General features: G+C 45.3%; 1 long non-coding RNA gene across 1 annotated transcript; it reads left to right on the top strand.

The window, feature by feature from the left end:
• Positions 1–40396: 40396 nt before the first annotated feature.
• LOC114235122 (uncharacterized) lies at positions 40397–61030 on the top strand. Its single transcript, XR_008556291.1, has 3 exons — positions 40397–40447; positions 47532–47738; positions 60719–61030. It is a non-coding gene; the product is annotated as an uncharacterized LOC114235122 (long non-coding RNA).
• Positions 61031–72089: the final 11059 nt, after the last annotated feature.

Raw genomic sequence — 72089 nt, 5'->3', positions numbered from 1 at the left:
TCCACTAGGCCTGATTAGGTGTCTGTGAGGTAACAGCCATTGGCATTTATCCCCATATCCAGTGCCCCTTCCAAGTAGCCTTTCATAAATATATCTGGTTTAATAATAAACCATTCATTAAAATGCTTAGCCTTACTTCTCCACCTTGAATGAAGGGGTGGACTGAATATTAATAACAGCCAATACTCAGTGATGACCAGGCACTGTGCTTATGTGGACTTTTCTTATGAACTTATACAATTTATTACCCAGACCACTATTTTCTTCTTCCAGATGTCTTCATGGCTCCTTCAGGTCACTTGATTCCTGCCCTCAGGTGAGGGATAGAGAAAATAAACACTACATATAACACATAGGTAAATTATCTAACATGTTAGAAGATGATATATGATATGAACAAAATAAATAGATGTTAAGAAAACAAACAAATAAAGGGGATCAGAGATATGTTTGTGTGCACATGGGCACATGCTGAGGTTGCAATTCTAAGCAGGGTTAGAATAGGCCTCTTTGGAAAGATGGCACTTGAGCAATGACCCAAGGGAAGGGAGGAGAGGTAGGACAAAGGCCTTAGGACAGGATCATGCTTGGCATGTTTGCGAATCAGTGTGTTAAGGAAGAACAGATGGGTTGGAGTGAATAGGAGAGAAGGGGAAGAGGAGCAGCAGGAGATGAGATCAGAAAAGTAAGGGGGCTTGGTAGGTGAGGGAAAGACTCTGGCTTTTACTTTTTTAAAAATATATTTTATTGATTTTTTACAGAGAGGAAGGGAGAGTGGCAGAGAGTTAGAAACATCGATCAGCTGCCTCCTGCACACCTCCTACTGGGGATGTGCCTGCAACCAAGGTACATGCCCTTGACCGGAATCAAACCTGGGACCCTTCAGTCCGCAGGCTGACGCCCTATCCACTGAGCCAAACCAGTTAGGGCTCTGGCTTTTACTTTTGAGGGTTACGGAGAACATCTGAAGGTTTTGAGTAGAGGAGTAATGAGTGTGACTTGGGTTTATAAGAACTTCCTGATTTCTGTGCTCTGAACAGGTTGCTGCAGAGCAGAGGTGGAGAGAGAGAGACTTGTTAGGAGGCTGTTGCAATAATCTAGACAACAAATGATGACCCAGGTTGGAAGCAAAGGAGGTGGTGACAAGAGGCCCGATTCTGAACGTAATCTGAAGATTGAGCAAACAGGATTTCCAGGCAGTTGGGTGTGGAGTGGAGGTAAGATACAGCGAGTGAGGCATCAAGAATGATTCTAAGTTTTTTTGGGTTAGACAAATTGAAATTTGGAGTTTCCATCAATTGAAAAGGGGAAGTCTATAGGCAGAGCACGTTTTAAGGAGAAGACCAGGAGTTCAATTACAAAATATGAGACTTCTATGAGATCTCCAATAAGCAGTTGGAGTCCAGACTTTAGGAGACAGGCCTAGGCTGAGACTATGCATTTGAGAGCTATATTTAAATATGCTATTTAAAGTCACAATCCTGGGCCCTAACCAGTTTGGCTCAGTGGATAGAGTGTCGGCCTACAGACTGAAAGGTCCCGGGTTCGATTCCGGTCAAGGGCACGTAACTTGGTTGCAGGCACATCCCCAGTGGGAGGTGTGCAGGCGGCAGCTGATTGATATTTCTCTCTCATCGATGTTTCTAACTCTCTATCCCTCTCCCTTAAAAAAAAAAATCAATAAAAAATATATAAAAAAAAGATAAAGTCACAATCCTGGGTGAGATCAGCGAGGTCAAGGATGTAAATAGAGAAGAAGTCCAAAAGCAAATTCTCAGGCAGCCCAAAGGTTAAGAGGTCAGGGATTCAGAACAGGAAATATTCACAAACCAAATGGTCTGGATGCTGCAAAAAAGTCACTGTCACTTTAAAAAATGTGCGGGGCTGTTCCACAGCAAAAGAAACAAAAGAGATATTGTCATTAAATATATTTCACAAACTTGGATTGAATACTAGATGAAAAAAGGGATATAAGAGACATTTGTGGAACAATTGGGGAAATTTAAATTTGAGTAGGTATTAGAAGATACAATACAATTAATCTGAATTTTCTTAGCTGTAATCAGAGTAGAGTGGTTTTGTTGGAAGTGCTTGAGATGAAGAGTCATGAAGGATGAACTTTCAAATGGGTCAACGAAATACAGATGGAGAGAGAACAAATGTGGTAATAGCTGGTGAATGGCTTGTGGAATAATTTGAAGAAGGCACTCACTGTACTGTTCTTTCCATTTTTCTGTAAATTTGAAAAATTTTAAACTAAAACCTTAGAGGAAAAGAAGGGTGGAGGAAGAGAAGGAACCATAAAGGAGGCCTCAGAGAGGAAAAACAGGAAAACCTGGAAACCAAGTGAAGGAAGTGGGTAAAGCAGGCGGCAACAAAACGATGAAAAACGCTACTGGCAGGTCATTCCTGGGACCTAAAAACAGAATCGGTGGTGACTTTGGCAGGGCCATTGGGCAGAGGGGTGGGGTGACGGCCACCCCTGCTGGCTAAGACCTGAGCCTGCTGTCTCAGAGACTGTGGTCCCAGAGCTGGTGTGTGTGTGTGTGTGTGTGTGTGTGTGTGTGTGTGAGAGAGAGAGAGAGAGAGAGAGAGAGAGAGAGAGAGAGAGAGAGAGAGAGGCCAGTTGTGATGAATGAACTAAGGGGCTGCGCCAAGGGTAGGAGGGTGGCTGGAAAAGAGGGAGGGGTTTCTGCTCCCCAGCTCAGCAGCACTGATTGAGGGTTTTCTCTAAGAGAGAGCAGGGGGTGTCCAACAACCTTGGAGGGCAATACTGGGTTGGCTTTGATTTCCAAGGGATGGATTTATTCAGTTGGAGAAGAATGAGCAGGAAAAACAAAATAACTGGAACCAGGAGTCCATGTATTTTATTCCTGCATTTTGACTGCTCTGGGCAGCACCTCTGGAATGTGAGGTTGATGTGGGGACAATTAGGATTGAAAAAGAAATTCCTCTTTTCTCACAACAGGAAGCAGCAGTGTGTTGTTTGTTTGTTTGCTTTAATCTGCTGCTTGGATTACTCCAGTTGTTGCCTCCACTTAGCTTTCTACGATGCAGACTTGGCCTCCGAGTTGATCATATGGGAACTAGCTTTGATGACAGATCCATCCGTCCTCACCCCAAGTCACAGCAATTTTGGAAATGGCTTGGATCTCTCTCTCTCTCTCTCTCTCTCTCTCTCTCTCTCTCTCTCTCTCTCTCCTTCCTTTCTTCCAAATTAACCAGTTTCTTAAGGCAGCACACATTCATCGAAAACAAGGGAAAATAAAGAAAAACACAAGGAAAAAAAATCCCCTAACCTCATTATTCAGAGAATAGATTTTGATATCCATTTAATCTTTTTTTTGCATAAATGTATAATGAATTCTTTTTGAAGAAATAGAGGTTGTATATGCGGTTTCTAACCTTTTTTCTTAATGTTATATTATGAAAAATGTTGCATGTCCTCCATCATTTCTCTATAAGAATTCGAGTGACTGTATAATATTTTATCCTATGGGTATATAGGATTTTTAGTTAGATTTCTTTTGTGGGATATTTAATTTTCTCCCACTATTTCCCTTTAAGTAATACTCCTGTAATAGATTTTTTCAGGACTCTCAGATTGTTTCTTTGGTATAAAGTTGTTGTTGTTGTTTTTTTGGGGGGGGAGGGAAGAGGGAGTAGTAGGGCATTAGTTCTTCCAGAAAGGCAGTGTGTGGTGGCAGAACCTGCTGGAAAAATGAAAATCACCCGGAGATTCTCCGGTAAAAGCACCACCACACCCAGGCCCCTGTGGAGGGGGGCGTGTCCCAAGGATTTCAAATAGGCACAATCTATGAAGAAAGACCGGTAAATTGGCCTACATTTGCGTATCAAAAGCCAAATGTTAATATAGTGAAAAAGTGAGCAGGGGTGGGAGATGCCCTCAGCATATTAGGGCAAAGGGCTGGCATCCAGAATACTGAACAAATTCTTTCAAATTTATCACAAGAATAGGAAAAATGGCAAACGCCTCTCTTTTCACAAAGAGGAAATCTAAATGGCCAATAAGCATAGGAAAAGGTGATCCATTCTCAACAGACTAGACCGGCTGACCTGGAAAGGCCTGACTAGGTGTGGGCTAGGATGTGGAGCTAGGAGAACGTGTGTACATTGCTGGTGGAAGTGAAAATTGGGAATCTGTCTGGTAATATCTCATAAGCCAGAGGCCCAATTACCCTAGAGCCACAATTCCACTTTTATGAATAAAGCCTGCTGAAGTGTGTGCACACGCACTGGGAGACTGCATCCGTGTTCCCAGCCGCACTGTCCGTAACAGCTCCGAGGTGGAAACGTTCCAAAGTCCACCAACAGGAAGACAAATTGTGTTCCAGCCATAGTGTGGAAATTTTTAATACATCAAAGAATATGGATGGAACACTATAAGGAATAATGAGTAAATAGCATGTGTGAAATACTATACAATAGTGGAAATAAATGAAGCAGAGATGCACGACAGTGAAAAATTGTAAGGTCATTGTAATGCTTAGCCCAAGAAGCCAGATGCAACAGAACACATACTAAGTTATTTTCTTTGTATAAAGTTTTAAAAACAGGCAACCTTTACAGTGCACTGTTTAGGGATGCATCCTTAGGTAATACAAGTATTTTTAAAAAAGGCAAAGAAATGAACATCATGGAAGCCAGGGTAGTGGTTACCATGGAAGTCAGGGTGGCGGTTACCGCTAGGGGAGAGGGAAAGCAGAGGTTTATGATCCAGAGAGAGTCCTGACCTGGGTGGCTATTATGCCAGTGTTTGTTTTACAACAATTCATTAGGTTTTGCACTTACGTTTTATTTATTTTTATTTTTTAATATATTTTATTGATTTTTTACAGAGAGGAAGGGAGAGGGATAGAGAGTTAGAAACATCGATGGAAGAGAAACATCGATCAGCTGCCTCCTGCACACCTCCCACTGGGGATGTGCCTACAACCAAGGTACATGCCCTTGACCGGAATCAAACCTGGGACCCTTGAGTCCGCAGGCCGATGCTCTATCCACTGAGCCAAACCGGTTAGGGCTGCACTTACGTTTTACACACACTTTTTGTATTCTTGTCATATTTCACACCCCACTCCCCAATCTGAAAAATGATAGAAATGATCTGAGTCCGGATTGGCGGACCCTCACTAGCTGCTGGTGAAAGGAAGGGGGTTGCAGGATAAAGTTTTGTTGTTTTCTGCACCCACGCACATTAAAGTGAACAACCCTAACACACTGAGGCCTTCACCTTATTTCTTAGTAGAGATTCTCTAAGTCCCACTTTAATTGTGTAGTTGAGGAATAATTTCTATTTAACTCGGTTGTAATGAAATTAGCCTGAAACAGTACCTCAATTTTTTGAAAGCTGCCCACTGAGTGAATGTTAATCACCCCCTTTGCCCTGGTTGAATAAGTCCCCATCCCAAATTGGGTGCGTTTTTGAGTTAAGGAAGCCAACCGCCTGCCTGGGGCCCAGCCCCTGACTCAATGGAACCCCGAGGTGGAGACTCTCCAAGCCACTTCTCCCCCTTCTCCCGGGAAACCCAGCGGAGCTCAGGGAGGCGGGGGAGTGGAGAGCAGTATTGCTGGGAAGAATTCTGGGGGGCAGCCAGAGGAGCACAGGAGTCAGAAGATGTCGAAGGTGGGCTCGCTGACAAGACAGCCCTTGCCGGATGGTTTAGTTTTTAATATGAAAAGAGATAAAAATATTCGTGCCTATATTTTATGTTTTCACATGTTATATGTTTCTTTTATTATTTTAACAGAATAGCCACACCTTTGAGTATATAGTTAGAAATGTACACGGCAACCTACACAAATACTCTAGAAAGAGAACCTGCTCCCTGTCTAAGTCTTAGAGAAGCTTCCTCTTAACCCTGATGATGGGAGCGCTCAGCTGTGCCCGGGACTGCTCAGCGACTTCACCCTCGCCCGACCCCTTAGGTGTATGCTCCACCGTACAGCTGGGGAAACTGAGGCCGGGAGAGCCGAAGTTCCGGATGCTGCGTTCTTAACACCACACGACCACCTTGCAGCCACCCAAAGTGAAGAATCTCAGGCTTCAGGAACTAGCTCCTTCCCACCCGACCCGGGGAAAACGGGACCCGTAACGAGACAGAAGGCCAAGCAGCACCCGCACCCCAGCGCGCCCCAGGCCCGAGCGGCTCCCCCTGCCCCCTCCCCGTGCCTGGCTCCTGCTGCGATCCACCCGGCAGATTTCCAGAGACAGAACGAGACCCCGAGACCCCGAGAAAGCAGGCGGCCCAGGTCTCGGCCTTAGACCTGCAGACGTGCTGGTGGCGAAGCTCCTGCAACGCGGCGAACAAAGAGGACGCCGGGGACGCCCGGGAATGGCACGTGAAACAGCTCAGGACCGGCTGGGAGAGCGCGGCCACCTCGCTAGGCGTCTCTCCGAATGGAATGGCGACGGTGGCGCCTGCGTTCCCCGCGGCCCACTTCTTTTGGACACACTGTCCCCCCCCCCCCAAGGTTGGGGTTGGGGTCCTCGCACCGCGCCTCCTCCCGGGTCGCGCTCTGCTGCTGCGCTGCAGGGCGAGCGCGTGTGAGTACGTGAGTGTGTATGTGAGTGCGTGCGTGCGTGTGTGTGTGTGTGTGTGCGTGTGTGTGTGTGTGTGAGTGCGTGAGTGTGTGTGTGTATGTGTGTGAGTGCGTGTGTGTGTGTGAGTGTGTGTATGTGTGTGTGTGTGAGTGTGTGTGTGTGAGTGTGTGTATGTGTGTGTGTGTGAGTGTGTGTGAGTGAGTGTGTGTGTGAGTGTGTGTGTGAGTGTGTGTGTGTGTGTGAGTGTGTATGTGTGTGAGTGTGTGTGTGTGTGTGTGTGAGTGTGTGCGTGTGTGTGTGAGTGTGTATGTGTGTGAGTGTATGTGTGTGTGTGTGAGTGTGTATGTGTGTGAGTGTATGTGTGTGTGTGTATGTGTGTGTGTGAGTGTGTGTGAGTGTGTATGTGTGTGAGTGTATGTGTGTGTGTGTGTGTGAGTGTGTGCGTGTGTGTGTGTGTGTGTGTGTGTGTGTGGAGTTTCCTTGTCCCCGGGGCCGTCATTGTCATCCCAGCGCCTCCCCGTGTGGCCCAAACACCAGCGACACCCGACACCTCGCGCTGTTGACGGCGCGCGGCCGCCGGCGCCGGGGCGGGGGCTGGGACCCAGGCCGGCCTCGGGGTGTCGCCGCTCCGAGTGGGACTTAGAGACCCGAAGCCGCGCTGCCCTCTCCCACCTCCAGGCTCCGGGAGGGAGGAGCCGGCGTTTCCCGCTCGTCCTCGGGCCGGTTAGGGGTCGCGTTTGCCTGACTCCCTCCCCCGGACCCTGGTCCTCCTCGCGGCGGGATCCCGATTTCCCTTCGTATTGCCATTTACTTATCGTTTATGTTATTAGATCCACTTTGAGAAACGTTAACTATTTATTTAAACCCGATTCTAGATAACAGCACCCGTGAAAGCCCTGGTTTGAAGGGTTATATTGGCTAATACACATTGCATTATGGCCATCAATTTTTAAAAATGTTCATCTGTGTACGATTTCTCCTGGCCTCTCCCACCCTCTGTGCGGACCTCACGCTCGGGAAGGGATGGCTTTGTTCTATTTAAACTTCCTCTCCCCCCCCCCCCCCCCCCCCCCGCAGCTAACAGCCAGCCCCGCTGGGCAGATGCGGTGCGCGGCCCGCACCTTTCCGCGGGCTGGAAGGGCACCCCTGCCTCTCAGCGCCGGGCCTCTCCGCGGGCTCCCGGGCCCTGGGCTCTGGGACGCTGGGACGACGTGGACAGCGGGGCCCCAGTTCGGGCGCCGGGACTGAGCCTCCGCTGCCACCCGCCGCGGGAGCAGAGGAGGTGATGCGGGAGGCCATCTACCTGCCCGCGCTGCTCGCGCACAGGAAAACGCGTCCAGTGTTTTTGTAGACAAACGTGGGAAGCAGTTTCTTGCCGGCTTTCGCCTGCCTTTGGGGGGCCCCACCGCGCCCCAGGGCTACTATTCAAAAGCGTCTCCACACTCCTGTGTGTCCCCTAGAGCTGGCCTGTCGCAGCGGGTCTTTGCTCTTTTAATTCCTCCCCAGACGACCCTTTGCAAACCGGCGCAACGAGCTGATTTGACGGCGGTGGCTGTGGGGCTCAATGTGCCTCTCAATTTCCCAAGTTCAGTTAATGAGGGGCAGTTCTGACTGGACCATGTCTTACCCCGAAGGGTGGAGTGTCTGTCCCAGAGCCTCTCAGACGTTAATGTGACTATGGATTGCCTTGTCGGAATGCAGGTTCTGCTTCAACAGTGTGGGCCGGAGACCCTGCGTTTCCTACAAGCTTCCAGATACCGCTGGTCTTGTAAGGCTTTGAGTTGTAAGGCTTTAGACTTGCCCCAGGCTCCAGGGGCAGAAAATTTGGGGTTGTTGCTCTTCCCCACACCCCTCCCTTTGCCACACCTTTGCCTGAGGCAGGTCCATTGCTTATGAATTGATTAGAAAACCAGTGAAGAATAGACCAAGTCATAAGTTTGGCTTACACCATGGACTGCAGGAACTTGGCTAAGTCACATAACTTTATATTTCTGTTTCCTAGCTTGTAAATGGGCATAGTGGCCTGTATCCCTGGGTTTATTCGAAGTTCATGCTGGAAAAAAACCCATGAATGTGCTTTTTGAAAGATGCAAAGTAATGTAAAAGTATCAGTATTTTATTCTCTATGGATCTGCAGTAATTTCTCCAGAGGCAGATCGCATTGTGGTCAAACAAATAAAAGGAATACTAAACACACATGCCTCCACACAGAGCTCTGTTATTCTAGAGCAAAAGCTAACCTCTTCTCTTTGGAATGACTTAGGGATCATGGTTCATTTTTTTCGTATATTCATATATTCTTTTAAAAATATATTTTTATTGTTGACAGTATTACAGATGCCCCCCATTTTCATTTTTATGAGGTATCAGGATTCTCAGGCGAAGGCATAGAAAGTAAAATGACAGTTTGTGAGGACCTTGCTGGCTGCATCTCTCTCTCCAGCCTTCCCCTGGGGCGTGATTGTCAGGGGCCAGGTGCACCCTGGGGGTCTGGGCATGGGAAGGCATTCTTTTTTTTTTTTTTTAATATATTTTATTGATCTTTTACAGAGAGGAAGAGAGAGGGATAGAGAGTCAGAAACATCGATGAGAGAGAAACAACGATCAGCTGCCTCCTGCACACCCCCCCACCGGGGATGTGCCCGCAACCAAGGTACATGCCCTTGACCGGAATCGAACCCGGGACCCTTCAGTCCGCAGACCGACGCTCTATCCACTGAGCCAAACCGGTTTCGGCAGCATTCTTGATCCTGCTGACCACTGCGCTTGGTGCTTTGTTAGAACTTGTGCGAGCTCATTTTTGGAAGCGATGATCCTTCCTTTATTTTGTGGATTTTTCCCCCCCTGTGGTAACACACAGCTCAGAACAAAGACCAGTTTTGTTTGAGCCCGTCCTTAGCTTGGCAGAGGACCCTCATGTTGCAGCAAGGTGGGCTGGAAAGAACTTGGAATTGGAAGAGGAGGCCATCGTTGTAGTTTTGACTCAACCATTAACTGCTATAGTTGGTAATGACCATTTATTACATCTGTCTCTTTTTTTTTGAAAATGGGGCTTGCTTATATATTAGTGGTTGCTCTACTTCTTTGAAGCAAGGGTTGCTGAAGGGTGGGTCTTCAGAGATAGTATACTTGACTCCTACTATTTGTTTGATGGTTTTACCATATTAACAGTCTTTTTAAAAAGAAATGTTATATTTGCAGAAAAATTGAACAGAGTATAGAGAGTTCCTACATTAACCACCCCTAACAGTAAGTAGCCTCTGTTATTAACATCTGTGTTAGGGTGGTACATTTGTTATAATTTATGAACCAATATTGATACATTATTGTTAACTAAAGTCCACAGTTCACATTAGGGTTCACTCTTTATATTTATTGTACATTCTGTAGGTTTGGACAAATGTATAATGACAAGGATCCACCGTTACAGTATCACAAGGATCAGTTTTACTGCCCTAAACATCCCCTGTGCTCCACCTCATCTTCCCTCCTTTCCCCTGAAACCCTGGCAACCACTCATCTTTTTTACTGTCTTCATAGTTTTGCCTTTCCCAGAATGTCATAGTTGGAATCACACAGTAGGTAGCCTTTTCAGACTAGCTTCTTTCCCAGTGATATGAATTTAAGGTTCTTCCAGGTCTTCACAGCTCATTTTTTTTTATTGTCGCATATTATTCCATTGTCTAAATGTTCCACAGTTTGTTATCTGTTCAACTATGGAAGTTCATCTTGGTTGCTTCTAGTTTTTGACTTCTAGTTATGAGTAAAGTAGCTATAAATATCATGCAGGTTTTTGTGTGCACGTAGTTTTTAACTCATGTGGGTAAATGTCTAGGAGCACAATTGCTAGATCATCTGGTGAGAATATGTTTAGTTTTATAAGAAACCATCAAACTGTCTTCTAAAATTGCTGTACTATTTTGCATTCCCACCAGCAACGAGGAGTGAGAGTCCTCGTTGCTCCACATCCTCACCAGCATTTAATGTTGTCAGTATTTGGATTTTAGCCATTCTAATGGTATGTCATTCTAGCCAATTAGCCATTCTAGTGGTATATCATTGTTGGCTCAACTTGCAATTTGCAAATGGAACCTTGTCATATGTTTATTTGCCATCTGTATATCTTCTTTGGTAAGGGGTCTATTCAGATCTTTTGCCCATTTTTAAATGGGATTGTTTTCCTATTGTTGAGATTTAAGAATTCATTGTATATTTTGGATACAAGCCCTTTATCAGATATATTTTGCAAATATTTTCTCCCAGTCTATGGCTTTTCTTCTCATTCTCTTAATGTCTTTCACAGAGCAGTTTTAATTGTAATGAAGTCCAGCTTAGTTTTTCTTTCAAGGATTGTGCTTTTGGTGTTGTACCTAAAAAGTCATTGCTTGGACCGTACTGCATTGTAAAACTTTGAATTTAAGCCAATATTGAAAAACAAATCTGACATTGGACAAATACAAATTGAGGGATATTTGATAACATAACAGGCTTTGTTCTGGTTACTGTCGTTGTGTAACAATTAAACCCAATAATTATGGGTATAAAATAATTATTTAATACTGTAACAATTAAACCCAATAATTATGGGTATAAAACAATTACCCTTTTATTATTATAGATCCCCATGGCTTCTGTGGGCCAGGAATTCAGAAAAGGTGCAAAGGGGATGGTTCGTCTCCACTCCATGATGTCTGGGTCTCAGTTACAAGACTCCACGTCTGCAGGCTGGAATGTCTGCAGGCTCATTCACTTTTCTGCCTGGTGGTTGGTTGGTGCTTGCTGTTGGCTGGGGTCTTGGCTGGGGCTGTTGGCAGAAACACTATATTTTGTCTTTCCACGTGGCTTGCTTGGCTTACTCACAGCATGGTGGCTGGGTTCCCAGGGCAAGTGGAGAGATTCAAAAAGAGAAAAAGGGATAGAGGCAGAGATAGAAAACTAGGCAAAATCCACATGCTTTTTATGGCCTGGCCTCAGAAGTCACACAGCATCACTTCTGCCTCTGCCATACCTGTCAAAGCAGTAACAATTACACTCCCGTTCAGTGGGAGTGAAATAGACCCCGCCTCTTAATGGACAGTAGTAAGGTGTTTATAGAAGAGCATGTGGGACTAGAAATATTGTTTTGGCCATTTTTGGAAAATACAATCTACTGCAGGCCTGTAATCTTAAAAATTGTCACGAATCTGAAAGCCAAGGGGAGACAGGGTAACTGTTCTAGATTAAAGGAAGCTAAACAGACATGAAAACTAAATGCAAAACGTGATCCAGGATTTTCTTTTGTGATAAAGGGCATTACTGGGAGAACTGGCAAAATCTGAATATCAATGCTAACTTACTTCCTGGTTTTGATAATTTCACTGTAGTTGTGTAAGAGAATGTATGCATTTAGAAAATATGTGTACAATTATTTCAGTAGAAAGAGGCATCATGTCTTCAACTTCTCAGCTTAGAAAAAAAAATCTGTCTGTCTATCATCCATCTATCACACACACAGAGAAAACACGAAAGCAAATGTAATAAAATCTTAATGTTTGAGGAAACTTGCTGAAGGATTTTTATATGGGGACTTTTGTACTCTTACTGCAACTTTTCTGTGAGATTAAATTTTGTCACATTAAACATTTTCTTAAATGAGGAAAGGGGGGAAAAAAATCCCAAATCTCAGTTTTTGGCCTTTCTTGTAAATTTCAAGATCTAGCTGCATTGGGCATGCATTTCTACATGATAAAACGGAGTCAAAGAATGGCAATCTTTTAAACAATTGTTCTTACTTGTTTTTTAATATGAATTTTTATTAATATGAAAATTTGAGGGATACATTCATATGGCTCAAAAATTTTTAAAAACATATCAAACAGCATACATACAGTGAAAATTTTGCCTACCTCTAATCACTTTCCCTCGCATGTAGCCACTTTGATGCTTTCTTGGGGAAAGTCTTCTAAGTTCTTCCACGCAACCCCCTTCACACAAAAGGAAGCATTTTCTATGCATAGCCACCCTCTTCAGCAAGGCCTCTCTTCCCAAAGTTGCCCCAGCCTCCCCTGCCTTTGCTTTATGCCCTGCGTGTTCACTCCTTTGTATGACCGGCTGTAAAGATTACATAGGAAAATGTACGTGAAAGTAACTTTTTCTAACAATGTGAGCAATATGGATTACATCCACCCGTTCTTTGTATGGATCCATTGAGATAATGTATTTGAAAGGCAAAACCTGATACATACAAATGCCAGAGCACTGGCAACTTCTGAGTCACCGTTACTGGAGAAAAGAGGATCATTTTTTCAAGCATGACTATAATGATGTCACTGTCGCTTGGAAAGTCTCCATGGGTCCCTGTTGTCATCTAGAAAAAGTTAACTGCTGATCCAGTCCATCTTTTCCAGTCTGTTCCTCTCCTGCGCTCTTAGTCCCACTGGTCTTCCAGGTAGAAGGACAAGCTCAGACTTCTAGAGACCTCCACCCCCTCCTGCCTCAGAGCCAGGGGTGGGCCCTCCTCTTTGTTTGAGTCCAAGTTTAGGAAGAAGAGAGAGCCCTGACCCATATGGCTCAGTTGGTCAAGTGTTGTCCAGTACACCAAAAGGGGGCGGGTTCAATTCCCAGTCAGGGCACATACCCAGGTTGCGGTTGATCCCTGGTCAGGGCACAGAGGCAACCGATCAATGTTTCTCTCTCTCTCTCTCTCTCTTTTTAAAATTTAAAAAATCAAAAAGAAAGATTGAAAAAAAAAATACAAGTGGCATTTACCTCTTAGCTTAATAGCCCAGTTTCTAAAACAAAACAAACAAAAAAAAAATGAACATAATACCTACATTTATTTAGGAATTTACAAGATTGAATGGGTCCAGCGCTTCTCTAAGAACTATTTCCGGATTGTCCTGTGTGGGTGGACAGTTTACAGTGAGAAAAGAACACAGGCTTGTGTCAGTTCCTGAGCCCCGAGCTCAGCTGAATGGCCTAAGCTGACTTCTTGAGATACAGCTTCCTCTCCATCAGAGGAAGTCCAGCTGAGCCCTAAGGTCCTTCTGCCTCTGAATGTCTGAGACATGCCCACATCTCAAGGAAGAGATACAGTGACTGATGCTGGGTTTGAACTGAAATATACTTTTAAATGAGCCTAGCTCCATAGGTACACAAGTGAGGATTTTATCATGTGTTTTTGGAACCCCTCATAGAGAACTCATTTGATAATTCTGGATAAAATAATTTAAAACATATTTTTAAAGGCATTGTTCGTCTGTGAAGAAAGTGTAGAATCTTCAGAGGTAAACAAAATAAAACAAAATTTAAAAAAACCACACCACACCCAAATAAGTGAAAGCAGGAACCTGAAGAGGTAAGTAGAACACTGAAGGCAGCATTCACACCGAATTCATTGTGAACTCCTTGTGACTGTGAGTTTTTATGGCCCCAGGACATGAGATAAAGTTTAAGGCCCACCCAGGGAGCATCTAATAGAAGACTTCCCACATAAATCTGGGAGCCCTTGCAAGCTGTGCAAGTGGAAGTTAGGAAAAAGTTCATAGTCTGGAGGACACAACAAGTTAATCTGTTTATGAAGGCAGGTTGTAGACACAGTTTACCTGAAAAGTCAAGCATAAAACTGGCACTCACCTATGCAGTATTAATTCACATCATCAAGATGGCCTGAACATCAAGCTAGCAATTTAGTTAAAAAATGCTTATCAATTATAGTGCCTCGGGTTCCTGATGGAAGCAAACACAGATGTCCATTGGAGGAACCCACCTTCAAGACCCAGAATTCACACAGGTAATATTTCAAGGGACACAAAATCATGAGTAGAAGTCAAACACACATGTGCGCGCGCACACCCACACACACGGGGCAGATAAGGAATGCTGAAATAAATTTAAAATAGATGCAAAATGGGTCAATGATCAATTGCATTCAACTGTACCTAACTAACTTGCATTTCTACGGTCAAAGTATTTTGCAATAGTATCATTTCTTTAACTTACAGAATTATGTAATAAAGACAATGAAAACAGATATAACCTGGAAAGATGCCCAAGACAGGACACCTTTTTTTTTTTTTTTGAGTAAAAAAATTTTCAGAATTGTTCATGGCAGTAGTCTTCCTCGTGATCACAATATTATTTAACCTTAAAAAGGAAGGAAATTCTGACACATACTACAACATGGACAACCTTTGGAGACATGGTAATGCATGAAATAAGCCAAACATACACAAAAAGACAAATACTGCAAGATTCCACTTACTTGAAGTACCTAGAGGGGTTAAATTCATAGAAACAGAAAGCAGAATGGTGTTTGCCACGGGCAGGGGGGCATGGGGAATGAAGAGTTATTGTTTAATGCATACAGTTTCAGTTTTTCAAGATGAAAAAGGTCTGGAGATGGATGCTGGTGATGGTTGCACAAGTTGAATATACTGAATGCTATTGGACTGTACTCTTTTTTTTTTTACCCCTCCCCCTGTACTCTTAAGATAATCAGAATGATAAATTTTATGTTATGTTTATTTTATCATAATTGCAACAATTAAAAAATGAGAAAACTTAAGTAGTTTTATATTTTATTTTATTTTATTTTTTATTTTTTTTTAACATTGGAATATGTGGGTTTATTTTTTTTCTCCACTTATGGCATAACTATGTATGCCAGTTTTTTTTTTTTAATTTCTTTATTGATTAAGGTGTCACATATTTGTCCTCATCCCCCCATTCCCATCCCACCCCTCTCCCCACGCATGCCCCAATCCCCTGTTGAACTTAACCGTTGGATAGGCTTATATGCATGCATACAGGTCCTTTGGTTGAACTCTCCCCCTCCCCCCCACCCTCCCCCTACCCTCCCCTATCCTCCCTCTGAGGCCCGATAGTCCGATCGATGCCTCCTTGCTTCTGGTTCTGTTCTTGTTCCTCAGTCTATGTTGTTCATCATTTCCCCTAGATGAGCGAGATCATATGTCACTAGATATATACTAATAAGAACTGAATGTGAGACGAGCAATAATAGTTATGCTGACAGGCAAATGAATCAATCTGTAGCGAGCTTCCCCCTGGACCAACAGTTCTTTTGAGACCCAATTTTGATGTCCAGTAGTTCCTTATGTGTACATGTCAGCACTGACCCCTCAGCTCTGGATGGTGGACAAATGGTGGTAATGGAGGTCCGACTCCCTCTGGTTTGGTCTCGGCCGAACCCAGGGGCACGGCGTCACCCAGACTAAGGGGCACGTGGCCTCACCCATACCCAAGGGGCGCGTGGTCTCACCCGGGCCTGGGACCCAGCCTCACCCGGATGGATCCAGGGGCGCACGGCCTCACCCGGACCCAGGATCTGGCTTCACCCGTACCCAGGGACGCTTGGCCTCTCCCAGACCCAGGGGCACGTGGCCTCACCCGGGCTTAGTTGCACAAGGCCTCACCTGGATCCAGGGACACATGGTCTGTCCCGGACCCAGGGACGCTTGGCCTCTCCCAGACCCAGGGCCACTTGGGCTCACCCGGGCCTAGGTGCACGAGGCCTCACCCGGATCCAGGGACACATGGTCTCACCCAGACCCAGGAACGTTTGGCCACTCCCAGACCCAGGGCCACTTGGGCTCACCCGGGCCTAGGTGCACGAGGCCTCACCCGGATCCAGGGACACATGGTCTCACCCGGACCCAGGGACGCTTAGCCTCTCCCAGACCCAAGGGCACGTGGCCTCACCCGGGCCTAGGTGCACGAGGCCTCATCCGGATCCAGGGACACATGGTCGCACCCGGACCCAGGGACGCTTGGCCTCTCCCAGACCCAGGGCCACTTGGGCTCACCCGGGCCTAGGTGTACGAGGCCTCACCCGGATCCAGGGACACATGGTCTCACCCGGACCCAGGGATGCTTGGCCTCTCCCAGACCCAGGGCCACTTGGGCTCACCCGGGCCTAGGTGCACGAAGCCTCATCCGGATCCAGGGACGCATGGTCTCACCCGGACCCAGGGACGCTTGGCCTCTCCCAGACCCAGGGCCACTTGGGTTCACCCGGGCCTAGGTGCACGAGGCCTCATCCGGATCCAGGGACGCATGGTCTCACCCTTAAGTAGTTTTATAATAAAGAAATCAAGTCAAAGGTAATAATAGCAAATACATGGCACTTGCTATGGTCCAGGCACTATTCTAAGTATGTAGATATGTTAGATCATTAAGGTAGGGGGTGTTATGACTCATTCTTTATTTTTACTTATTTATTTTTTAAAATATATTTTTATTGATTTCAGAGAGGAAGGGAGAGGGAGAGAGAGAGGGAAATATCAATGATGAGAATCATTGATCAACTGCCTCCTGCATGCCCCCCACTGGGGATCAAGCACGCAACCTGGGCATGTGCCTTGACCAGGAATCGAACTGTGACCTCCTGGTTCATGGGTGGATGCTCAACCACGGAGCCATGCTGGCCAGGGCTGATTCATTCTTATTTATTGATGATTATACTAAATCACAGATCAAGTAACTTGCCTAAGGTTGTATGGCTAGTAGGAGACAAAGCTGGAGTTTCAGACAGTTTGACTTTTAGGCTTATTCTCAATTAGTAGGTAAAAGAATCGTCCTCCAGAGAAAACAGCAGTCCCAATGACTACAGCAGAGTTCTTCCAAATAGTCAAGTAATAAGTAACTCCCGTTCTACAAAAACTATTCTAGAACATCTGTGAGGGTCAACACTGGGTTCTGCATTCACCCAAAGAATGCAAGGTCAGTTTAACTTTGGAATGTTAATGAGTGGAATTTATCACTTAATGGGTCATTTTAGTACCTTCAGAAATACAGGGTGTCCCCAAAATGTATACACACTATTAACCCATGATTAATTCCAATGGGTTGAATCTGAAAAGAAACATCAATTAAGCTATCAGCTTTAAAGTGTGTATACATGTTTTGGCATAGCCTGTATATTTGATTACAATTCAATATTCATGATAACAACCTCTGCAAACTTGGAATAGAAGGAAACGTTCATAACCTGATAAAGTATATTCATAAAAAGCTTACAGTGTAAAGACACAACAGAGAAAGCTTTCCCTGTGATTCTGAGAACAATGCCCAGCCCTTCCTTTCAGCATGTGCTGGAGGCCCGAACCAGGGCGGGAGCGCCAAGAAAAGGCAGCCAACAGAAACTAAATACAAGATAATATTACAGGGAAACTATCATTGAAAAATAAAATCATACAAATAAAAACAAAAAAGAAGCAAAGGCAGACAAAATACGGGGACTGGAAAAGAAGAAACAAAACAGTCACTAGTCACAGCTGGTCTAATTGTCTACACAAAAATCCAAATGATTCTACAGATACTTTCTTAGCATAGATAAGAGTTTAGAAAGTTTTCAGGTATAAAGTCAGTGTAAAAAACCCCAAACACATGAATATCTACCAGCAACCAAAGAAATTAAATAAAAACTAACCATGTATAATAAAATCAAGAAATGAAGTACCGTGCCCTAACAGGTTTGGCTCAGTGGATAGTGTCAACCTGTGGACTGAAGGGTCCCAGGTTCGATTCTGGTCAAGGGCATGTACCTTGGTTGCGGGCATATCCCCAGTAGGGGGTGTGCAAGAGGCAGCTGATCGATGTCTTATGGATGTTTTTAACTCTCTATCCCTCTCCCTTCCTCTCTGTAAAAAATCAATAAAAAAAAAAAAAAAGGGAAATGAAGTACCGTGACTAAATCTTTCAAAAGATGTACAAAATCCACTGTACAAAGCACCGGGATTGACCCTAAGAGACCAGAAATTGTATCAGGATTATTGTTTAAAGAGGAATCGGTCTACTTGTTAAAAAAGTTAATCGAATTCACATAGCGAACCTATGGTGACAGGGTAATAGTCCCTGTATCTTGGTGACTGTACCCTCTGGGAAAGCTTTCCGTTCATGCCCCCCTCTTCTCTCCCTCTCCCCTTCCTCTCCCCAACAGCCCCACACATCTAACAGGTTTCATGCTGACGTTTCTTCCTTTGTCACTTTTCAGGCTTCACAGAGCCCCCAGTGGCTGGGTGACTCACCCTGGAGCCCTGGTCCAGGTATTGCAAAGTGTGTGGGTGCAAGACACCTTCAAGCATAGGATATACTAAGAATATGCTGAAACCGTGATTCTGCTACCTTGTAACTTAGAAACCTCTTATTTTAATGAGGAGAGCCACAGGGCTCTCAGCAGGTATGTAGATGATTTAGAAAATGAGGGGGAATGGGTCATTTTATCTTCAGATCTATTTATTTTGGGTAAAGAAAATCCAGGCATTATGCCTTCCTGCTCAGACAATACATTCTTCCTGCAGAGTACCATGTATCTTGACGCTTTGCCATCCAGACAGACCCCCTTTTGGGGCAGTGTTGAGGCGCACAAGAGACTTGGGGAAGTGTCAAAGGCGGCACCCCTAATTATTCCTTGACCTTTCCAAACAAGCCTGTGCATATGCAGACCCCTGAGTGCATAATCCTTATGCTTAACCCCTGGATGCCCTTCCTAGAGTACAATGTAAACACATGTGTCCTCCCAAGATTACTCACCCTACTGATTGTATCTAAAGATAAAAATTCCAATAAAAGCCTAATGAGTCAGGCAATAGAGGCTGCTCTGGCTACTAAAGCCAGGGGCCCCTTAGCCCTCCCTGGCACAGTCAAACTGTGTCTGAGTAATCTGTTCATCCATCGTTCAGGGGCTGCTGGTCAGCCCCGGCAGGGCAGGAGTTGGTCTACTTAAAAAAATTGTCAGCTGAGCCAGTAGGAACCCTGACTACCCCAGTAGGTCTTCTGTTGCCTTGGAGACATCTTGCTTCCCAAGATTCAGTCCATCAAGCAATACTGGACCTTCCTTCATCCTGGTTTGAGCTTAATTTAGGCAGATCAGTCAGCATAACTGTCTCTCAGACCCAGACCTGTACTCATTGGGGGCAGTCATGCTGTTGCCCCAAATCTTGCTGGTTACCTGCCTCAGAGCCAACCCATTGATTACCTCCTTCGAGTGCTTCTTCAGCTTTTGAGAATTGGTTTTAATCTCATATTACTCATTTGTTGCGGTTGTAGACATGCATTTCTAGTTGACCACAGAGTATTATCTTTTAAAGATTTATATGCAAGAGAAATAGTTAGAATTAACTTTACAGCAAAGTGGTGATAAAAGTGATTGAGCTAGAATCTAAATTTCCTCTTCTTGTGTGTTTCCCTTGCATATTTATTTTATTATTTTGTAATTAAATGACATGGTGGGGAGGAATTTGATCAAGCCATCTTCTGCTGCCTGCAGGACTTCCTGCTACCCACCACTCTATCTTTGATTTTTGTGTGTGTGCAAAATCCAGTGTTATCTCATATTTCCATATAACTTTTAATCTGCTTAGATGTAAAACAAATCTTTAAAAAAATGTATTCATGCTTTTCTCCCCTCTAGAAATTATGCACCCTACTTTTGTTTTTGTTTTAAAAAGTTTGCCTTCAGTGCTGGGGGTTCAGAAGGCACTGAGGGTTTTGAAGTCTCAATGTCACAAATCTCTCCTCACCACCTACTTGAACCCTTTCTTTGTCTCTCACCTGCTTGCCCTCGAGATACTGGCATCACGTTCAACAACATTTTTTTGGGGAAAGAAACCTCCCAAATGGCTCTATAAACAGAGGGTCTCTCCACTGATACTCATACCAAGATTTTTGTCTCAAATTGGAACCTCACTGGAGCCTAGAACCTGGATCTGATTTGGCAATAACTCAGCTTCCCTGTGTGGCACAAGAAGCAGGCACAGTTGAACTAAATGACCCCTTGCTACACAATCAGAACCGAAGGGTTTGGAGGAAGCTGCAAAGTCTGGACCCCAGCAACTAGGGTGAAATCTTTGTCTTGCAAATAAAAAAAAGTTAAGTCTGACATTTAAAATTTATTTTTGATTGATTTTTAGAGAGAGGGGAAGGGGAGAGGATAGAGAGAAACATCGATGTGAGAGTGCAACATCTATTGGCTGCCTCCTGCATGTCCCCCTCCCCGGGGGGTCCAGCAAGCAATCCAGGCATGCATCTGGAAGGGATGCAACCAAGGGCCTGTGTACTTGGTTTTCTGATTTTTATACAGGAAGTGTAACAGAGATGTAAATATTTATAATTTTTATGCTTCTGGCAAGACAGAACACAACAACACAAACACATTTTAATAGTGAAATATTATAAACAATACTAGCTTTCCCGTTGCAGGAAAATTCCTGCAATGGGATTTCCTGCTGCACTCTACTCCGCCTCCGTTCCTCCCTTGCCGCCCGCCTCGCCTTCTCCTCCAGCCCGCCCGAGTTTCCCTTCGTCCCCGGCCCCGCCTCCGCTCCGCCTTTATCACCCGCCTCACCTTCTCCTCCAGCCCGCCCGCGTTTCCCTTTGCTCCGCCATTGTCGCCTGCCTCCGCCCCGCCCCGCCCTTGCCGCCCGCCTCACCTTCTCCTCCGGCCCGCCTGCTTTTCCCTTCGCCCCTGGCCCCGCCTCCGCCCCGCCCTTGCCACCCCGCCTCGCCTTCTCCTCCAGCCCGCCCGAGTTTCCCTTCGCCCCCGGCCCCCCCTCCGCCCCGCCCGTGTCACCGGCCCCGCCTTCTCCTCCAGCCCGCCCGAGTTTCCCTTCGGCCCGGCCCCGCCTCCGCTCCGCCCTTGCCGCCGGCCCCGCCTTCTCCTCCAGCCCGCCCGCGTTTCCCTTCGCCCCCGGCCCCGCCTCCACTCCGCCTTTATCACCCGCCTCACCTTCTCCTCCAGCCCGCCTTCGTTTCCCTTCGCCCACGGCCCTGACTTTGCTCCTCCCTTCTCCTCCCCCCGCCCCCCTGGCTTGCTTGCTTCTTTGAAGCTTTACTCCCCTTTGCAGCTCTTGGCTTCTTTCGACACTGTCTTGATATGCAAATCAGCCGCCATCTTTGTTGGGGCAATTTGCATACTCGTCCTGATTGGTTGGTGGGCGTGGCTTGGCTGGTGGGCGTGGCTTAGGTGTAGCGAAGGTGCGGTCAATTTGCATATTTGTCTATTATTAGATTAGACTAGAGGCCCGGTGCACGAAATTCGTGCACGGAGGGGGGTTGTCCCTTAGCCCAGCCTGTACCCTCTCCAATCTGGGATCCCTCTCACAATCCAGGACTGCTGGCTCCCAACTGCTTGCCTGCCTGCCTTCCTGATTGCCCCTAACCGCTTCGGCCTGCCAGCCTGATCACCCCCTAACCACTCTGCTGCCAGCCTGTTTGCCCCCAACTTCCCTCTTCTGCCGGCCTGGTCACCCCTAACTGCCCTCTCCTGCAGGGTTGATCACCTCCAACTGCCCTCCCTCGCAGGCTTGGTCCCTCTCAACTGCCCTCCCTTGCAGGCCAGGTGCCTCCCAACTGCCCTCTCTTGCTGGCCATCTTGTGGTGGCCATCCTGTGTCCACATGGGGGCAGGATCTTTGACCACATGGGGGCAGCTATATTGTGTGTTGCAGTGATGGTCAATCTGCATAGTACTCTTTTATTAGATAGAATAGAGGCCTGGTACAGGGGTGGGGGCCAGCTGGTTTGCCCTGAAGGGTGTCCCTGATCAGGGTGGGGTACCCTGGGGGCATGGGGCGGCCTGAGCGAGGGGCCTGTGGTGGTTTGCAGGCCTGCCACACCCCCTGGCAACGCAAGCGGAGGCCCTGGTATCTGGAATTTATTTTCCTTCTACAATTGAAACTTTGTAGCCTGGAGCAGAGCCAAGCCTGGGGCTCCCTCCGAGGCCCGAAGCCATTTGTGTTGGGGTTATAATTGAAACTTTGTTGCCGTAAGCGGTTGGGCCCGGCCAGGGTGTGTGGAAAGCTTTGCTTCTCCTGTTGCCGGCGACAACCCTGGCCTGCTCTCTCAAGCTCCATTCTGCCGCCATTTGTTTGAATTTGTTTACCTTCTATAATTGAAACTTTGTAGCTTGAGTGGAGGCTTAGGCCTGCAACGGCTGGCAGAAAGCTTGGCTTCCTCTGTTACCTAGGAAACCTTGCTCTCTGTGGCTGTAGCCATCTTGGTTTGGGTTAATTTGCATACTCGCTCTGATTGGATGGTGGGCGTGGCTTGTGGGCGTGGCTTGTGGGTGTGTCGGAGGTATGGTCAATTTGCATATTTGTCTATTATTAGATTAGATTGTCTTGTACTCAATGAATGGTTTAGTGACCACGAGAAAATTCCTGTCTCAAACATGCTCATAATTGGGAAAATCATTCAATTAAACCAATTTTATAACAACAATAACAACAACAAAAATCATGCTAAATTAAAAAAATATTGGCCTTTGTGTACTTAGTATAATTTTTCTATTGTTAGTGTTATTGAAATATATTTTAAAGCTATTCAATATTTGATTGAAAAAGCAGATCAAACTACAAAAAAAGAATATATCCTTTGACTTAATCCTGTGTTTGTATTCTACAGAAAGAATACATGATTGTACAAAGATCTATGCTCCAAAATGGTAATTGGAGTGGCATTTGCAACTGAAAACAGCCTAGATATTCATTAATAGACATTTTGGTGGTGATATAAAGGGCCAGCATGTAGGTATTTTGAAAATGTATTGATTTGGAAGAAAGATGTGCCAAATATAATATAATACATACATACATACATATATGTACATATATATAAAATGTGAGTTGTAGACAAATACATTTTCTACATTTAGAAAGAAGATTTGTGTATGTTTGTGTGTGTGTGTAAATGCACAATGGCTTTGTGTGTTTAAACTTAGGAGCAAGTTAGGAAGGATACAAATGAAATGTTAAGTTACTAACTTGGGAGGTGGGGTGGGTAAGCGGAGTGTACTTTATAAGTTCAAACAGGAAGTGATGGGATTATGGGTAATTTTTGGTACCCTTTCTATTAGTTATTAAAAAAGAAAATTCTAAAACAATGCTGCAGGACAGGATGAAAAACTTTAGGCCAAGGAAAATGATGCTTGAGAAAACTTTGAGCCAACACTGCTCTCTGCTGGTAGAGTTGTGTCATGCACCCTTGGTTTCTGCCAATTGGCAGAAGCGAGGTCCTTCCTTCCTTGCACCCGGAGAGGGCTGCGGGCCACCTACTGAAAGAGCAGGGAAGCCGCCGGGTGTGTAGTTGAGCGACTTTCAAACCTGGGATGCACGTCAGAATGACCCAGGTGCCCGCACGGGAGCAGGTTTACTTTTGAGACCAGAAAACGTCCCCAGGCGTTGCTAATAGTCAGATGTGGGTTCTTGTCTCCAGCCTTCAAGCGGGCCGCAGCATTAGTCGTGCAGGGTTACACAATAAGTTTTAAGCAGGGTCAGGTCTGAACCCAGGTCCCTTGATTCCTAGTCTAGGAAATTCGTTTTGATTCTCCCCCTTGTCCTCCTTTGACATTGGCAGTGGGGGCGTCCCGTTTCAATTTGTGCTCTGAAACCACATTTAGCCAGCAATGACCTTGCCCACTCCTGTGGCCTTTCTTTTTGTGGGTGCACCTGGGAGTTTTCTGGACGTTCGCTCTTGTTCACCTCTTCTGCTAACCACAAGAGGGTCCTGGGATGCTAGACCGATAAGTTAGGAATCCAGCCCCTACCCTTCGTTTCCCTGGGAAGCCCTAAACACAGGCCCCTGCATTGGAAGTCTTGGCCAGAACCAGGCGCCACTGCTCATTACCTGTGAGATCTTGGGCAGGAGAGAGCAAATCTGTAAGCCTCAGTTTCCTCATCTTTAAAGTGGTACCATCCCTTTGAGGGTGGTTAAAGGGTCAAGTGGAATAACCTGTGTGTGGCATCTAGCTGTAGTGCTTGGCATCTGGCTAACTATTGGCTCTTCTTTTTCTCTTTTTGTTAATCTTGACCTGAGGGTATGTTTCCATTGATTTTTTTAGAAAGGAAGAGGGAGAGACACACAGAGAGAAAGAAGCATTGATGTGATAGAGACATTTTGATTGGTTGCCTCCCCCATGCAGCCCAACTAGAGCCGGGGATCGAACCTGCAACCAAGGTAGATGCCCTTGGCCCCAATCGAACCTGAGACCCTTCACTCTGTGGGCCGATCCTCCATCCACTGAGCCAAACTGATTAGGGCTGATTTTCTTTTTCTAAGGCAATGTGGCAACATTGAGGGTGGTTAGAAGGTATAATGACACTTGGAGCCGGATGAGCAAAGGTAGCAAGCCGTGCCATAAATGGACCCCATTCATTTCAGAGAAGTTCAGCCGAGTGTCCATTTAACCCTTAAAATCTGTCTTCACCTAGGAGAGAATGTATAAAGACACCAAAAACTCCAGAAAATAAAAGTATTTTCTAATTTCAAAGTGTAAAAATTTCTTTTCATAAAAAATAAGTCTTTCCTTTTCCCCCAGTATCTTCACATCAAAATTTAGACATCCCCCAAATAAGCATTTTATAAGAAAACTAGAGGCCAGGTGCACGAAATTCGTACATGGGAGGGGGGTCTCCTCAGCCCAGCCTGCACTCTCTCCAATCCAGGACCCCTTGGGGGATGTCCGACTGCCAGTGGGGGTTCGGGCCTAAACCGGCAGTCAGACATCCCTCTCACAATCCTGGACTGCTTGCTCCTAATCGCTCACCTGCCTGCTTGCCTGGTTGCCCCTAACTGCCCTGCCCCCCACCGGCCTGATTGCTCCTCACTGCCTCTGCATGCTGGCCTGATTGCCCCTACCTGCCCCCCCCTCCTACCCCCTGCTGGCCTGGTCGCCCCTCATGGCCCCCCCTGCCGGCCTGGTCATATGCAGCCATCTTGTGAGGGTGTGAGGGTCAATTTGAATATTATCTTTTTATTATATAGGATTACTTATGCACAGTATATTTATAAACTAATAAAGTGACTTTAGATCCTCAAATAGCAAAAGTATTCAAATATGAGAAAGAAGAACAAAGCTGGAGGCATCACACACACCCCTATTTCAAACTATATTTCAAAGTCATAGTAATCAAACCAGTGTGGTATTGGCATAAAAACACAATATAGTGGTTCTGTGTCCCATACCTCCAAGTCAATGACAAAGGAATGGCCCCTCCTCTGGTAAGACAAAATCCAGAATCTCCAGGGTTTGTACATGAAAGGAGAAGGTCCTGGTGTGTGTGTGTGTGTGTGTGTGTGTGTGTGTGTGTGTGTGTGTGTGTGTGTGTATTGCTGACAAAGCAATCTCAGTGTTGCTTTTTACAGTCTTGTCATCTTAGGGTAGAACCTCCAGTCTCAGGAATTTTCTTCTCTGCATTTAACTCTGCCTTCCCTTAGCTGGGATAAGCTGGGACTGTAAAGGAATAGTGAATTTTAATACATAGAGAGCAGAGGGAATTAAGCAGAGAATATCCTATATAATAAACGGCTAATATACAAATCAACTGAATGGTGGAAGGACCTGTCGCTATGACCTGTGCTGGCCACCAAAGGGCACACCCTCAACGCAGGAGCTGGCCCCTGGTGGTCAGTGCGCTCCCTCAGGGGGAGCACTGCTCAGCCAGAAGCTGGGCTCAAGGCTGACGAGCACAGTGGTGGTGGCGGGAATCTCTCCTCCCTCCATGCAGCACTAAGGATGTCCGACTGCTGGCTTAGGCCTGCTCCCCTAAGCTGTCAGTCAGACATCCTCCGAGGGCTCCCGGAGTGCGAGAGGGTGCAGTCTGGGCTGAGGGACCACCCCCCCCCCCCACTTGAGTGCATGAATTTCGTGCACTGGGCCTCTAGTAAGGAATATAAAAGACATGCTTGCAAAGTAGATCTCACCCAAAGTAGCTTGCTGTTGGGGGCTTCCAGACCCTGTCCTACTCACTTGGACCTTTAGAGGAAAAGAGGACCCTTCTAAGGAATTATCTCTTCTAATCTTTAATATCTTTTTTCTTTCCTTTTTGAGACCGGCCCATTCCCAAGGCCTGGGGCAGGAAGCAGCCCTGTTTTCAGTACAGGTCTAACAGGGGTCCAGTGGCTTAATATGGGACATTGACGAGAGCACTCGAGTAGCTAAAATGATACATGTGCAATGAGATGGGAGACTGGGGGGGGGGGGTTTGATGTTCTCTCTCACATCTACCTCTGATTAGATGACCTCTTGATTGCAAATACTGACTTACTGTGATATCTTTGAGAATGCATTTTTACATTTTAACTATACTTTAAATGCTTTAGTATGAGTTCATGAGTGGGGCCTAGGACGGCAGCGTGCACGGGTATGTGCTTGCCTGTGTAGTTGTGGGATGGTGAATGGTGACTTACCTCATGTCCCTCTGATCACAGAGAGCTCTGCGTCATGTTCAGTGGCATGGGCACTGAAGTGCTCAAACATGGGTTGACTGAGAATCGAATGATGTTCCTCCCACACTGGTGGCGGCAACATGGGCTTGAGAACTGGGAAGCCAGGGAGAGTTGCCTCTTGTGGCTGCCAGGCCCAAGGACAGGAGAAAGGTGCTTTGGGAGGTTCAATCTTATGCTTTCAGAAGTATTTGCTGCCAGGGGTCGAGGGAGGGAACAGGCTAGAAAGGGTCAATGGGGGAAAAAAGGATACACCTGTATTACTTTCAACAATAAAAATAAACTAAAAAATAGTATATGCTGCTAGCATTTGCTTACCTTTCATCCCTTTGCCAGCTCTAACCCGAATCCAACCCTAACCCCACCCTCACCCTTCCCCACTTCCCCACTCCCCCTGCGGTGCTTTTCTGCAGAATAAGCCTCATCCTCCACGGCAGGCTCACTCAGACCAGTTTCCAGAACAACTTTGATGCCAGGTAAGAGCACTCTACACTGGCTCAGCTCTGTACCAGTCCCCCCTAGATGCTCCCCCAACCCACACATGCACACACAGAGACACAGACAAACAGACACACACACAGTAAAGTGTGGACATGTGCTCCAGCCATAGACCTCTGCCTTATTTGCTCTCTACCATGATATATATGATCAGTGAACTTGGCCTTATAATAGGGATCTTTTCCCAAGTTCCATAGCCTGAGCCTTTGCCATGTACCCAATATATTTTTGTCATTTGTCCCTTTATTGATCCCGTATTTACTGAGTGCCTGTCAGGCACCATGCTGGATGTGGAGGTTCGTACCTGCACCAGGAGCCCACTTGCCACTAGCTTCCTGCTCTGACTACTTAGCAGTGTCTGTACCCCTCTTCTCATCTGTCTGGGTACCAGAGTCCCGTGACTCAAACCTGTGCCTCCCAGCTGATGATTGCTGATATGTCTGGACCTCATAGTCTTGTCCTCCCTGGGGCTGGGGCTTGTTCCTGGTGGGAGGCGGACCCTCCAGGGACAGCCCCTCCCAGTACCTAGAACTGCCTAGAACAGCCTTCTCCAATCCTGCCCAGCCCCAGGGGAACACTGAGAGCCCACTGAGCCCATTCCAGGGTCTGCCTTGCTGTGTGCTAGTTCACCAAGTCCTATAAGGTCTAGGTAAAGCTTAGCAACTAGTGTGAGCCCAGACAGGAGCAGTGTGACCATGTGATCATGTGTACAGTGTGCAGGTAATGACACTGTTGTTAGAAAAGAAGGAGCTCTAAGAGGAGAAAATTGAACTATCAGTTAGAAAAGGAAGCCTCCCAAAATAAAATGAATAAGTTCCTTAAGAAAAACTGTCTTGAGCTTGAAAGATGGAGGGGCAGGCAGATTAGACAAGGGGTTGGCTCGGGGGGCTGGCTCCAGCTAACCTTGGTGATGAGAGTCGTGGGTCCTACATATCTGTCTGCCATGAAACCTCTGTGTGACCCAGGAGTATGAACCACGTGTTTCCTATGCTATGACATCTGGATCCTTGCTGACCCTGGAGGGACTGTCTCTCTCGGGGCTAGCCAACTCCTGGAGACAGTAAATGTATGGCCTGCAAGCTGCCTTTTGCAAACCAACCAATCCAGAACCCATTCCTTCAATTACTTGTATTCTGCCAGTGGCCACCCAGCATGTGCTACATAGTGATCTGCAGATGGCTGCTACTTGTGCTGAACTTGGAGGTGCCCAGGAGAGGCCAAACTGTGAAAAAGGCTGATTGCCACTAGTGAAAAGTATGGGGCACATTGATCCCAGATACTGCTTGTTTGAGAGATTTTAGGAATGTCTGAAGCATGAGCCAAGACAGGCTGTTCATATGGAAAAGCCACTGGAAACAGCTTGGGTGGGGCTAAGAATTCGGTGGGGCAGAATCTCAAGGAATCACCAGGGCATGGCTAATGGTGTTAGCTAGACGAGTTGATAGAGACTCAGATATGGCGCCTACCTGCCTGCTCTGCAGGGGCTGGGCTCAGAAAAGAAACAATGGCCTCTGCCAGCACTTCTGTATGGGAGAAAGCTGTTCCCCAATCTCTTGCCCTGATGCTGGGAAATTCAGTTCTTCCCCATATGTCCCTGGTGCCCTGTAAGCTGCTGCCCCAGTGCTGGAGCTCATAACCACTGAGGCTGAGTAAGAATCCCTCATTCCTCAGGGGGGACCTCCACAGAGGAGATGTCCCCTGCCACACGTAGGTGTGGGACCAGCCTGTTTTGAGTCTCCACCCTTCCTACCAGTCTCAATGTGTCTTCTTTCCATCATTAGTTGCATTGGGTGCAGTGGGAATGGCACTGAGTGTTAGACCGGTGGGTCAGACTGGACCTGGGTTTAACAACCTTGGTACTTGAGTTCTGGCTAGGGAAGAATTCAGAGCCAAGACTCAAACTATAAGAGAAGATCTATTTAGAAAGTCATAGAGGTAGAAGAAATAATTCGTAGAAGAAATGGGCTGAGGAATCAAGTTATAGAGGCAAAGGAAGGGCCCTTGGAGCTTGGGAGTGAGGAAGGTCAAGGTGATGCACCTGGGGAAGGAAGGAAAGAGAATGGAAGGGTGCGGGCGTGCTCCTGGGAGGGAGCGCACACTGGGTCCTCTGTCCTAAGAGTTTTATAGGGGGAAATTTTTAGGGGAGGTCCGGGAGGAATATCTCAATAGAATATTCAGCAGCTTTCCAGATGTGGCCTTTCAGGGTCTGGGTCTGTGATGATTGATTGGTCAGTGCCAGGGCAGGGGTCATTATTCAATGCAGCTGGTCCTGATGTCAGCTATGGTGTTGTTTGTCTGATTTTGTTGCTTTTCTGGGCCTGGAACTGAAATACAACTGAGGCCTAGATGTTATCTCTAAGGAGGAAAGGTCAGGGGGTTCTAACCACATGACCAGCGATATGCTATGGGAGGAGAGCTCACCCTGGGGATGAGGTCCCACCCTACAATTGTCCTTTGCTAGTCACCCAGGGCTTTCCACCCTGGTGACCTTCTGTACCTGGCCCATCGTCCTTGCTCTGCTCATGTGTCTAACTGCCTACCACAATTGTAGGACTTTTTCCGTTTAGCTAGAATTCAGGCCGTTCTGAATGATGGTTGTCCTGTAGTTTAGTTGTAATTTTGATGTGGTTGTGGGAGGATTTGAGTACTGCGTTTACCTACACCGCCATCTTGCCCAGAAGCCAGAGCTTTAGTTTTTGTGTGTGTGTGTGTCACTAAAATGAAAGATTGGATTCAATGGATTTTTTTGGAGTCTCCTTTTAATGACTCAGTTAGGCTTGGCAGGTAGTGGGTCTGCTGCCTCTCCCTCCTCCAACTCCCTCAGGAGCCCTAACCCTGGGGATCCTTCCATCCCGGCCACTCAGGGGGCTGAAGGAGGTCAGCTTGTGCTCACTGCTGGTGGCACATTTCCTAGCAATCCCAAAGAAAGAGCTCTGTCTCCTAAAGGTGAGATTGGAATTCTGAATAAAAGTCAGATAATGTTTATGTCTTTTTGAAATGGAAAGGTGATAGTTCTAAAGAAAATACTGAATTCAGGTGCTTGAATGTGAAACTATTAATCACCCAAATAAAAAAAAAGTCCATTTATTACAACTTAGAAACATGGATCTCAATTTTTTGTTTTCCCAGAATCACAGATGTGCCCTCAGAGGCACTGTTGTCCTAGTCTCCTGTCCCCTGCTAGCCCCAAGCAGAAATCCCATCTACAGTGTCTCTCTTTTTCTTTTATTGTGAGAACAATAAACATTTAAGTGTACAGCCCAGTCTTGTTAACTACTGGCACAGTGTTCACCGCGGGTCTCTGGAACTTATTTAGCTTGTGTAACTGCACCTCTATCCCCTCTGAACAACAGCTCCCGGTTCCTCTCCCCGCAGCCTCTGGCCAGCACCACTATGTTCTCTGATTCTAGGAGTCTGACTATTTTATATGTTTTAGGTAAGTGGAATCATGCAGTATTTGTCCTACTCTCTACTGTGTCTTATAGGAAGTTCTCTGGGCTCTGGTGTTACTCCGATGTGTGAATTGATGCCGGGACCTAGGCACAGAACTTCAGGTCTAGCTGCCCCACGTGGGCCACATGGGCTCACAGTCATCTCAGTTCTGGGCTCCTGTCACTGTGGCCCTAAGCAGATGCTTGCATTTGCCTTTCACTATTGGAGAAAAGTTCCAGGTCTGTATTTGCCAGAAAAACAGTTTTACCTTGTAAACCCTCTAGATGGTGCTACTTGTCCAGTGTGTCTTGTTTCTTCTCTTCCGCCCCCCCTCTTTTCCTTTATTTTGAATCACTTGGCATCTCACTGTGGCCCCCCCAGGCCTGAGTTAGCATCCGTTGTCTTAGTGGAAAGTTACCATTGTCAGACTTGATGAGTGACGTCAGAGATGATTTCAAATGGAAATAATCCTCACCTCTGGGTATTTCAAAATGGTTTATGGTAGGAATGTGATGTAGGGCTTGTTTATGTGTGTGGCATGTGGTTCTCATTCTTTATTCCATGCACGGAAGGTGGATGATGCAGTGATGTGGCTGGGGTGGATGGGAGGAGTGAGCTGTCAGAGGTTAGGGAGAGTCTGTACCCTTCCCTCTTCCCGTTCTCTGTCTGGTTCAACTTTTCCTTAGATAAGAAAACTATCTTGAGATCCTGGACCATCACAAGCCTCCAAGTATCTCCCTTGTCTGTTCTCAATACTCACTGAAATGCCACCAGGAGATATTCATTTCTTTGCATTACCAAGAACCTTTCTATTAAATATATATTTACTCACCCGCACAGCTAGCTGCAATCATACTGACCTGGGAATCAGATTTTAATAACGGAGATGAAAAGATGATTTAGAGGTGTAGGAAAACTTTCTGTGATGGGGCAGGAAACTTGAAAGGTGGGTGAAGACTCGGAAGGAAGCACTGAGATGGGAAGTGGGAGGGAACCAAACACACACTTTGCCAGGAAGTGCTGAGCACAGCTGGGTCCTGTTTGAATGGGACTCTGCTGATCCAACATGGACCCCTAGGAGCAATCTCTTAGTAGAGGGGATGCTCACCGTACTTTGCTAGGGGTCCTGCTGCTCATCCACATGAACACTCACCAAGTTACAGGCATCTTATTCCTTCCCAGGAGCTGCTTCTTGTTGAGGAAGTGACTGTGGAGAAATGGTTGCCCGTTGGTGGAAATGGATGGGCTGCAGTTCTTGATGCGATTTGTTAGGTGTTATTGGCAACATCTTATGGCTTTGTTCTATCATTTAGGGCTGTAGATGGCCACTGGCAGGTGAAGTAGCTCATTAGGAGAACTGTGGGACCCGAGCAGGCTCAGGCTTCTTGCTACCCTGGGTTTTACAGGTGTGAAATGTGAACAGAGGAGAGAGATGGTCAGATAAGAAACAATTGTTATCTAAGTAATTAGTTAAGTTGCATCCATAATTTTCAGTTTTCTCTTTGCTGTTAATTTCCATGTTGCAGTCTGAAGTAAGGCTTACCTTGACAAAAGAAGGGTAGGGGGACTGAAGAGAGAAAGAAGGCCGACAAGCAAGCAGTCTCTTTTCACCTGATGTGAGTGTCCTGACCCCGGGATGCAGGCAGGCAAACCTTGGCTATTATCCCGCACTCCTCCATAAAGTGGTGGTGTGGCCTGAGGTAGGTGATGGGAACACACAGTCCGTGCAGTTTACCTAACCTTTTTGGAGAGGCCCAGCCTTCTAGTTTATCTTACTTGCACAGGCGATCAAGTTCTTCTAAGATGTTGGCTGGTAAAGGCTTCAAATATCGCTTCTAGGGATTTTTGCACTTTAAAAACTCTTGAATGAACTCTAAATTCCTTAGCTTTTTATTCAATGTCCTCGATGCTCTGTTCCCAGTCTTACATTCCTAGACGTATTTCCTCTTTACATGCCTTTTCAGGTAGCCAGGCCACTAGACAGCTCTTCCAAGGCAGGTGTGTGATTTCCTATCTGGTGTTTGTGGTAGATACCCAATGAATTGTGCTTCCCTGAATTCATACCCCGTATAGTCCCCGCCTCACTGAATCTGGACTGACCCTATGACTTGCTTCGACAAGTAAAATCTCTTAGAAGTGATCTTGTGCCGGTTCTGGGCGTTGGCCATAAGATGCATTGTAGCTTTTGCTTTTGCTCTCTTGATTGCCATGCAAGAAAGCCTGGTTTAGCTTCCTTGAGGATGTGAATTCTTGGGGAGAAAGAGGCCCTGGAGTATGAGAGGCCACGTGGAGAGGGAGAAGGACATCTAGCAGTTAACCCATTGCCGTCGCCCTGGCTGAAGTGCCAGACGTTGTGGGAGGCCTTCCTGGACTTTTCCGTCCTGGTGGAACCATGAGCTGATGAGGAGCAGAGAGAAACCAGGCTCCTGAGTCCAGTGTAGAATGCAGAACTGTGAACAACTCAATGGTTGTTGTTGTTCCAAGCCACTAAGCTCTGCGGTATTTGTTACTCAGCAATAGTTGATGGTGTAGTACTGTAAGTCATCTTTGTGTTGGCATGATAAACAGGGTTTCATTCATTGGCTCACTATTTCCTAGGCATGGTTCACACTTTCACACCTTTTCATGCCTCTGTGCTCATGTTCCTCCAACATGAAAATCCAACTTGGAAAATTTTTCCCCCCATTTTTTTATTAAGGTATTAACATGTGTACATATCTTCCCATCAACTTGGAAAATTTGATTTTTCCCTTTTATTTATCAAAATATAATTGATCCTACCTTCTCTGACACCCCAACTAGAATTGATCCTTCTCATTCTGAATCCTTTGGTGCCTCTTGCTATTTGGCATATCCTGTCTTTATGCATATGTCTTCTGAATACAATTACATGTTAACCCCCTCAAGGGAAGGTTCTATTTTTTAAACGTCTTTATTGAGCTCTAATTCATATACCAACAAATTCACTCATTTGAAGCATACACTTTGATGGGTTTTAGTATATTAGGTGTTCCATGGGTGATAGTCACACAACTCTGCCACAATCTAAGTTTAGAATACTTTCATCACTCGGAAAGAAAACCCATACCCATTAGTAGTCAGCTCCCCGTTCAAACCAACCCCCAGCCCAAGGCAACCACTAATCTATTTGGGTCTCTACAGATTTAGGATATTTTTGTTATAATTTATTTTTATTTACTTTATTATTATTATTATTTTTTGATCAAGTAGCAGAAGAACAGTCTTTCTGTGTTGGTGAATTGAGTGAAACCTCTAAAACCTTTCAATATCTCCAAGAATGACTATGCAGTGGTCCAATCTCACATTTGGTGACAGGGGCAGAGACAGATTTTGTTGAGGAAGATTTCCAGGGTAGCTCATACATTGCCCCATCTCTGCATCTCTGTTGTTTTATCTTCAGCGTTTACTGGAAAAAGAGCATGGTGGGATCTTGGGTTGAGCCTGGCCTCTGCCAGCTACCAGTTCCAAGCTTCTCTGGGCATCAGTTTGCTCAGTGATAAGACTTTGTGGGATTAGTGTGGAGATCAGAGGAGATGACACACAGGAGATACCTCCCATAGTACCAACCAAGTTCTTTCCCTTTTCCTAATGCTTGTCCTTTGAGCCCCTCTCACTGTATAGAGACTTGATGGTGGCTTGGTCCTCTGGCCCACCACCCCAGCTACCACCTTGCCTCTGCTCCAACTGGGTTGTCCTGCTCAAATGAGGAATGGATGGGCCAAGGCACTATGGATAGGAGATGCCTGGAGAGCTGGGGACAGTGTGATGGTTCCAGGGGACATCCCCAGACTTTTCATTAGTTCCTTCGAAAGATAAGACTTTGGACTATGGCTCCTCCTTTGTCCAGTTCCCTCTATAGTGACTTTTTGGAGGCATGTGTATAGGCCACCGCTGAGTTGCAGATTGGGTTGGCTGCAGATTGCTCATCTTTTTCTATGGGTTGGCTGACGTAGATTTGCCCACACAGAAAGGGGGCTATGCCTTTAGTGATTTGGTCTTCCCTTGAAGAGATAGCAGAGAAAGACAAGTGTGGGTAAACACAGGGCAGGCTCTTCTGAATATGCTGGTGGACTTGCTATTCTCTTGGTCTATCAACTTTCACAAAATGTACAGTTGGGGCTGCCTGTTTCATCCTGAGTGCCCATGGAGAGAGCAGGCAGGGAGCGGAGGGCCCTAGGTGCAACATTGATCACCTTCTTATGATTTCCTTCCATCTGAGTCACCACATGCTCTTTGCTGCAGATTCTCACCCAGGGCTCCCAAGGGTGGGGATAAAGCAGCAGAGCAGCTTCTATAGAGTCAGGGCATTCTTGGGACAGAGTCACTCACTGTCATGGGGGAGGGGCCCTGGTACAGACTGAGAGGTTGAGCTAGTCTTTTGCTTGGTCTCATGGGACAAAACGGGTATCAGTCCTGTTTTCTGGGCCTAGGACTTTGGTCTTTGGTTCCCACTTTGGGGAAAGAAGAGCAAGAAGGGCCATTTAGTCCTCAGTTCTCACTTAGTCCTGTAGTCACAACACCCCTAGCTCCAAAGTTTGTTCTTACTATCCCCCCAAACTGCCAATTTTGGTGAAGTCTGGATGCTCCACTGCACATTCTTGGGTTCTCCACATGTTCCCTCTGCACATGCTGCTGGCTGCTGCTCCGTGTAGCACCCCCATCCTCCCAGTGATGAAGTGGGGCATGGCGCCTGGTGAGGAGTGAAGAGTTTCAGATCATAGTTCCTTTTACTAACTGGTAAGAGAATTCCCAGCACCGGCCTGCTGGCTTCTGTGAGTTTGAGGGTACCCACCTGCAAATCTAGCTCTGTCTTTGGTCGGAAGGGCTCAGAATGAGCCTTGATGACTTCTCTCAGCCAGAGCCTGAGGGTGAAAGAGAGGAAGCTGTGTAGGCGCTGGCCCTGCGTCAGAAGTGCAGGAATAGGGGCTAGGGATGTGAGGATGTGAGCAAGAACACGCAGGAGACTCGCTCTCCTATCCCTTTGATTGTTTTCTCCCCCCTCCCTTTTCCACTTGCATACCCCCGCATTCATAAAAAGAGGAAGCGATGTCATCACATGTGTGCATGCCTCCCCTTCTGAGATGCCTCTGGGTCACCGCTTCCTGTTTCTGAGTCATCAGGAAGGTAATTTCCCCCTGGTGCTCAATATCCCCAGGGATACTCTGATCACTCAGCATCTATCCAGTTTCCTCTTCTCCTCTCCCTTCTTTACCCCACACTTCCCCCACTCTCCCCCTCCCCCCAAAAAAAACCACCCAACTAAATAAACACAGTACAGCTGCTGATCGGAGCTGCTGCAAGCTCACAAATTGCACGGTGGATTACCGCCCTCAGCCCCTATTAGGGAGGATGGCTGAGTGCCTGGATTTAATTGGATAGGTAATTACAACTGAAGATGACTCTTGAGTGCATCTCCTTCTGCAACAAGATCTGTCCTAGATCTTGCCTACTCAGGGAAGGGGGGAGGTATTTGGCTGCCCACCAAAAAAATGAATCAAACTGCCAGAATAAGATACTCCAGGAGGCACGAGATGACACTGGCAGGATTTGTTAGTCAACTGAAGTAAATCTTCAAGGAGCCAGCCCCCCATTGCATTTGTCTTCCCTTCTCTTCTGTTCTCCTCACTGCCCCTTCCTTTCTAGTTCTTCCTTCTTCCCTCTCTCCTATCCTCCTTAAATTATATACCACACTTGCTATTTGCCCATTTTCCTCTTTCTGATTTCCACAGAAGGGAAGGGACCAGTGGGACCAGGAATATGAATCAAATGCTTGGGGTTCAGTAGTTAATTTCACAACCATTTATTGAGTACCCACTATGTGGCAAATGCTTTGTTAGGTATTGGGGCTCCAAGATCTGAAGATACCCTCTGGCCTTTAAGAATATCACAGCCCTGGCCAGTGTGGCTCAGTTGGTTGGAGCATCGTCCTATACACCAAAAGGTCATAGGTTCAATTCCTGGTCAGGTCACATATCCAGGTTTCGGGTTTAATTCCTAGTTGGGGTGCATATGGGAGGCAACCGATCCATGTTTCTCTCTCATCTCTCTCATTCCTTTCTTTCTCTCTCATTAATAAAAACATACCCTCAGGTGAGGATTTAAAAAAAAAAAAATCTCACAACGCTCGTGGACATTTTGTTTAGTGATTTACCTGTGGATGGCCACTGGGATTGTTAAATGATATTTTAAATAAAACATGGGCAAAATTAGAGGCTGAGGTGGTCAGGGCTGAATTCAAAACTAGAGAAGTGACAGGACACAGCATCATGAGCCATTTTAGTGGATTTGCATGGATTACAAAAGGGGCGTCCACTCTGCTCAGGCTGGGGGCAAGCCACCCAGCGGTGGAGTGGGGAAGAGGCAGGTATGTTTGCAAGAGCCTAGGATTTAGACAGAGTTCCCACCTGAGAGCCTCCATTTTCTTGGCAGAAGTTGGGAGGTGGGACTGGAGAGGGGGCAGGGTAGAGGTTGGGTGAGAAGGGCACAGAGCAGAGGGACCCCTACAAGCTTTGCTGAGGAGCTGGGCGTGCCGGTTGGACACCTGGCTGCACTGCATGGTTTCCTTCTGCCACCCTCCCTGGGACTCCCACTGTCTTCAGTCTCTTGTTTTCCTTGCTCTCTGAGCTGTTCAATTATGATTGGGACTAGAATTGAGAGACTTTGAAACCTGCTGTGCAAAACCTGGAAAAGAGAGGAATCAGAGAACTTCTCCATGGAGTCACCTTCTAGAATGCCATGCTGCCTCCCTGAGGAGTACAGCCCCTGCCTCGTGGCCACAGCCTGGACTAGGGACAAAAGGACTGTCCAGGCTCTAATGCTGTGGGGACCCGGGCAGGCGGTGGGACAGCTCCCAGCCTGCTGTCTTCATCCACCAAGGAGAGCTAATGACAGGAGCTGTGACACAGGGCAGCGTGAGCCTAAATGAGAATGATGCCGGAAAAGCTTGTGGCACAGATGGTGGCCACCCTCAGTGTTCAGGCTGTTAGCTGCTGGGCCGCCAGCACAGGGCCTGCTGTCCTCTGTGACCAGTCACGCTCTGGCCTCGTGCACCGGAGTTGCCCCCTATCCACTTAATCTTAATTCCCTCCTAATGGCTCTGGTGGTGAGAAGATCTCAAGTGTCACAGGCTGGTGTGGCGAACGCCCCTCCCACTCTGTGTGCGTCTTCTGGGTGCGGCAGGCCCGATACAATTTCACGTATTATTTGGGCGCATTCACTGGGGTTATTCTGAAAGCATGGCTTTGTGAGGCTTCTGGGGCCTGGCTGGGAATTACGTAACTGCTTCAGTCGGGTGCACTGAAGCCTGCAGAAAATTTGCTGGGAAAGCTGGTGAAATGGAGCTGCTCAGGTTCCCGGAGGAGAGAGGGAGGCTCTCCTCTCTCCAGAGACTTAAGAGAGTCTGACACACAGTTTCCTTAGTACCTCCGTCTTCTTTGCCCAGCAGATCCCGGCCACACGGGACATTTTCTTTTCTGCCTCAGAGCCTTCGCACATGATGCTGTTTCAGAATGGAATGATGCGCCTTCCAATCTTACCTGGCTAAGTCTTACTCATAGTGTGGGTCTCAGCTTAAATGTCACTTCCTTATGAGCAGGAGATCTTTGCTGCTCTTCTAACCTGAATCAAACCATCCTTGTGCTTGGAACTTCTCAGGAGGCAACGAAGGAAGCATGACGAGTTACAAAGACCTTGTCAGAAAGGAGAGGAAATGCCGGCTCCTCACGGGGGAGAGCTTTCTTTGGCACTGAGTTCCTCCCTGGGGCCTTCCTTAGGAATCATAAACTAATATGAATGGCAGATTGCCCTCAACATAAATCAGGTGATTAAGGGTGGACTAAGGGGACAGAAAATTCCAGCAAGTCCCAGTCTCAAGGTCTCTGAGGGAGGAGTTGGCCAGGGAAGGCTCCACAGAGGAAGTAGTGAGTCCTTTCCCTTGTGGATGGGAAGGATCTGGAACAACTTGGAGAAAAGACAGCCTGGGCAGGACTTGATGATTATGGGAATGAAAGCGTGAAAAAGTCCTCACATGTTGCCCAGCGTGTAGTAGGTGCCTGGATTACCTTAGTTTTGATTTCTCTAGTCCCTGGAGGTTAGTGTTAGTCTCAATAACACAGGCCTCTGCTATGGTACCCAGTGTGGCCTTTAGGCTAATCCACAAATAATCCCTGCCCACCTCCTGTGCCCACTTCCTCTTGTTGTCAGTGTTTCCTCTAAACATCCGACTGCCTCACCATCATTTCCCCCCATTATAGAAAGCAACAGAGGAATAGGCATTCCAATAATTGAAATAGTTTCTGTTCTCCCAAAAACACAATATCCAAAGTTTTCTGTCCCACATACTTGAAACATTTTCTTGTAAGCATTTTGTCTTCAGAAGCGTCTCTGGGGTACCATGTTGGGGCCAACTTCTTCAAACTCTGCGGCAGTGAGCGAGCCACATGTCTATAGAGCCTCCCATCCACACCAATAGTTCCCTTCCTGGGGGAGCTCTAACCTGCACAGGGTATTGGCAGGTGCCACTGTTGCTGTGTCGTGGGTAGCCACTTTCCTGAAACAGGGAATGAGGTTGATCCCCCAGCAAGGATAATATTAGAGAAAAAGTAACTCCTCAGATTGTACCACATTTCATTATGCTGATGCATCTTATCGATGCCCGGAGTCTCCAGGTTCACGAGAGATGGACAGAGAGGGCCTCTGGACACTGCAAGAGCCGGTCATGGAGCCTGATCATCTCCCCACCAGGTAGTTGGTAAACTCTATACCACCAGGTGTCTTGGTCATTTCCTCTTCATAGCTCATTGCCACATCACAAGAAGTTTCCTTCACCACCGCGACTATCTCGCTGTCTGCAGCACTAGGTAGGATGATGCCATGGTCTTTCAACAGCATCCCGAGGTAGTCAGTAAGGCCAAGGCGAGACAAACTAGCTGCTGGACACCAAGAAGCAGACAGTAGCCTTCAAAGATGGGCACACACTGGGTGATCACAGCACCTGAATTCACCACAAAGCCAGTTGTGAAGCCAGCAGCAAAGAGAGCCAGCACCCCATGGATGGACACAGAGAGACAGGAACCCCCACATACTCAAAAACACTTCAGCGATCTGCTGCCAGTTGGCCAGTGGGCTCAGTGCTGGTTCAGTAGTCAGGACAGGGCTTTCGCTTCAGGTTATGGTCGTAGGTCTGTTTCCACATGACCTCCAGGGCCCTTAGGGCGTAATGAGAGTATGCTCCACTGGGCAGCTGACGGACAGTGAGCTTCTCCGACCTGGGCTGGTCACCCCCACACTGCTCCAGCGTGCCCTCTGCACCCAGCTCTGGCCTTTGGTAGGGCGGATGTGTGGGTAGGAGAACTGGGCTCCTGGGACCCAGCAGGCCCGCCTGGACAACTCCTGAGCCTAGTGTATCACCACCGGTAGCTGGTGGTGGTAGCTCTCAATACCACCTCTGGTTGATGGCCCCGCTGTTGGCCACTTCTGCCTCCTGGCTGCGGTCAAGAGGGCGGAACGTGTGCGGGGTGCAGGGGCCTTACAAGGTTCCAGTGTTGCGTGGGGACAGCCGGCCTGGAACACCGTGTCACAAAGGCCTCCCCTACCAAGGGCCCATCGCACCGCGACGCACAGTGCGCTCTGACGTGCGGCTTCTCCACCTCCTCTCTGTCCGCTCAGACACTGACCACCGCTGACCAGCAGGGCAGGGATTAGGGGGTGACAGGTGAGGGGCTGAGGGCGCTTGGAGGGTGAGCGGAGGGTGAGGGGCTGCTGAATTGTTGGCCGTGGGTGCAGTTCAGTCCTGGGACACTCGGTTCCTCCCGCCAGCATCTGACCTTAGCCACCGGGTTATCATCCGAGATGCTGAAAGGGCAACAGAAATCCTGGCTTCACGCGCGTGGGAGGAAGTGGGGAAGTGGCAATAGAGAGAGACGAGGAGCTGGACAAGTTCATTTCAAAGTCTGTTCCAAAAACATCTGACTTCGTTTCTTTACATTGTCAAGAAGGCTTTTAAAGCCCAGCTGCCTCTTATTAATCCTGTTTGGGCTGCTCCCCTTCCCGCCAGCCTTGCTCTCGGCGGTGCCAGCATAAACGGCCTGGTGGAAGCGGAGGGCACGCCGAGTGACGTCAGCGCCAGGGTCTGGCCTTCAGATCTCAGCCCAAGCAGCTGAGAACACAGCGCCTTGGTCTCTTTCCAGGGAGAATGTAAAATACTCCACCGACTGCCCTAGAATGCTCGCAAGGCTTGGGGGGACCCACGGGATGGAAGGGAGGGCATAGGGTGCCTTCTCTGTATGGCCTTTGGGGTAGCCTATAGACCCCAGGCCTACAAATAGCTCTCAGCATGAGATAGGGAAAGGAGCACCGGTCTTGGGGATCACAGAGCCTGAGGTTTGAATGCAGACACTCACAGTTGTGTGATCATGGGCTCGCTAAGTAGTCTCTGGACAATGTTTCCGCAAGAGTATGATGTGAATGATAATACCAGTATCCACCCAAGAGGGTTGTTGGATTACAATATGTTTCTTTATGAAAAGAACCCAGCACAAACAGGGTCTGGTGCATAAGAGAGGCTCAAAAATGTTTTCTCGCTGCGTCCCTTCGCCCTTTCTTTTCTTTCTCCCCCCCTTCTCTTCCCTCTTTTCCTCCTCCCTCCCTCCTTTCCTTCTTCTCCTTCAGAGAAAGCCAACACCTGTCTGTGGGAGTGGGGTGGGGTGAAATCAATGAGGAACATGCCCTTTCTTGCTGTGCAAACCTCGAAAAGCTTTGGAATCAGAGGAACCAGGCACCTCTGGAAGGCGCGGTACTAGGAGGAGGCAAAAACCAGAAAGGCTGCTGCTGGAAAGCTTGCACAAAGGACACAGGTGCTCATGTTCATTGTCCAGGTCACCAGGCAGCTGCCCCTCCGCCTGCTGCTTCTCCCCCCGCCCCGCCAAGACTGTGATGTATTCTGACACTTGGCAACGTGCTGAAAGGGGGCACTTTGCACATTGAGCAGTGAGACCCCTCAGCCCCTTTTCCTGCTGAGCCCGCTCAGTGTGGGCAGCCAGGTGAGGGGACTGGACATGGTGTTCTGGGAGAGTTGGTGCTCCAGGCAAAAGAGCGAACAGAATGATGGATCCCCCTGAAACTCTGGTGGAGTTTGCCAGGCAGTTAGGCCTGCCCGTGCATAAAGAACCTCTAATGAATGTTTAGTTCCTCAGCATTAGGTCAGAAAAGAAGGGGCTAAGCCTCACTGAAGATTTGAGGCAGGATTATGATGGTTAAGATGGAGACCCTGACAAATTAGTGAATGGAAAGACAAAGGCAATGTAGGGGACATAATAAAAATTTAAAATACACTGATTAATGCCATCCAAGAGTTAAGAGGAAATACATCTATGAAATAAAAACAGTGTTACATAAAGAAACATTCAGAGAATGGAAAGGGGCTTTCAGAAGTTAAAATGTGATAGCAGAAATTCCAAGTCTATAGGTAATGTTGAGAAGACCTCCCAGGGTGTCGAGCTAAACGACAAAGTTAGGAAAAATAGAAAAGATGGGAAAAGTAGAGAATCAGTCCAGAAGGTCCAACATGTGACTATTAGGAGCCTCAGAAAGAAAGAAGAAAGAAAATAGAGGGAATTAATTATCAAAGAAATGGGAAGCATATTTCTGAAGTCCTGGATTTCTAGTCTGAAAGGGACCAGTGAATGGCTAGCATAATTAATGAAGAACAGTTCTCATGCAAAGCACATTATTATGAAATATCAGGATCCTGAAGATAGAACTTCCCTAAAGCTACCAGGGAGGAACGCAGCAGGTTATATACAAAGGACCAGGAGTCAGAATGGCATAAGACTTCTCAACAACTTGGAGATGGTGTAGCAACGCCGTCAACATTCTGAGGGAAAATGATTTCCAACCTAGAGCGTTGCTCCTAACAAAATGATCAGTTAAGAGTGAAGGTCTCAAAAAAAAAAAAAAAAAAAGTGCCTTCCTTGCATCCCTTTTCAGAAAAACTATTGTAGGATGCTTTGCACCAAAATGCAAATGTAAACCAAGAAATAGGAACACTTAGAATCTGGGAATTAGAGGCAATAAAACCTAGGAAAGTAAAGGAAATTAGTGGGATGATGGTGAAGGGCAGCAAAGGACAGCAGTTGGGTAATGGCCTGGAGAGAAGTCCTTCCATATGAAAGTGACGATGGAAGGATTATATGAGAAGAACATTTCAAGTAGTAGATTTCCTGTTTTTTTTTTTTGGAAAGTGAGGGGCTGAATTAGAGATAGGTACACAGAAAGATTGAAAAAAGAGAGGTAATTATGTAAAACAAAATGTGTACAAGGAAAAGCATAGCCAAAGTACACATACAATGTATGAAAAATATATAGACATATTAACATAAATATTGAATAATAATTTTACCACTAACTAGATGTAATTATATGGGGAAGGTAGTGGGAGGGGAAAGATCTGTTTGTATGCCTGGTGGGGGATGATGAGGGGCTGATAAAGAGAACTGAACATTCATCTTCCATGGTAGGAAGATAAAAGATAATCTCAAAAATTAAAAAGTTAAAATAGAGTATACATAGGCTATTTAGAAAAAATGGGGTTTACAGAAAAATATTTTAAAAATTATGAAGCCTTATAGCATTTTTTGACTTTAAAAGCTATGCTTATGCATTACTTTGATTAAAAAATGGGAAGTGAGGAATGTTTATTGCACACCTAGGTTGTGAAGACCATCAACTGGAAGTGGGGTCTTGAGTCATGGCGACTTCTATTTTTTTTAAGATGGGAGAGGCTCAGGCGCATTTATAAGCTATATTCTAAGGGGAAGACAAACAACACAGAAAAAAAGAAAAAGAGAATTAATGCTGCAGGCATACGATCTAAAGCAGAGGTAGGTAGATTGACTTTAGAAGAAAAGTCCAGGGAAGGAAGGGTAGGTATGGACACAGACACATCTGGGAAACAGAGAGCTCCCACTCAAGGGCATCGATTTTCTTTGTAAAATAAGAGGCATAATGTTGTCAGAGTGAAGACCTTGTTATGGAGATGGTTTGAGGAGAGTGTTAAAGTTAGGGTTAGTATTAGTATTAAAAATGTTGGGATCATTATTACCGAGATGATGGGCCCTGGAGCAGATATCAGTGAGAATGGAAATCATGCACTTGACAAATCTTTCCAGTTGTGAATTTTCTCTAGTAATCTCTGCAAACCTGGGGAACATGCCTGGTTGGGATATTGGGGTTTGCTAGATGAGCATTGAACAAAGATAGGACAAAGAAGCTGAGGGTGATGGTGAGAAGGGGTTGACATTCTGCTGCACAGGGTCTAGACTAGACAAGGGAGGAGGTGAAGTGGAGAAGTGTGAACAGACTTGGAGAAAAAGCTTCAAGAGCCTGGGGCACTGTGTGAAGCTGGAGAGTAGAGTAGGAAGAGAGAGCAAGGGAGCTTCAAGGAAAAGGTGTTTTCACTGGAGGTAGGTTCTAGAGTCTAAGAGGCTAACATTTTGGCATTTCCCTTGAGGCAAGGGTTCTGAGTGGGTTGTCCCCCGGGATCACTGCAGTGCCTAAGGTGGAGATAGCCAGTTTCCAAAGTCTGATGAGTGTCCTGAGAATTACTAGGCGGTGAGGACATGAGTTCTATGAGGAGAGGCAGAGAGTGGTAGAACCAGAGAGCATGAGAGTCCAAAGGGAGGATCAAAACTAATAATGAAAAGCTGGACAAATCTAGAATATGGGACATGGAAATGTGTGTACTCCATGTTCTAGAGGGCTAGGAGGAAAACGATATCCTGACAAGGGTATCGATGAGGCAAGTTGATGGAAGGAGCACCTTTCAAAGATGTAGATGGGGTTTCCAGGGGGTGTAGTATTGGGAGGGAGGTTAGCAGGAAGCAGATGAGTCAACTGTGGAGCAAAGGAGGATACACTGTGGGTGGAGGTCTAGGATGGATGATAGGCATGGAACCACCTGGTTTTAAGAGTTTGATTTAAAAACTCTGATGCAGAAATGTTTTCTTTTATTGGAAGAGAAACAGACCTCCAGATGAGGTGGGGAGAAGGGTAAAGTGTAAAGCATTGCCTAAATCTGGCCCCAAGGAACTCCCAGCATGGAAGATAAGCAAACACATTCTACAGATGCCAGAGAGGAGGGAGATTCTGTGCTGCTGAGCTGACTGGAATCCAACCAGTCCTCTCAGTTTAATACTTTTTAAATGGCTAACTCAAAGCTAGCAGCTTCTGATCGGCATGACTAAGCTCAGCTTACTCAAGGACAGGGTGTTTCTAAGAATCTTGTCTTTCTCCAGGACTAAGGTCAGGCTGGGAATCTTAGGATGGTATTTTCTTGAGGTGGGATTCTAGTCAAATGAAGTTTGTCATCTTCTGGAACTGTTCCACATGGAGCCTCTTAAATTTACTCTTTGACTCCCAACATTTAGTATCTTCCAGGGTTTACTTCACAGCATCCCACCTTTCCCCCACCCCATTCCCTGCCTCCTGAGCCCTGCAGGAGCTAATCATACAATTGGGTGCATTAACAACCTACAAATTCACAAGGGCTTACTTCCTATGTTATCAAGAAAAACTGAGGCCAAAAGGCATGACTTTCTTGTAAACTTTTCCAACTTTTCCCCAGCTATACTTACCTTGCTATTTTCTGCAGTCGTAGAGCTTACTTGTGCTTCACGTTCAGGTTCAACAGCTTTGCCAGTGGCTTTGGCCATATCTATCACAGCTGGCACTGCTGTCTTAATCACCCCCCTCCTCGATTCTCCCAAGCTTGGTTACTGTCTTCAGTCATTCTCTCTCAACAGTTCCTTCCTCTCAGTCCATAAACATAGTTAATTCTTTCTCATTCTAAAAACACCAAGGCCCCCCAAATTCTCCCTTGATCTCTGACCGCCCCCCCCCCACCTTAGCCACTTCCCTCTTCTGAAGACTGTCACTGACATTGCTTTTTTGATGGCAACCATGTCTTTCTAATGGCTGTATCCAAAGGATTTTTGTGTATGTCCTGAGTTTTCTTTGGCTTTCTTCTGAATCTAACAGTATTCATGACTCTTACTTTCTTAAAGTATGGTGCTTTTGGCTTCCAGAACTCTACAATCTCCTGATTTTTCTCATACCTCTCCAATCATTTAGAAACCGTGTCCTTCAGGAGCTCCTCTTCTTCTGTCCACCTTGTCAGTGTTTGTGTTTCCTTGGGTCCTGTCCTCTGCCCACTGCCTTTGTTCCAGGAAGAGCTCACCCAGACCCAGGACTTCAGTTACCACCTAGAGGCAGGCAACTTCCAGGTCTCTTTAGGGAGCACCAGGTGTACATATTCCACTGCATCTCTACTTGCGTTCCCACAGACACCCCAACTCAACCTCTTCAACACTTGATTCATCTCCATAAACCAGCTCTATCCCCAGGAACTTGAAGGCCACGTGTGTCCCTCTCTCACACACATCTATACAATCCCCAAGACCTGACAAGTTTTCTTTCTAATTAATTTTTGAATTTGTTCCCTCATCTCCATTCCTGTTATGGACAACCTAATTGTTAACTTTCAAAATTTTTATTGTAACAATTTCTTGACTTCGCTCTGCCTTAATCTTGTCCCTGTTAAATCCACTCTTCACACATCTGTCCTGGTGATCTCTTTAAAACACTAATAGCTCCACATTGTCTACAGGAGAAAGTTCAAGCTTCTCAACACAGAATGCAAGCTCAGCCCAAACTAGCCTCTCCAGCCCTTTCTGCCTCAGCAGCCCTTCCTTCCTTCCCACCTACCGCACGGTTATGCTCTAACAATACCAGCTACCTCAGCATTCTCAGCCCATGCCAGGCTCTTACTTTTGCTTAGATTGTCCACTCTGTGAAGATGGTCCCTTTCCCTCGCCTGACCCTCCTTTGAATAATTCATACTCATCCTTTAAGATCCAGTTCAGGTGAACCTTCTCCAGGAAGCCCTGCTTGAGCCCTTAGGCTGCTTCTGCCCAGAGTCCTCCAGTATCTGTATACATGAGACACTTGGTGTAATAAAAACAACAAGGACGTTTGAGGAAGACTCACCTGGATGAAAGTAGGAGCCCTGGGGCCTTGGACAAGATACTTTCAATTTTGAGCCTCAGTTTTGGGGATGATAATATTATTTAATTTATGAGGATACTGGAAGGGTTATCTTATATAATGTATTTATAGTGCCAGATATATAGTAGGCCCTTAGGAAATGGTAGATATTCTTATTATTTTGCATCTACATTATTGTCTCTACCACAATATTTTATATAATCTGGGTGTAGGAGGGATCTCTTTTCACCCTTTTTAACTGTTATTAATGCATGAAGGATTACCTGGGAATCTAGTCTTACTGTCTCTTGGACACAGGGCTTTCCTAAGCAGCTGTCACTAATAAATGGTGACTTTGCCTTGCGGAGAGGTGGACATTGAGGGGTAAGAAACGGATGCCCCTCCAGCCTGGGCTCTCCAATGTGACTGGGGGCAGTTTCCATGTCTTCCTAGAGTTTTTTCAATCTTCTTCAGAACAAACACTGTACCACAGAGGAAAAATAAGAAGTCTTTTATTAGGGGCTGTAGAGCTATCAAAAGAACAGGACAAAGCAAACTGAATGGAGATTATATCTGTATCTAATTTGCGTGTTCCCTTGTCCATGCCCGGGAAGGGCGTGACAAATGGAAGACTTTGAAAAGAGGATGTCCAATGTGGCTGCTTCCTGTCTCCCAACCTATCATCTCCTCCATTGCCTTCTTAATGTCCCCTAAGCCTGTGCTCCCATTTCTTTTCACAGCCCCACCCTGCCCCACAGGAAGTGTGCCCTGCCCTCCTGTGCTTTACAGATTGGAGCGCCTCTTGCTTTGGCTGGATGCTGATGGAGTTGTCCCAATTTTTTATTGCTACCGCTGGTTGGAGTGAAGATGGGCTCTAATTCTCCAAATATGGGTGGAAGTGTGTGCTCAAGTTTCAGTGTGATCTCCCCACCAGTTTAAACTAAAACCAAGCTCACCTTGCCAAGGTAAGCAACACAGTTAAGGCTTATTTGAGGAAAGTCTATTCCTTCTCCAGTATCTTGCAAAACCAATAAAACCTACCATTAGTTTGTTAAGCAGCGTTCTACTATGGTAGTTACAAATGCCCTCAAGCCTTGACCAGTTGGCAACAGATTTTACTAGATTTTTCTTAGTTTCAAAATGCCCTCTCCATGAAAAGGGGGAAGAGGGGTTCCACTTAATGTTGACACATACAGTGATCCTTTAATGTTTTACTGTGAGCTTCTTGAGAGCAGGGTCCCTGTTTTATTTATCCTGATACTCTCAGTCTCTCTCCCAGTGCTGGCTGGCCTCATAGAAGGCTTTCTATGATTACATGCCTGTGGACTGTGCCAAGGCACCCCAAAGTTTAATGAGAGTTCTCTAACCTTTTGTTTCTTTTGTCAGTAGTGTAAGTCAGGTTTAGAGCATAGATTCACATGGGTTCTCATCCAGCACAGGCCTCTCCTTCCTGAAGGTTCAGCATCAGGATGTATGGGGCTTTAGGATGATACATCAGGCCTGTAGAACATTTCAAAGGCAGGGGTTGGCAAGTGTTTATTTGAGGTCTTACCATTTGCTTGCCAATGTGTTAGATGCTGGGATTACAGGAGGTGAGTGAGAGATAGCTCTCCTAGAATTTACAACTTTGCTCAAAATTCTTAATCTCTAGGCTATTGGCAGAGTCAGTTTTAATAAAAGGAGGAAAACATGGTGTGATTTTAGAGGAACTCTCCCTTGCTCCAGCCTGATATTTAGAATGGACTTTAGTGTTGTATTATAATCACTTCAATCTCTTTTATGTACAGCCTACTGGACAGCTAATACATACTGGTGTTTAACACTCTTGTACAAAAAAGGAATTGAGAGCAGTCTTCAATTTGGGAAGAGGGAAGACAATGAAGCTCTTTAGCTGCTGTGTTGGGAGAAAGGGGATGGTGCTAATGGGGGCAGGGATGGGATCTGGAGGCAGTGGCTGCAGTGACTGACCCGGAGGGGCTAGGCAATACTGTGCAGAGTTTAACAGTCGTTGGGACTTCAGTTCTGCCACTCACGAGTGGGTTGATCTCTGGCAACACCCCTACAATTTTAATAATATAACTTTAAAAATCTATAACATGGAAATTATAATATTCCATTTGTAAGAGTTATTATTTCTTTCTCACCTCTACAATTTGCCTAGATCTGTATGACTTGTGGGCAAAGGTATTATTCTCTGCTAAAATGCAAATACTCTTGGATTAAGGTATAGAAAACTATTATTGACCATAGGCATATTGGTAGGAATTAAAAGAAAAACAAACATAAAACACCTGTCACCTTGGAAAATAGAGCCAAACTCCAGGAAATGCATTCCCTGCTAGATATGTTGAGAAGAGAGGATAGTTGTTTTTTTTTTTTTTTTAATAGATATAAGCCTGAGTTTGTTCTGCAGTGAGGAGAGGACTTAAGGAGGGAAGGAGGACTCTGCACATGGGATGAGGGGGTCCTAGAGTTTGGGATGGGAATTTGAAGCTTGTTGTCATGCCTCTTTCATAGTTTGGAAGGCTCAGTGCTCTATCTATCTATCTATCTATCTATCTATCTATCTATCAATAATCTATCTACCTATTTTCTATCATTCATCTATTATCTCTATATCTATTTTTTAAATCTTTTACATTGTTTGAGATCCTCATAAAAATAGAAGTTGCTTTTATGAGGATGTCTACTTCAATCAAAGACAGCATTTTTGCCTAGAGAGATATATAGAGAGATAGAGGCAGAGATAGGGATAGAGAGGGAGAGAGACAGAGAGGAAGGAAGGGAGAGAAGGAGGGAGGGAGAGAGAGAAAGAAGAGGGGGCAGAGACAGGGGAAGAAAAGAGAGGGGAGGGGAAAAAAAGAAAAGAAAGGAAAGGAAAGCTATATTTGATGGTCAATGTTAGATCAAGAACAATATACTCTATCCTGGTCTGAAAGCAACTTTTGTTCAATCATACGTGCCACATTTTAAGAAGGACATTGATAAATCTGAGAGTAACTAAGGCTTAAGAAGACAGTTAAGAAATTGCTGAAGGAACCAAGGATGTTTAAGTTGGAGAAAACCTAAGAACCCACAGGAAAGGTGTTTTCAAACATCTGAGGCAGAGTCTTGGGGAGAAGAAGCAGGGCTTGTCCTCTGTGTGAGGGAACTCTGGGAAAGGAAGAGTCAGTGTCTGCTGGCCAGAGTCTCCCCCTCCTGAGCCCTCCAACTCAGGTGCAGGTCATGGAGGTCTGGCTGGTTAGGGGTGCTCCTGTCTATGGGGAGTTAGGCTAAATGACTTCAAAGCTCTCTTCTGAGTCTAAATAGTTAACAACTAATTGCTTTGATGTAATGAGACTTAGACCAACCTATTATTAAATACTACTTTAGAATCTTGTTATAAAAGCACTGGATATGCATTATGAAATGTTTGGGAAGTAACATTATAAAGATGTAGAAAAAGTGAAATATATCATCGAATTTATCAATATTTTCATATGTAGATTCTGGATTTCTTATTGTTTGTGGCAATAACTTCTTCCTTCCAAAATTATATATAAAAACTAGCATTTGTCTTTTTGTTATGCTTCATTTTTAACTTTACTTTCATTAAGATTGGAGGCATTGGTTCAATGGCTACTTGTTTGATTACATATTAAATATTTATCTTCTCAAAAAAACCCACAAAACAACCAACCAACAAAACCCAAAGCAAAAACAAACAAAAAAAGATGTAGAAGAAGTATTGCTCATTTCCTACCTGATGATAACAACTACTGACATTTTGACATATTTACTTTCAGTTTTTTTCTTCACATTTCAGGCCAAATAGAAAAGCAAATGAAATCTGTTTGTGCTCCTGCCTTCTCTTTGGTTTCTGTGTCCTTCCTTTCTGCTCATCCTTACTTCACTCAGTTGCTTCATACTTCCACTAGCCCTCTTCCAACCTGCTCTTGAGAAGGGATCGCATTCCTTTTAAAAATGTTTTATGTTACGTCAGTGTCATTTCTACCAAAAATATCTGCATTCTAACCCTTATTCTTGACTGTAGAAATAAAGGCTTTGTTCTCATTGAGGTCATTCCTCAAGCACCAGCAGCCAGTGGGTAGAGGCAGTACTGAGAGTTGCCAGGATCCTCCCATGAGTCTCTGAAATGATAATTATCGCTCCTGGGTGCCATGCTCCATACCAGCTAACTCCAGTCTTGACAAGTAAACCATCATTTCTGCCAGTCAAGGCCCTTACTTACAAATAACAGAATCCACTCCAGCTAGTTTAAGCAGAAAGGGATTTATTAAAGAATGCTATGTACCTTACGAAATCTCTGGAAGGGCTACATAGCCAGAGAGGATGTTATACAACTGAGAACAATGCATCCAGGACAGCAGCTAGGAGCCACACCACAGAGCTGTTCTAGCAAAAACACCACTGCTGCCACCACCCTCCACCTGGCACAAATCATATTTGAGACTGGATCCAGAAGCTCCACTGTAGCTGTCCCAGAACCAAATATCTCCACCCCCACACTTGCCCCCAAATTTATCTGCCTGCACTCAGCCATTGCACAGGCAACCACCTTCTACATCCAAGTTTTGGGTGGAGCTGACTGGTCACTTGCCTTAACTGTGCTACAAAGCAGTCTGGGAAGTGTATTGCTTTTTATTTTACTTTGGGAAGTTGTATTAGAATTCTCCAAAGAAACAGAGATGATATCATGAAAATTATCTATATCTATCTATCTATCTATCTATCTATCTATCTATCTATCTATCTATAATATGCCATCTAGTTACCTAGCTACACACAGTTGACCCTTGTACAATGTGGGGGTTAGGTGTGCCAACATCCTGCACAGCCAAAAATCCACATATAACTACAGACATTTCTCCACATACACAGATTCTTAACCTTGAAGTTGATTCTTGAAAAATTCAGTTTTGAACTTATGGGTCAATTGAAAAAAATTCACCTATAAGTGGACCTGCTCAGTTCAAACTGGAGGTGTTCAAGGGTCAGCTATACATACATATGGAGAGAGAGAGAGAGAGGAAGAGAGAGAGAGAGAGAGAGAGAGAGAGAGAGAGAGAGAGACAGAGAGAGAGAGAGAGACAGAGAGAGAGAGAGAGAGAGAGAGAGAGAGAGAGAGAGAGACAGAGAGAGAGAGAGAGACAGAGACAGAGAGAGAGAGAGAGAGAGAGAGAATGGGGGATTTGGTATATTCTGAGGAACTGGTTCATGCAATTGTGGAGATTGAGAAGTACCAGGACCTTCTGTCTGTAAGCTGGAGATTTAGGAAAGCCAATGTTGTAGCTCAGTCCAAGCTTAATGGCCTGAGAACAGGAGGCCTGATGGCATACAGAGAGGCAAATAGTGAATTCTCCCTCCTTCCACCTTTTTGTGTATTTGGACCCTCATCAGATTGGATGAGGCCCACCTACATGGAGGGGGGACAGTCTGCTTTAGTCAGTCTAATCTCTTCCGGAAACACCTCACAGATGTACCTGGAAATGATGTTTAACCAGTTATCTGGGCATCCCCTGACTTGGTTGCATTGACACATAAAATTAACTATCACAAGAGAGATTCATAGCTGGGAAGTAAGAACATGCAAGGAGGGCATTCCTTGGTTTATAGAGGTCACACCGATGAGTTTTAGGGATCAAGTACTAGGCTCAGAAACCAGAGTCTGAGTCTTTGATGTACCTCCTGGTGTCTGCCTGTGATCTTGGACTTGAAGCAGGATGGCTTCTGCTTTAGTGCCAACTGCCCACTAGTCCATAAAATGGAGCTCCAAACAGCTGGCTTAGGCGGGTAATGTTTTAATATACATGCCATAGTTTTCAGTTGAACTTTGTGCCTATTACATAATTGTGGCTTTCCCCCCAGAAAATCGTATTTAAATTTATTTTAAAAATTGGGGTATCATTGATTTATAACATTATGTAAGCTTCAGGTATGCAACATTATACTTCAACATCTTGTATGTACTATGTTGTGCTCACCACCGAAAGCCTAGTTTTTGTCTCCTTTTGTTTGAAATGATTATTATTAGGCACTCTCCAAAGGCAGATCTGTTGGTTAATTTCATAGCTCTCTAGTAAATAAGTCTAGTTCTTCCATGATAAAACCCAATTTTTCTAGGGCACCCACACATTTTCTCTATGCCCCTCTTAATATTTAACACTGCAAATAGTATTTTTTTATAAGTAAACTGTGATTTTTTAGGGCTCATTAAAAAAAAGGCAAGCTTCAACTCAGAGTTAATTTGAGATGGAATTAAAATCCCATCTTCACAATTTACAGTGAGGAATTGCAGCGTTCCTCTGGCAGGTGGCTGGACTCAGGGCAGAGAAAAGAGCTGCTTCCTTCATGGTTAATTTAGACGGCGTGGGTGTCCTGCTTTTCTATTATGACCTCTAAATTAAACATGTCTGGTTAGATCCATGTAAGGTTTTTTTAAAAGTGGCAAATTTAAGAATCACCTTTCTTTAAAACGTTTTAAAAATTGTTTAATTTTTAAAATTTCAGTTTTATTGAGGTATAATTGGCAAATAAAATTGTAAAATATTTAAAGTGGTGATTTGGCATACATATACATTGTGAAAGGATTCTCCTTATCTAGTTAATTAACACATCCATCACCTCACGTATCTTCCTTCCTTCATTTTTTTTTTTTTGTGTGAGAACATTTAATTCTACTCTCGTAGCAAGTTTGAATTATACAATTGTATAACTATAGTCACCATGTTTTGCATTAGATCCATGTTTTATTTTATTTATTTTTAAATATTTTATTAATTTTTTACAGAGAGAAAGGGAGAGGGATAGAGAGCCAGAAACATCGATGAGAGAGAAACATCGATCAGCTGCCTCCTGCACACTCCCCACTGGGTATGCGCCCGCAACCAAGGTATATGCCCCTGACCGGAATCGAACCTGGGACCCCTCAGTCCGCAGGCCGATGCTCCATCCACTGAGCCAAACCGGTCAGGTTATTTTATTTTTTAAAATGTTTTTATTGAATTGAGAGAGAGAGGAAGGTGAGGAAGAGAGAAACATGGACGTGAGAAAGAAACATTGATTGGCTGCCTCCACATGCACCCTGATTGGGGCATCTAGCCCACAACCTGGACATGTGCCCTGAACGGGAATGAACCAGTGACCTTTTGTTGCATGGGACAATGCTCAACTAACTGAGTCACACAGGCCAGGGCTAGCTCCATCTTTTAAAATAAGATGACCTTTTTATCTTATAGCTGAAAGTTTGTACCCTTTGCCAACTTCTCTCTGTTTCCTCCACCCTTCGTGACCTCGTTTCTACTCTTTTTTTTTTTTTTTTAGATTCCAAAAATAAGTAATACCATGCAGTATTTGTTTTCCTTTGGCTAATTTCACTTAGCATAATGCCTTTCTTATGGCTGAATAATATTCCATTATCACATTTTCTTTATTCATTCACCTGTTGTGGACACTTAGGTTGTTTCTATGTCTTGACTCTTGTGAACAATGCAATGAACATGGGTGGGCAGATATCTCTTCGGTATCTTGTTTTCAGTTCCTTTGGCTATATATCCAGAAGTGGGATTGATGGATCATATGGTATAGTTCCATTTTTTATTTCTAAAGGAATATCCATACTGTTTTTCATAGTGGCTGCTCCAGGTTACATTCCCACCAGCAGTGAATGAGGGTTCCTGTTTCTCCACATCCTCACTGACATGTGTTTTCTCTGGTCTTTTTGATGGTAGCCATTCTAACAATGTATGAGGTGATATCTCATTGTGGTTTTGATTGTATTTTTCTGATTGGTGGTACATCTTTCCATGTACCTATTGGCCATTTGTACGTCTTTGAAAAAAGAAGTCTATTCAGTTCCTCTGCCCGTTTTCAAATGGGATTGTTTGTATTTTTGCTATTGAGTTGTATGAAGAATCACTTTTCAATATGCAATAAGGCCAAAATTGACACCTCATTTAATCATAATCACGGATACAACCGGACCCATGCCTGGGTCACTGTTTACTAACATTATACAAGTTAGTTCCTGTTTATCTTAAGGCACAAACTGTCCATGTTTATGATTCTGGGTTCCTTCAAGGCCTTTACCCTATTTCCTCTCAGCTCCCCTCCCTCCCTTCCCATCTATCAAAACCCCCAAGACAAAAACCCTAGAAATACAGAAAGCATGCCCCACCCCCTACATACGAAAGAAGTCCCCACATATAAGTTTGCATTTTCTTTCTAAAATGATCGCTATGCTGAGGGTCTGACAAATGCTAGGCTTTGAAGGTTTATATAAAGGATGAAAGTAATGAGCCTGAAATATGGAGTATTCCATGCCCCACCCCCATATCTCACTTGGTGACTCGGACTGGGACTGATATGGAAGGGTTAATGAGCTGTGACAAAGTTTCTCTGGATTGGACACACTGCTTCCTGCAGCTTTGGCATTGGTCCTTTGCAAGGGTCACAACTGGGGTGAGGGCACGGACAATGTGGAGGTGGCTGGAGTTGTCAGACACTTGGAGGCGCCGTGGCCAACACGCTGTGTTAGGTTTAATCACAGCAAAGTGGAGTTCCCGAGTCACCATCCCCGGTGGGCATCAGGCCAGTTGAAGGTGAGATGTACTTTGGTCCGTTTCCCCAGATATTTTGGCATACCTGCGGGCCAGTGTTCACTGGAGGTCTGTTTCTCTAGGATTATTTTGCTATCCTAAGAAGGCTTCAAAAGTTGATTAATGAATGCTGGAAGACCCAGGTGAGTCTATTTGAATTGGCTGTTTCTTCAGTGTGCTAAGGTGTTTGAGTGTCCATTGTTTCCTGTTGGATGTGGTACAGCAGAAATAACCCCAGATGAAGAGTCTAGGACCTGGCTTTTTTAAAAAAATATATTTTATTGATTTTTTACAGAGAGGAAAGGAGAGGGATAGAGAGTCAGAAACATTGATGGGAGAGAAACATCGATCAGCTGCCTCCTGCACACTCCCCACTGGGGATGTGCCTGCAACCAAGGTACATGCCCTTGACTGGAATCAAACCTGGGACCCTTGAGTCCGCAGGCCGATGCTCTATCCACTGAGCCAAACCGGTTAGGGCATGGACCTGGCTTTCTTACTAGGCATGTGACCTTGGTTAATTTTCATATATATGTATATGTATATGTATATGTATGTGTATGTGTATGTGTGTGTGTGTGTGTGTGTGTGTGTGTATTGAGTGGCCAGATTATTATGATCTCTGGAAGCATAATAATCTGGCCACTCAGTGTATATCCCATATAATAAAAGGCTAATATGCAAATTGTCCCCTCTACCAGGAGTTCGACCAGCAGGCAGGCCGGCCAACTGCCCATGTCCCCTCCCCCTGGCCAGGCTGGCTGGACCCCATCCATGCACGAATTCATGCACCGGTCCTCTAATATATATATATAAATATATATATATATATATATATATATACTGACTGGCCAGATTATTATATGTTCAGAGATCATGATAATCTGGCCACTCAGTGTATAGTATATATATATATATATATATATATATAATTAATCTTCACTGGAGGATATTTTTTCCACTGATTTTTAGAGAGAGTGAGAGGGATGGAGGGAGGGAGTGGGAGAGAGAGTGAGAGAGAAACATCTATGTGAGGGAGACACATCGATTGGTTGCTTCCAGCATGCACCTTGACTGGGGCTGGGGATCAAACCTGCAACTCAGGTACCTGCCCTTGACTGGGAATGGAACCTGCAACCCTTTGGTGCACAGGCCAATGCTCTAACTACTGAGAAACACTGGCCAGGGCTCATTTCAATATTTAAAAATGATTCTTCAAAATCATATTTACCTGTGAGATGGCCACACAAGTTAAAAAAAGCAACAAGATTTGTTGCTTTTGGCTGAATTAGGTCACAATCAGGTGGCAGTGTTGTCGCCTGTTGCCCAGAGGCTGTGGTTATCTGTCAAGGACCTCGTATCTGGAACACGCCTGCTGAGTCAGCCCAGTCATCTGTTAGATTATCACAATGTCTGAGTTAAAATACTACTGTGAGCCCTAGCTGGTTTGGCTCAATGGATAGAGCGTCAGCCTGCAGACTGAAGGGTCCCAGGTTCGATTCCGGCCAAGGGCACATGCTTGGGTTGCGGGCTCGGACCCCAGTAGGGGGCATGCAGGAGGCAGCCAATCAATGATTCTCTCTCATCATTGACATTTCTATCTCTCTCTCTCCTGCTTCCTTCTCCTCTAAAATCAATAAAATATATAAAAAATAAAATACTACTGTGAGTTCTGCTACTACTACTGATAATGGTGTCTTTGGTGGTGAATCCTGAGGTGCCTTGGAGCTCTGATGTTCTAGAAATTTCTAGGTAGGAGAGAGGAAGAAAAGGCTGCAAGGAGAACCTTCTTGACTAATTGTGATCATGTGAGGTGTCTAGTTATGAAGTAGGAAAGCTTGCCTCCAACAATGCAATGTGTCTCTACTCCTGTTGGGTCCCTTCAACTGGTCAGCCTCCTTGTTCAAGTCATACAGATTGGCATGTTCCATGTTCCAGGAACATCTACCTCTCCCTCCCCCACCCCCAACCCACAGACACTTACTTGTTTATCTGCCAGGTACCGAGGGGCTTCTTAAATCGTTTGTCTGAATGTACTCTGTGTAAACTAAAGCACATCCAGAAGGACCAACAATTCATAAATCTTCTCTGGGGACAGGTTGTCTGCGCAGAGAACCCAAGCACTCAATACAAATGTGTTGAAATAAATGATGTGAGTGCAATTTGCCTTGTCAGTCAGAGCTAGTTACTTCTGCCTGAATCACTGGGAAGATTGATATTTAAAGGAGTCTAGTCTGCCATGTTAGTTTATTAGCAAATCTATTCTTCATGGAGAATCTGGATAAAGAGTATAAAAAGTACTGAAAAAGCAATGCTTATGACACCCAAGCCAAAAAATAAAAAAATGTTCCCAGACCCCTCTGCTCTTTGGAAGCTTACTTTGATACGTATGAAATTCATTTTTAATTTTTAAAGAAGTGCAGTGTTTTCCTCAATGCAAACAAAAGAAGAAAAGCAAGGAAAGAAGGAAGGAAAGAAGGATTCTGCCTCCCAGAAGTGGTGGTACCTCAGACATAATTAATGAAATTCAAACAGAAGAATCCTATATAATAAGAGAGTAATATGCAAATCAACCAAACAGCAGAATGACCAATTGCTATGATGAACACTGACCACCAGAGGGCAGATGCTCAATGCAGGAGCTGCCCCCTGGTGGTCAGTGTGCTCCCACAGGGGGAGCGCTGCACTCCTGGTGAGTGCAACAGTGGTTTCTGGAGCCTCTCCCACCTCTGTGGCAGCTGGACATCCCCCGAGGGCTCCCGGAATGCGAAAGGCCAAAGGCCGGGCTGCGGGACACACCTCTCTCCCCCACTCCTGCCCCCCAAAAATGTATGAATGTCATGCACCAGGCCTCTAGTATAGTCATAAAAGTGTGAGAAAAATGACAACTTACTTTTTCCTCTTAAAAAACACTTAAAAAACTCTGTGTGTTAAAATAGCACTAACTGTATTTGCAGGTAATGCTTTACTGACACTGGTATTTAAACACCATGTTATGAAGCAGCTTTTTAAAAGATATGTGACAGCAGCTAACTGAACACTTACCATGTTCTAGGCACCATGCTAAGCATTTTATATGCATTGTCACATTTAATTCTCCCAGCCTGTCTTTATGGCAGGTACTGTTATTTTTTTATTTTTAATTTTTATTATTTTTTAAAATATAGTTTTTTGATTACTAGAGGTCCGGTGCATAAAATCTGTGCACTTGGCGGGGGGCAGTCCCTCAGCCCGGCCTGTGCCCTCTCACTGTCCGGGAGCCCTGCAATTGATCGCTCCAAAGAGGTAGGCCCTCCCACCCAGCCAGGGCTCTGTGATGGATCGCCCCCACGGAGGGAGGTCCAGGCTACCCACTGCAGTGCTGCTAGCCGGATAGCCTGGCCCTACCTCTTTGGGACAATCATGCAGCCCAACGATGGATCTATCACCCTGCTGGCCGGTGGCCTGGGCCTCCCGCTGCAGGATGATCATGGGGCAATGGCTGGGCCCCTGACCAATCACATCGCACTGGCCTTGGCTGGCCTGGCGCCAATGGGTGTCATAGCATGGTCGTCCAGAAGGTCATCCTGACGGTTGTTCTGCTGTTTGGTCATTCGGTTGATTTGCATATTACACTTTTATTATTATAGATATTGATTTCAGAGAGGAACGGAGAGGGAGAGAGATATAGAAGCATCAATGATGAGAGAGAATAATTGATCAGCTGCCTCCTGCACAACCCCTACTGGGATCAAGCCTGCAACCTGGGCATGTGCCCTGACCAGGAATCAAATTGTAACCTCCTGGTTCATAGGTCAACACTCAACCACTAAGCCATGCCGGCCAGGTAGTACAGTTATTTTTATAGATCAGAAAATGGAGGCTCAGCGGGGCTTCTGGCTTATATATCTAGATAGCTGTAGAGCTAGAACTAGAATGTAGGTCTCTGTGATTCTAAAGACCGTGTTCCTAACCTGCAATCACTATTGTTCATTGCACAAGAATTGGCACTTCCTCATCAAAGCTCTTCTCTGACAGATTTTTTATAATCTGCTACACAAACTGTAATCCGCAGGTCCACCAGATTACCTTCTCCTGGAAGCAAAGCTGCCCTCACCTTTAGGAAGGAATGGGAGGATCCAAGGTTTGAGAGGGCAACTGCAGAGACTCTGAGGGAGAGGTTTGATTGAGAATTAGAAAAAGAATTGCTTTCTACTTATAAAGGGAATAAATCCTGGAGATTTATGTACAGCATGGTGACTAAAGCTAATGATACTGCATTGGTAATAAATTAGATCTTAAAAGCTCTCATCACACACACACACAATTTGTAACTGTGTGTGGTGATGGATGTTAACTAAATTTACGATAATCAGTTTGCAATGTGTACATATATCAAATCATTATGTTATACACCTAAAATCAATGCAATGTTATAAAAAGGTATTGCCCACCACTCTTCTTGAGTTAGGAAGATAAGTGTACACGTTCAGTAGTGGACTATTTTCAGCAAGTTAGCTCTTACTAGCTGTGTGACCTTGTCCAGGTCTTTGTAATGACTCTGGCCACTACCTTTGAACAGCCTGCTCCTATAGTTAACTACCCAATATTGTAGTTTCTGCTTTTCGTAACAACCTCTCCCTCTTTCTCTTCCTTTTCCCTTGTATATCCTATAGAAGAAAAGGAGAAAGAACAGTGGATAGAAAGTTTAGTAATAAGAAGCAAGTACTTCCTGCCATTTTATTTTTTTGACGTGTAGATTTATTGGTGCCTTTTAAAAAGAAAAGTCAAACATTTCTGAATTCCTTTTCAGGTTAGGAATTGATGGAAATATTTTGGATATTATGCATAACTAGTTGAATTCCTTTAGCATTCCTTAGCAATCAAAAAGTTTTATAGACTTCTCAGGAAGTTATTTGGGAAGGTATTTCCTCATATGTATGACATGGAGCAGAAATTTGAACTAAGCTTAAGTAAGAATGTTTTAAATTGAGATTCAAGCTAGTATCATGACATACGGTTTTCACATAAACAAGTGATATACTTTTGAGGCATTCCACTCTTTTTTAAAGCCAGTGGTTTAACAGCATCTGTTTTTGTTTAAAATTTTAAAATTATAAATAAAAAAATTTAGTAAAACAAACTCAGAAGTACAGAAAGCATAAAGGGGCAGAAATTAAAGACTTTAAGTCCTACCTCAGAGAGACAATCACTATTAACATTTCCTCCTAATCTTTTTTTTTCTATTCATGCTTTAGGTAGTTGCTATGATACAGGAGAGGCTTGGTTATGAAAGGATAGCAAGCATCTCCAAATTTCTATCTTGTAAAACTACAGAGATTTTTTTTTCTTCTCCATGTCCATTGTAGATCTGCTGGAAACCCTGCACGTATGGCGTGTCTTCAGTCAGAGCGACCACTGCCTGGAACACTGCTGCTGACTACGGGTGGGAAGAGTTCTCCAAGTGGCCACACTAGAGATTGAAGGCTCAGACAGGAAATAACACATGCCATTGCTTCTTCTCACAAATCAATGGCAGTAACCGACCACATGGCCTTACCAACCACAGAGCACCGTCACATCATGTAGGTTTTAATATAATACATTTATTACTAAATGTTACTTCTAAAGCCTAGTTCCAGTTGTATGAAACTCATAAAATGACACTGCTTTTTGAATTAGTCTATAGTTCAGACTTTCAACTAATTCCCATGGGATTGTCATGGGAATTCATTTGTGTTGGTCATATTAATTATAGTTGGTGTTCAAATTAATGTGTCTCCCCCGTTCCCTCCGCCCCGCCCCCCCTCGCCTTCCACAGGCTGAGAGAACCACTAGCTTAATACTCTTGTACTCCAGTGACTAAATTTGACTGCTGAGTTTGGAAAGAGAAATTAGCTAACATAGCACAGGTCTTCTCTCTTTCCTCCTGAGAGGGCGCTGCCCACAGGAAGTACAATCTTCCTTCCCCCATGCTATCAGGGCCATCTGCACTGGCCCAGTTGGGGCGACCAGTTGTCCGCATTGCTCAGGCTGAGGGGTTTCCTCCAAAGGGAGGCTTTCAGTGCTAGAACCAGGAGAGTGCTTTTCCATGACCAGCTAGTCAAACCTGGATAATCCTGGGCTCCAGGACTAGGAAGCCCATTGTTCCATGTATGTCACTGTCATGTTTATCAGTAATATCAGCCATAAAGCTGATAGTTTAGTGTAGTGTCCTATCAAAGACAGGCTTTTGTCTCATTTCTCAGTTGGACCAGAAGCCAGACGCATGGGAGAGATGCTGCTAACAAACCTGTTCTACCTGAGCGCCGGGCCAGCACTGTCCCCACTCGCCCTGACCCCGTAGCCTGACCATGGACTGACTTGGCAGTCTCCGCAAATAATGAACCCAGATCTGAAGTTGCACTTCTCCAAGATAAACATCCCCATGGGACTAATAAGCTTGAGCTCATTGAGGTCTAAGATCAGAGTTTATTTATCTATTTGGCTTCTGTGGTGTCATTTTTGCAAAGCCCAGGGATGTTTAGAGAACCAGACCCATGGTGATGAAGGGAGGGTCAGATCAAAGTAGGGCGAGACGAGCAGGGGGGGACCATGAGTGAAGGAGGCTGAGGAGGAGGACAGTGCTGGGGCAGCTCCCTCACCCTGAGGAGGGCCAGGGTGGGGCAGGCCAGAGAGCACTTTCGGATTCTTTAGTGTAGGGGTAGCAGAGACAGAGACTGGCTTCACTTCAAACATGGAGAGAGAAGCCAGGGAAGCGGCCAGTACGCCTAGAGATCGACTCTGGCTTCTCAGACAGAAACATCGCCACATATGCTGCCTCCTTTTACTTTTCATACATTGCCAAATATTTCAGTTAAAGCTGCGATGAAAAGAAACAAAATCTCCTTCAAACATTTAAGTAGCTTCCAAATGTTTCATTTGCATAAACGTTTCTGCTGTGCATATTTGCATATCTGTCATTTGCACCAAGATAGTCTCTGAAATATTTTTAAGATCTATTGTGGCTGATACTCAGCTGCTTTTAATGTATTCATGCCGTGATGACATGCACAATGTTTAACAACTAGCATAGCACAGGCCCTGGCCAGTCAGAACAAATACTAGGTTGCTAGGCTAATTCCCACACAGGCCACCCTCAGCCCCATCCCTGAGCCTTGCTCGTGTCCCTTCTGGGTCTGCAGTGTCCTCCCAAATCCTTCAAGGTGAAGTCCATGTCCTTCTTGTCCAAGAAGCTGTGCCCTCATTGGTTCCTCTCTCCTTGAGTTCCTACAGCACCTACAATTTGAGTGATACAAGCTTACCATGCCCTGTGTTGTTTTTCTCTCATTTCATGCATGTTGATCGATTCTACTGAATTACTCCAAAAGGTCAAGAACCAATCCCTAGCCTTCTCCTAAACCCCAGAGCACTGGCATAAAGCTGAACAAATACTGATCCTGGTGTTCGTGCAGGTGTGGTCATTTTTAAGCCAGCCCTGTGTATATGTGAATTATCTTGTTAGTACCTCTCTGCAGGTTAAGTCCCAAATTCTCTGATACTTCAGTGTTCTTTGCAACTCTAAGCCTCCACACCTTTTCATTTTTTTCTGCTTTTTGTAAAGTATTTCTTAAAGAGTGGTGTTCTGGGGAGCTTGTTAAAAACACAGACTTCTGGGCCTTCCTTCAGGGTCCTTGGGGTGGGGCTCAGGTGTCTGCTTTTTAAAGGGCTTCTGAGATTATTCTGACGCAGCTCACCTGGCTTCCTCAGTTTCTAAAGACACATTATACTGTAACTAGTGGCCCAGTGCATGAATTTGTGCACATTGAAGGGAAATTAATTAGAATAAATATTTAATATCGCTACTCGCCCTTTCTCTATAATAGAAGTGTCAGAGATGAAAGAAAATTAGTAAAATGTACATGAAAATAATATATAAATTGATCAATAAAAACAATAACAACATGATATAACAACGGATATTTTCCATGACATTTTTACTGTCAGAATCTTTGTTTATCATTAATTTTTTTAAATATGCGGAGTATTCTGGAAAATTTATATCATTTGGACAAACTTTGCCTTTGTTACAACATCGAGTACATTTTCCATCAGATGCTTTTTCATCGGAGAAATTTAGGGATAGGCAAGATTGACATGTAACAGTCATTCCACCACAACTGTGTTTGATAATTGCATCCTCATTGACCTCATTTTTGCTATGAAGGCATTTTCTACCGGTATTGGTAGTACTTGTCAATGACTGTTCTTCAGACATATTCTGTTGACAATTTTGGCTTCAGAATGTCAACAAGAACGTGACGTGATTACCTGGTGCCTACAGCCACTGTTTGCAGCCTGGGCTGGGCTGTGGGCCGCATTTTGCACCATGGCAGCATCAGCTGTGATTTGGTGGGTTGTCACTCCGGGATGGTGGCGGGGCTTGTGTCCCACTTGGGGGGACCCGAGTGTTGCTTTGTCAGCGCCAGGTTCGTGGTGTGTTTCTCTGTGCAGGTCACCACTGCTCCTGTGTTGAGCATCTGCCCCCTGGTGGTCAGTGCACGTCATAGCGAATGGTCGGAAGGTGGGAAGGACACTTAGCATATTAGCCTTTTATATACTGAGTGGCCAGATTATTATGATCTCTGAAAGCATAATAATCTGGCCATCAGTGTATATCCTATATAATAAAAGGCTAATATGCAAATTGTCCCCTCAACCAGGAGTTCGACCAGCAGGCAGGCCGGGCAACCGCCCATGTCCTCTCCCCCTGGCCAGGCTGGCTGGACCCCACCCATGCATGAATTCATGCACCTGGCCTCTAATATATATACACTGAGTAGCCAGATTATTATGCTTTCAGAGATCACAATAATCTGGCCACTCAGTGTATACCAGTATATAGATGTGACTGTTTACTTCCTGCTTCTCCCCCACCTTTCATTTTAAAAGTTGCTGTCCTAAAGGTGGGCCCTTATTATGATTGTTTGGCATTTTGAGACCAAAACTTCAACGTCCTCTGGTCCATGGCGCTTTCCTTGCCTCCGATGCCATCATGCTCGCTGCGAGTAAATACAAGCTTTTCCAAAGGGAAGCGCACAGTCTTGGGTCTCACTTTCTTGTCTACAGAAGAGGCCTGTGAGGCTTTATGGACTTAAAAAAAAAAAAAAAGAAGAAGAAAGAAAAAATTTCAGTCCTTCTTTTTGATGAGAAGGTGCAAATGAGGTGCTAATGATGCTGTCAGGAACACAAAAGGCAGGTCTTAGTTTTTCTCTTCCAGGCCAGTTTCATAATCAATGACTCTCTGTTCAGGTTTCTTCTCCTGTAGGCAGAGACTGTCCTGGAGCTGGTGGTTTCTGTAACCACTGGGTTTTGAGAAGCAGGTTTTAGGATCTTCCAGCAGTTTGTGGGGCTGGAGTAGCAATAGCTACGTGCACCAGCGAGCATGCACCTAGACGTGGAAAATGCCCACTGTGTCTTCCAAAGTGGGTCCCCAATAGGCCTGTGGAAGCGTTTTGGCCAGGGCCCTCTGCAGATATGAAGCTAGAGGCAACCATACTTCCATCGACAAGTAGTTAGCATGCCATTCACAGGTCGTTAGCTTTATACCAGTGCTCTGGGGTTAGGAGAAGGCTAGGATTGGTTCTCGAGGAGAAGCAATCGATGGGCATGAAATGAGAGAAAAGCACTGAAAGATGAAACAGAGGGCCGGAGACCATGGGATCCCAGGACACAGGCTTTATTGGAGCTCACCCTGCCGGCCGCCTTCCAGAGGGGAAAAAGGGAGAGAGAGAGCGTGCCTGGGTGTAAGCGCCTTTTGAGGGGAGGAAAGGAGGGGACGGGGCTTAGGGCACTCAGCACACGCTGATTGGTGGTTTCATATAAGGCACATGATTGGGCACCTAGGGACTTAGGAATCGGGGGTTTAGGGTATTTGGCAGGTGCTGACTGGTGATTCAATGTACAGTCCATATAAGGTGTTCAGGAATGTCCGGCTGCAGGTGGAGTTTACGTCATACTCCGTCCATCAGTTGGGGGAAGGGAGGATCTATCAAGCACCACAGGGCAGTGTAAACTTATATCACTCAAAGGCCAGAGGAACCAATGAGGACTAGAGTGGCAGGGCAACTTCTTGGAGAAGATGAACGTGGACTTCACCTTGAAGGATTTGGGAGGACACTGCAGACCCAGGAAGGACACGAGTAACGCTCAGGGGTGGGGCTGAGGGTGGCCTATGTGGGAATTAGCCTAGCAATAGCCAGAGCTCAGTCTGGGACCTGTGTGGTGGGACAGGCTGAGAGGGACTCTGAAAGACAGGCAGAGAAGCTAAAAACAAAACAAAAAAAACAAAACAAAACAAAACAAAACAGGAAATAGGGGGCAGTCAGTGTTTCTGAATGGGGGAAATGACGTGTTTAAAGAAGTTTTTGTGGTTTTTCTGGAAATGACTTTATAACCCAGGATTTTATTGTAGTTCAACAATTTAGCAACTATCTTGCTGATCTCTGAGGAGTTACAATTTGACTCTGAGCTGCTTCTTCCTCTTAGATTTTTTTTTTCTTTTCTGATTTATAAGGTGATGATGATGATTTTTTTGTAGCCCCCCTATGTCTGGGCACCAGCCAATCAGAAAGGATGAGGCTTTGTGTTGGAGCAGGTTCCTGAGTCATCCCATGGGCCTAGGGGTTAACCTTTCTTTTTTTTTTTTTAAAATATATTTTTATTGATTTCAGAGAGGAAGTGAGAGGGAGAGAGAAATAGAAACATCAATGATGAGAGAGAATCATTGATTGGGGGCCTCCTGCATGCCCCTACTGGGGACTGAGCCCACAACCCAGGCATGTGCCCTTCACCGGAATCGAACCCGGGACCCTTCAGTCCGCAGGCCGACACTCTATCCACTGAGCCAAACCAGCTAGGGTGGGGTTAACCTTTTACTTACTGGATCATGGGAAGTGTGGCTAACTCTGGGGCAGGTTCAGGGAGAGGTCAGAGAAGTGTGTGTGTGTGTGTGTGTGTGTGTGTGTGTGTGTGTGTTTAAACCATTTGTAAAATATTTAAATATCTTTTTTTTGTTGTTGTTGTTGGTTTACTAATCCTCACCTCAGGATATTTTTCCCATTGAATTTTTAGAGAGTGGAAGGGAGGGAGGAGGAAAAGGGGAGAGAGAGAGAGAGAGAGAGAGAGAGAGAGAGAAGAAACATCGATTGGTTGCCTGCTACATGTGATCAGGGCAGGAATCCTGCAACCAAGGTACACACCCTTGATCAGGAATCAAACCCTCCACCTTGATCAGGAATCAAACCCTCCACCCTCTGGTGTTCCGGCCGACTCGCTAACCACTTAGCATACCTGCCTGGGCAAAATATCTTAACAGCTAGTGCAGCTACATCAGAGAGGACTGATGGGATATCAGCTTCTCATTCATATTTAGTTTTTGGTGATAAGTTTTCTTCATTACACAGTTGAAAGTAGACAACAGAGAAACTAAATGCTATGTTCTACATCAAACAAACAAACAAGAAATAGTGCTGTATTGGATTTTATCCCTTGTTTGATAGCTTCTGTGTTACCTTGGTAAAAGATTTCCTGAATTTTAAGCCTTTTTCAGGAAAAGGTTGAATGGGAATGGGGGACACGAGCAGAGAAGGCGAGAAGAAGCCAGCATTTCATAGCGTAAAGAAATGTTCTCACCCACAACTCAGTGCAAAGCTGGGGACCCCCTCTGCTGGGAGCCAGTCCCTGGGGAGGGGTTTGTGCTGGTGAGGACCTCTTTCTCAGCACCTTACTGTGGGGTGATGAGTGAGTCAGAGACAAGGGCCTGAAGGGAGAGCTGAGAGTCTCCAGTTCCAGCTCCAGCTCTCCCAGGAACCAGGCCCAACTACCTTTCTGGGATCATTTCTTTGCTTCTGAAATGCAGACAACTATGCCTGCACTCCACTGGCTGTAGGATCTGATGAGATGGTGCCTGTGCGTCTCGTGGGCATGAAAACTTCATGCAAAAAGAAGCATTCGGTGTCTTTCCTCTAACTGGCGTGGTAACCTTCTTTGTGTTGTCCAGATAACCACGGTCCAGATAATTAACGTTCAGTCATCAGAGTTGCCTGTTTTGTTTTTTTTTCTTAAGTGGGTCTTTCCTCCGTGTGAGAGCAGCTGAAGTGGTGTCTGTGCACTTTATTGCTAGCTCTGTGACCGTTTCCTATGGGGCCAATGGACTTTGGCGGGGTGGGGAGCTCTGAGGCCTGGGGTGGCTTCTTGGGCAGTTTTACCAGTCAGATCCTCTGATCCAATGTGCCCTGGGGCCCCGGAAAGCATGGGTATTTGGGAAAATAGACTATTGACCATGAAAGTCCTGAGCATCTGACCACTAACAATAAGCTTAACTTTCTCCCAGTAAAATGGTCCCCTACCACCTGGGTGATCCAGAAGGTGGGTTGGATGTTGGCTGGGCCTTTCACCAGGGCTGAGCCATCAAGAAGTTAGAACATCCTCCTGTCCAAGGGCTAGATATGACCAGGGCTCTGGATTGTACTGATTTCAGTTTCCTTTGCTTTTCTAATCATTTCTAGGCAGCCCTTTCCCTGACATGAGCAATATGGCCTCTCTTTATGGAACTTGTGTGCAAACTTAGACTTTGAGGTCCTCGTGCACTCAGTAGGGGAAGGTCTAGTTGATGACACTGACCAAGGATTTATGTGAATGCCAAGAGGAACTTGGATTGGGGACTAGAACATCCCTGTTCAAGTTCTAGCTGCAATATTCAGTGGCTATCAACATCAGGCAAGCCTAGCTGGCCACGCAAAAGTTTATGAGCTATAAGTTTCATGTCTTAAATGAGAATGATAATTTTTGTTCTTGATAATCCTCACCAGAGGATATTTTTTCCATTGATTTTTTTTTTTTTTAGAGAGAGTGGAAGGGATGGGGAGAGACAGAGAGAGAAGCATGGATGTGAGAGACACACATCAGTTGGGTTGGTTGCCTCCTGCACGTGCCCTGACTGGGGCTGGGGGTCAAGCTTGCAACCTAGGTACACACCCTTGACCAGAATCAAACCCACGGCCCTTAGTCTTAGAACCAACACGCTAACCATTGAGCAAAACCAGCTAGGGTGAGAATGATAATCTTTGTCCATCCCATACCTGTCCCCAAGGTTTGTCGGAAAGATTACATGAGATACTGGATGTTTGAGGAAGCACTTTTAAATCATAAAGAGTGGTATAACGTAAGCTCTTGCGACATAACAGGAACATTTGGGGAAAGGAGGAGCACTGACCCCTCAGATACTGCTATTGTGAAACTAGAGGGATATTGTCAGGGTCCCTAGGGTACCATGGGGTCAGCTTGGCTGTCCTACAAACCTGTGGGAACCTGGGAGTTATTCATGTTGCCAGGCAGCTCATTCCTTTTTTTCTGTTCAGGCAGGCCTCATTGGTGTGCAGATGTTTCTGTAGGGGCCTGTGTGATGGGCTGGTGGTGCGAAAATAGTGTAGATACAGCCGGGTGAGTGAGCTGTTCCTGTTCCAGCCTAGAGATAGGTGATAGCTGAATGCGTTTAAGGAAGGGGAGCTGGCCAGTGTGTTAAGGCCCACAGGGCATACTGCCCTCATCCCATTTCCAGAGAAGGGAAAATTGCTCCACTCCAGAAAGAGCTGGAGAAGAACTGTCCCCTGGGTTGCTTCAGCGTTGTGTCTCAATTGGCATTTTGTTTTAGGCACTAGATTGGGCCAAAATAGACTCCACCAAGTCCCTTTTCCTTTGTGTGCTTGAAAGGATATGAAATCGATGTTTGGGCCTATTCACACTCATTCATCATGGGCCATTGGCAAGAATGTTTATCCCAGAGTGATTTCCTGCCTGGGGACGAGGCCTGTCCAAGGCAGTGGGCTTCACCCCCTGCTCTGCTCTTGTCTTGCCCTGTGACCTGGGCTAATCTCCATGTCCTTTCTGTTACCCTTATCTTCGGCTTTAAAAGATAATGTCCATTTAATTTTAAAAGCAAAAACTAAACAAAAACCCCAACTCCACGAATCTTCCAAAACAGAAAAAAAAAAAATGTGCCTTTTGAAAAGAGGAAATTGCTTTTTATTAGGTGTAAAGACCAACAAAAAAGCGCCCAACATCTCCAAAGGCCTGGAAGTTGCCATGAACCGCTGACCCCATTCTGCTAGGTTGGCGAACAGTCTCCCCAAGCCCGCCATCCAAGCAAAACAGCCAGCCTGACTTGTGCCACAAACAGCCTTGCCTCACATCACGTGGAGAGATGTTTCCGCATCTGCCCAGGGATGCCGGCATATTCTTGGTACATGTCCTTTGTAAGGGATATTCATTGATAGATTCATAAAATATGCAAGCATGGATCTTGAGGACCTTAGTGTCATTATATCATTTGAGAAATGAAGAAACTGCAGCTCAGAAAGGGAGTTGTGTGCCAAACTCACAAGGGGGTGGAAGGAAGAGCTGGGACTGGGACTTCATCGCTGACTGAATGTTCCATGTGCTCCTCTCCATTTCCCAGCGCTCGGGTTGGGGCTAGATGACTAGGTCTGGCCAATGGGTTCTCAGCAGAAATGAATAAATGTTGACATGAAGCAAATGCATGTTGTGTTAAGTCACTGAGACTTTGGAGGCATTTCATTATTAAGGCATAACCTAACTTACTCAGATCTACACACAAACCAACTTTGCAAAGCATCCCAGGAAAGTAGACGCTTTGAAGGTGGTGGAATAGCTCACCCAAAGGGTGTTGTCTTTTATTGACTGGGAGACAGTCTAGTACAGCAGTTTTATGACAAACTTTGCTTTCTATTGGCATGAGGGTGTGTCTCTCAGACCCACGACTAATTATCTGTGTGATTTGGGGGCAATTTACTTAACCTCTTGTGCTTCAGTTCCTTATCTGTCAAGTGGGAAATTAATACTGACTCTACCATTGACTTGTTGGGTAGATTAAATAACATATGGAAAACCCTCGCTTGGCTGGTGTAGCTCAGTGGTTGTGTCCAGGTTGTGGGCTCGATCCCCAGTAGGGGGCGTGCAAGAGGCAGCTGATCAATTATTCTCTTTCATCATTGATGTTTCTATTTCTCTCTCCCTCTCCTTTCCTCTCTGAAATCAATAAAAAAAATATTTTTTTTTTAAAAAGGAAAGCCCTTTTCATAGTGCTGACTATAGAGTAGGCATTTAATACATGTTAGCTCATGTTATTTACTGAACATGTGCATTCTGTAAAAGGCACTGGACTGGGCTTTTCAGATGCTTTCCGAATGACCTGACCTGAATCCTTTTCACGAATCACCACTCAGCAGTCCAACAGCTAGATGCATATCACGTAAGACAAAACCCAGGCTACAGACATGGAAAATATGGGCCCTCTGGGTCAGGAGCCCCAGGTTCTGACCTCTTTCTGTGACATTGTCACCTAAGTCTCTCGGATGGTGTTAGAGTATGTCTCACAGAGGAACCGATTCAATTTTAGTATTCATGAATATTTGTGTTCAGAAAAAGATTGGCCTTTGAACTTAGGTTGTATGACAACCAATGTAAGTAGAAGTTTTTAAAATACCTAAGGGCTATGGTTGACATTAAGAAAAAAAAAATCTTACAAGGGAAAAATAATAAAATCTGGTTCCAAATAAATGGATCAGATACCCTGGTTCTACTAAATGCCTAGATACATATTTATTTATTAGACAACATCAACTACTCTACTACTGTGGGGCTGGCGTTGGTCTGGGAGTGGGAGCAGGAGCGCAAGGCTTAGACTTCCCGGTTCTGGGTACCTTACATGCCACTTGGGAACAGCCTGCCTGCCACCTTCTAGCACTGCCCCTGAATGCCTCCTAGGAATCTTGATTTCTAGCGTTAGTTATTTTCTACAGACTGAAAGGGAAGGAAAAAACAAAACTTCATCAGATAATCCCTGGGCTGTAATTTCTAGAGCAAAGATTGTGACCACCAGAGCACTTCCCTTTGCTTCTCTCATGTTCTATCACCAACTTAAAAGCAGCTCAAAAGCAAGGACTGCCTTTTCAGCTTCTCTTGTATGTAGGATAATTTTTTAAATAGCAAAGGCTGGCTGTGGCCAATGATTCACATGGGTTAATTCCTCCCCACACTCCCCAGCATTATTCTCTGTCATGGGAACCAACTTGTCGTCAACAATATTCACCACCTGAGCATTTCCGTCGGATAAAATCAACCTATCAAGGAGATGAGCTTTGCATGTATTTTTCTGTCTCAGTTTCTTTCTGAGAGGTTATTTTTTTTTAAATTATATAAAAAATTACTACCCTGCTTTGGAGGTTGTTAGAAGAGAAGTCTGAGATGGGAAAAGTGTCATAACATTTTTAAAAATAGTGCTTTCCACTTTTCAGAACACTCTCACTTTCACGGTGTCATTTGATTTTCCTAGCATCTCTGTGAGGGGTGTTGAGTAGACATTTTAATCCTGATTTTCCAGACAGAGGAACTGAAGCATGCAGAGCCTCAGGAACACAGGAAATCAAGTGGAAAGTCAGGACCTAAACCTAATGCAATGTGTGCAAGTGATAATAGGGAACAAATAGTTCTTTGTAGAACCTCCGGAGACCTGTGGTTGATTTCTTATCTGCCATTGATTAGGAATGTGATCTTTAACAGATCACTTAAAAATTTTGAACCTCAAGTCTCCTCATTTACACAGTGATAGGGCTAGATTTCAAACTTCTCTGGCTCACTTCCGTACACCGAAAGGTTGTGGTTTTCATTCCCACATAGCTA

Source organism: Eptesicus fuscus, chromosome 6 (genome assembly GCF_027574615.1).
Source record: "Eptesicus fuscus isolate TK198812 chromosome 6, DD_ASM_mEF_20220401, whole genome shotgun sequence".
Taxonomy (NCBI): domain Eukaryota; kingdom Metazoa; phylum Chordata; class Mammalia; order Chiroptera; family Vespertilionidae; genus Eptesicus; species Eptesicus fuscus.
This window is presented reverse-complemented; position numbering and strand designations above follow the sequence as displayed.